The sequence below is a fragment of the Sorex araneus genome, chromosome 1, assembly GCF_027595985.1.
Source record: "Sorex araneus isolate mSorAra2 chromosome 1, mSorAra2.pri, whole genome shotgun sequence".
NCBI classification, from domain to species: Eukaryota; Metazoa; Chordata; class Mammalia; order Eulipotyphla; family Soricidae; genus Sorex; species Sorex araneus.
The window spans coordinates 93742350-93814438 of record NC_073302.1 but is presented as its reverse complement, the minus strand read 5'-3'; the positions used below and the strand labels follow the sequence as shown (position 1 = coordinate 93814438).

The following is a 72089-nucleotide window of genomic DNA, read 5'->3' as shown; positions in this document are numbered from 1 at the left end:
GCAACCAGTTTGGCTTTCTTCCTTCTTCCTTCCGTCGCCTGCCCTCGACCGACGGCACACACAGCGGTTCTGGGGCACCGGACGCGGGCGGTGAGACAGAGCAGCCCGGAGAGCCCGCGAGTGCACGCGCCCCCTCGGCGCTCTTTAGTTTTTTACAGGGGCCCACATCAATGGTGTTAAGTGCTTACTCCTGGGTCTGTGCTCAGGGTTCACTCCTGGTATGCTCAGGAATTCATATGTAATGCTTGGGATCAACATGGGCAAGAGTCTTAATCCCTGTATTATTTATCTGCCCATAAATTAGCTAATCTGGTTGCAGAGCTTACTTTAAACATCACTGGATGCCAAGGGTACAGACAGGTATCAGAATTTAGAGACATTGAGACCGAAATGACAGTTTAGTGGGTAGGGCATTTGCCTTGCACATGGCATATGTGGGTTCAATCCCCAGCATTCCATATGCCCAAGCATCACCAGAAATAATTCCCAAGTGCAGTGCCAGGAGTAACCTCTGAGCATCTCTGGGTGGGACCCAAAAAGAAAAAAAAAAGAACTTAGTGACATTGTCCCCTTCCAGTAAACTGCTGAAGAAACATTTAGGAAATAAACAAAGGTTTGTATATAAAGAAGTCCTACTGGATATTCAATATATTACTAGAAGTACTTGTCATAGCAGTTAGGCAAGACAAAGATATTTAGGCATCCAGATAGGAAAGGAAGAAATCAACCTCTCACTATTTGCAGATGACATGATACTAAGAGAACCCTAAAGCCTCTGCCAAGAAGCTTCTAGAAACAATAGACTTGTACAGTAAAGTCTCAGGCTATAAAATCAATACCCAAAAGTCCATACCTTTCCTATATACAAATAATGAGAGAAAAGAAAGTGATATGAAAAAAAACTATCCCATTCACAATCATGCCTCAGAAAATCAAGTACCTTGGAAATAGCTTAACTAAGGAGGTAAAGGACCTACATAAAGAAAACTACAAAACACTACTTCAAGAAATAAAAGAGAACATGAGGAATGCCCTAGAACAGATGACTGGTTGAAGAAGCTTTGGTACATCTATACAATGGAATACTATGCAGCTGTTAGAAAAAAGGAGGTCATGAACTTTGCATATAAGTGGATCAGCATGGAAAGTATCATGCTAAGTGAAATGAGTCAGAAAGAGAGACAGACATAGAAAGATTGCACTCATCTGTGGAATATAGAATAACAGAGTAGGAGAGTAACACCCAAGAATAGTAGAAATAAGTACCAGGAGGTTGACTCCATGGCTTGGAAGCTGGCCTCACATTCTGGGGAGAGGGCAACTCAGATAGAGAGGGGAACACCAAGTAAAATATGGTTGGAGGCCATGTTGGGGAAGGGTGGTGTGTGCTGAATGTAGACTAGAGACTGAACACAATGGCCACTCAACATCTCTATTGCAAACCACAACATCTAATTAGAGAGAGAGAAGAAAAGGGAATACCCTTCCACAGTGGCAGGGTGGTGTGGGGGGAGATGGGATTGGGGAGGGTGGGAGAGATGCTGGTTTATTTGTACTGGAGAATGGGCACTGGTGAAGGGATGAGTTCTCGAACTTCATATGAGGGAAACATGAGCACAAAAATGTATAAATCTGTAACTGTACCCTCAAAAAAATAAAAAATAAATAAATAAATAAATAAAAAGAACATGAGGAAATGGAAACTCATCCCCTGCTCCTGGATTGGGAGAATTAACATTGTCTAAATGGCAATACTGCCCAAAGCATTACACAAATTCAATGTGATCCCTATAAGGATACCCATGACATTCTTCAAAGAAATGGATCTTCAAAGAAATGGACTCCTGATATTCATATGGAACAAAAAGCCCCCATGAATAGCTAAAGCAATTCTTGGGGGGAAAAAAGATAGGAGGCATCACCCTCCCCAAACTCAAAGTGTACTGCAAAAGGGTAATAATTAAAACAGCATGGTATTTGGAAAAAGGCAAATCCACAGACCAATGGAATAGGGTTGAATATCCTTACACACACACCCTCAAATATATGATCATCTAATCTTTGATAAGGGAGCAAGAAATATAGAGTGGAGCAAGGAAAGCCTCTTTAACAAATGGTGCTGGAAAAACTGCATGGCTACATGCAAAAAAGTGGGCTCAGATCTCTACCTAACACCATGCACAAAAGTCAGATCAAAATGGACTAAAGACCTCAACATCATACCAGAATCCCTAAGGTACATTTAAGAAAAGATAGGCAGGGGCTGGAGCAATAGCACAGCGGGTAGGGCGTTTGCCTTGCACGTGGCCGACCTGCATCCCATATGGTCCCCTGAGCACCGCCAGGGGTAATTCCTGAGTGCATGAGCCAGGAATGATCCCTGTGCATCGCCGGGTGTGACCCAAAAAGCAAAAAAAAAAAAAAAAAAAAAAAAACTTCTGCACCTCACAAGAGTGCAGAAGTATACAAAGTGACTAGACTACAAAGACAGACTATAACATAGGAAAGGATATTCACTCAAAACACTTCTGATAAGAGGTTAATATCAAGGATATACAAGACACTGGTTGAACTCTACAAGAAGAAAACATCCAATCCCATCAGAAAATGGGGTGATGAAATGAACAGAAACTTTCTCAAAGAAGAAATTCTAATGGCCAAAAGGCACATTAAAAAATTCTCCTCGCCCTCCCACCGCCGAGATGTGATCCCGGGGGCCGCACGCGTGTGCGGCCTCTCCGCAGCTGCACAAGCGTGAATCCAGACCCAGCAAAACCTCTTTCGGCATGGGCAACTCCTCGAGAATGTCTCCAGCCTGAGAACTAAGCCTCGGCCCCGTGCCCGCCCAGGAGGGGAAAGGTATTTCTCTCTCTCGCCTCTTTTTCTCCGGGGAGGAAGGGCGCGGTGTCCGCCATATTATGACGACCACAGATTGGGTTTTGAAGCCTGCAATGATCCAATATCTGGAAGAAATCTCCCTGGATTGAGTTTTTAAAGTAGAGAAATTCAAAACCTCATTTGTCTTCACAGTAGGTCTGAATCTAGTGGGGTACTCCTAACAATAGTGAGGTTTGTGTTGAAATATTGAATGTAACCAAAGTAAACAGAAAGTAAAATGAAACTTACCAGTTACAAGGGGGGTGGGGGGCGGGATGGGAGGTGAACTTTTTGGTTTTTTTTTTTCTTTTTTTGGTGGTGGTATGTGGGCACTGGTGAAGGGATGGTTGTTTCAGCATTGTATAACTGAGACCTGAGCCTGAAAGCATTGTTATCTTCCACATGGTGATTTAATAAAATAAAATTTTTATTAAAAAAAAATGCTCCTCATCACTAAGCATCAGAGAGATGCAGATCAAAACAAAAATAAGATATCATCTCACACCACAGAGACTGGCCCACATCCAAAAGAACAAAAGCAACCAGTATTGAAGTGGGTGTGGGGAGTAAGGGACTCTCCTTCATTGTTGGTGGAAATGCTGACTGGTCCAGCCTTTGTGGAAAACAATATGGACATTTCTCAAAAAACTAGAAATTGAGCTCCCATTTGACCCAGCAATATCACTTCTGGGAATATGTCCAGAGGGTGCAAAAAAGCACAATAGAAATGACATCTGCACCTCTAAGTTCATTGCAGCACTGCTCATAGTAGCCAGGATCTGGAGACAACCCGAGTGCCTGAGAACAGACGACTGGTTAAAGAAACTTTGGTACATTTACAGAAAGGAGTACTCTGCGGATGTTAGGAAAGATGAAGTCATGAAATCTGCTTATAAGTTGATGATCATGGAGAGTATCATGCTAAGTGAAGTAGGTCAGAAAGAGAGGGACAGACATAGAATGACTGCACTCATTTGTGGAAAATAAAATATTATGAGACTAACACCCAAAGAACAGTAGAGACAAGGACCAGGAAGATTGCTCCATGGTTGGAAGCCTGCCTTATGAGCTGGGGGAGAAGACAGTTGGGAGAGAGAAGGGATCACTAGGTCAATGACTGGGGGCTGGAACAATAGTATGGCGGGTAGGGCATTTGCCTTGCACGCGGTCGACCCGGGTTCGATTCTCAGCATCCCATATGGTCCTCTGAGCACCGCCAGGGGTGATTCCTGAATGCAGAGCCAGGAGTAACCCCTGTGCATTGCCAGGTGTGACCCAAAAAAAGCAAAAACAAAAACAAAAACAAAAATGAGGTCAATGATGGTTGGAGGGATCACTCGGGATGGGAGATGCGTGCTGAAAGTAGATAAAGGACCAAACATGATGGCCTCTTATTACCTGAATGGCAAACCATAATACCCATAAGTAGAGAGAGAGTAAGAAGTAAATTGTCTGCCAAAGAGGCAGGGGGAGAGGTGGCATGATGGAGTGGTGGAGGATAATGAGGACATTGGTGGTGGAAAATGTACACTGGTGGAGGGATGGGTGTTTGATCATTGTATGACTGAAACTCAAACATGAAAGTTCTGTAACTGGGGGCTGGAGCGATAGCACAGCGGGTAGGGCATTTGCCTTGCACGCGGCCAACCCGGGTTCGATTCCCAGCATCCCATATGGTCCCCTGAGCACCGCCAGGAGTAATTCCTGAGTGCAGAGCCAGGAGTAACCCCTGTGCATCGCTGGGTGTGACCCAAAAAGCAAAAAAAAAAAAAAAAAAAAAAAGTTCTGTAACTGTAGCTCACGGTGTGTAGGATTACATAGCTTCAGGTAGTTTAGGTTTATTGGGTTACTCCCGTAACAGTGCTCCCATTCCTCTGTGTTTATTTGTAGCTTCTTTCTTAGTGTTCTGTTAATTTGTAATAATGTTTTTCTCTTCTCCTTGAGTCCTTTGCATAGTTTATTCAGAGCAAGTCCTTTTTGTATGGACAAAGAAAGACATTTAATTGGCTTTGAATATTATTAATTTCCGGGCATCTGCTTTCTTGACTGTAGCCTTGGTTGCCCTCAGTTCCTAGCCCTCTAAAAGGCAGGGTCCCAACAGGGGACGAGACAGACCCAGGGCAAGCGGTAAGTTATGTGCTACCCTGGCATCGAGATGGGCCTGGCCAAAGTGCCTCATTCTTAACTATAAGTTAAGAGTCTGATCATGGACAAGTACTGTGATGATCTTAAAGTAATAACGAGACTAGGACCCTGCTAGGGATAGAAATCTGGCCTGGGCACTGTAGTCTGAGATTGAGATGACCCCAGGAGAGCAATTCTAAAAGTTTAATGCGTCTCTTGCTATGCCCATACAAAACGATTAATATTATGAAGCTTATATGTTTGTTGGACAAGGAGAGGAGAAACACAACCATGGGATTTCATCATTGATGAGTCCTGCTGAAAGAGTATCTGTCCTAGAGAATAGGTGTTCTGCTATTGTTATTGAAGCTTTTAAGCTTGAATTGTTACATTGTAGATTCCAGGCTCTGACCCAGCCTAGTCTTTGGGATGTAGATTTCAGGTGCTGCCTAGTTTGTAATTGACAATGTAGATTTCATGTGGCAGCCCAGCCCAGTCTTTGGTATGTAAATCCGAGTGCTTTTCAACGGTGATTCAATAAAAAATTAATTAATTAAAAAAATAAGAAGTCCTGCTAGAAACTAAAATTGGGATTTTTGGTGTATGTAAACAGCCTGGGGGGCTGGGGTAGGAGGACTAGATGTGAATGCCAATGTCATCCTGGGCTGAGCCTAGGCTGGGAAGAGATGCCCTGCTACATGGCCCTGAGAGAATACGGTAGGGACCAGCATATGATGTTTTGCACTACATAGTTTGATCTCTCTAGGGCAAGGGACCACAGACAGATGATGAAGCAGATGTTTTTACAAGACTTTTTTAGGAACAGGCAAAGTCATTGAATGCAAGGCTCTGTGACAGTGACTATAGGTGCCGAAATTCATTTCCTTGCTAAGAGCTCACGTGGAATGGATGAATCAAAGAGATACTACATTGGCTTCCCAGACAGAGAAAGAGAGGAAGAATGTGAAAGACTTGAACCCCTCAAAAGTCACTTAGGAGATTCCTGTTAAGCTGCAGCCCCACGTCCAGCCCCACGTCATGCAGAAGAATAGCAAACAGTGAAACCCAAGTTACTATTTCCTGTTTTGTTGGGTTTGTTTTCTTATGTTTTAGTGGCCACAGCTGATTGTGCTCAGGACTTATTTCCCACTCTGTGCTCAGGGATTAATCCTGAGGGTGTTCATGAGACCATAGTTGATACTAGGGGTGGCCATCTGTAAAGCAAGCCCCTCACCCTCTATACTATTTCTATGGCTCCCAGGTAACTATCTCTTATAGGCTCAATTGTATCCCACAAATTCATAAGATGAAGTTCATCTACCAATATCTAGAATTTGGCGATAAGGACTTTCATAAAGGGAACTGGTTTTTTATTTTGGAATTGATCCTAGATGAACTGGGTGGTAATATCAACTCCAGAAATATATGCTAGCGGGGGCCCAAGTGATAGCACAATAGTAGGGCCTTACAAGCAGCCAAGCCTGATTTGATCCCTGGCACCCCATAAGGAGCCCTGAGCCCATCAGGAGTAATTCCTGAATGCAGAACCAGGAGTAATACCTGAGTATCACTGGGTGTCCCCCAAAACCAAATAAATAAATCACTTCACTTGTATCATTTGTTGTCCCGTTGATCTTCGATTTGCTCAAGCGGGCGCCAGTAACGTCGCCATTTGTCCCTGCCACGTGCTAGTGCAGCCCAATGATATCTGCTTGCTCCAGGAACAGTAAAAGCCTCGAATCATTCATTCAGGGATTTGACAAAGAAATCTTACCATGTAGTTGGTGGGCGGCCACGTGGTCTTCTGATGTCCCATGGAATCCCGTCATCCAGCCCTGGTCCAGAGGTCGTCTCTGAATAGCATTACAAAACCGGCCCATCTGATTTTTGATGTCTTGGAAAATGAGACAGTGTCCTTGATTCTTGACCGTCAACGCAGGTCAGAACTCTGGATTCCTTCTCTCACTTGAGTCGAGATGTGATACTTCTAGCATAGCTCTTTCGATTCCTCTTTGGGATACCCAAATAGCATTATCAACCTGTTTTCATAAGGCCAAGGTCACTGAGGCATATGTTAGTGCAGGAAGAACAGTGGAATCGAAAAGATGTGCCCGGAGTCGGAGGTTCTTCGTTCTCTTAATCACCTCTTCAACGCTCTTGAATGCATTCCACACTGCTCTCTTCCTCCTGCGCAGTTCTGGCACCAAGTTGTTCCTCATATTGATTTCTCGATCCAGGTACACATAGCTGCTGCACTCGGAGATGTTCGTTCCATTGAGAGCAAATGGAACTTCAGGGACCAGTTTGTTTTTCATGAACCTCGTCTTGTTGAGATTCAGGTGCAATCCGACCTTTCTACACTCTTGGTAGAAGTCAGCCAGCATTTGTGCCGCTTGGCTAATGTTTGGTGTTATGAGAATGATGTCATCAGCGAAACGAAGGTGGTGTAATTACTGACCGTCTATCTTGACTCCCATTCCTTCCCATTCCAGTCATCGCATGATGTTCTCAAGGGTGGCACTGAAGAGTTTCGGTGAAATGGTATCACCCTGGCGAACCCCTCTCTTTACATCAATGACCACTTCCTTGTAGAATGGTGAGATCCTGGTGGTGAATCCACAATACAGCTCGCAGAGGATTTTGATATACTGAGTTTGAACACCCTGTTTGGCCAGGGCTTCAATGACCACTTCAGTCTCAACAGAATAAAAGGCCTTCTTTAAGTCGATGAACATTAGACAGAACTCTCTCGAAACTTCAATAAGTTTGGTCACTGTGTGGATATGGTCTATCGTGCTGAATCCCCTTCAGAACCCAGCTTGCTTGCATGGTTGTTCTTCGTCTAGTGTTCTGCCTATTCTATTCAGGATGACATGAGTGAATAACTTGTAGACAGACAGCAGGCAGATTGGGCAATAGTTGCCGATGTTGTGGATATTTCCCTTCTTGTACAACAGAATGGTCCTACTGGTTTTCCACTGAGACGGAACCTTGCATTCAGACAGATAGCATGTAAAGAGCTGAGCCAGTGTATTGATGAGTACTGGCGGCAGACTATTCAGGTGTTCAGGTCTAACCTTGTCCAGACCAGGTGCTGTACGTGCCTTTACAAACGAAATGGTGTGTCGGATTTCGGAAGGGAGGACGTTGGGAACAACATATCCATCCTGCAGAATTTGGTATATGGGCAGGTGGACATGGCTGTCAAAGAGATCCGAGTAGAAGTCGTGGATAATCTTTTCCATTGCCCTTCTGGAGGATGTGATAGATCGATCTATCAGGATGTCAGAGGGTAGTCATCTTGGTCTTATAGTTGGAGAAGGACAGGCGAGCGTTGCTAATACTTTTCTCAGCTTCTACTGCATTGGCCAACACTGCTGCTCTTCTCTCTTTGAGGTCTTTCTTTATCGCATCTCTGTACAGCTTTGCGAGCTCAGACATTAGCTTGTGGTTGCCTGAGGTTCACGCCAAACCACATTGACAAATAAGCTCGAGAGTTTCCAAAGACAGGCGTCTATTTGTGGCTTTCTCACTCTCAGCATTCTTCGCACAGTCATGGAGGTGCTGAACCAGTCGATTGTATTCCTTGTCGATGTTGTCAAGGATGGCATTTTCCCATGTTGCTGCAATAGTGCCAAAGAGCTCCCAGTTGGTGGTCATCTTGGGATTTGCCTTCTTAGACTTAAATTTTGCAGACCTTTCTCCCTGATCTGTGAAGTAGAATTTTGCACGAAGGAGACCGTGGTCCGATCTCGTTTGGAATTTTGAGACAACAGCGACATCGGTCAGGCAAAACCTTCGATTGAATATGATGTGGTCAATTTTGTTGTGGAACTGGCCACCAGGAGACTCCCAAGTCCAGCGTTTATATTTGGCCTTCTGGAACTGTGAGTTACCATGGATGGTCTTGGTCCACATGACGAATTCAGACAGTCTTTCACACTGATCGTTCCATTATAGGCCATGTGTCCCAATGTGGAGTTCTTGGGTGACCTTCTTGGACCTATCTTGGCATTAAAATCACCAACAATGATCTTGTAGAAGGTGTGGTCTTCTTTATAGGACCTCTCCAATTCCATGTAGAACTTCTCAATTTATTATTCATCTTAGTTGGATGTTGGTGTGTAGACGACGGACGAAGATAGAAACTGCCAGCAGTGAGCCACATCTATTCAAGCATAATCGTCCGATTCAGGTTGTTAGGCATTCGAATGAATCAATGCTCATGGCCAAATTTGTGTTGACAAGGACACCAATGCCACCGATGCCTATGTTGCCACATGTTCTGAGGAACAATTCTTCTCCAGTGTCGAAAACGGCATGATGTCTTCTCATTTTGGTCAAACTAATGACGTCGTACTTAATCTTCTGTGCTTGCACCAGCAGGTCCTCGATGGATGAGTGCATGCATTGAAAGTACAGACAATCATTTTCATCTTTCTTTGTTTTGGCAGCCTAGTTTGTTCCTGAGATTTTTTCAGCCTCTCCTTGCTCATCTTTCTTAATGCTGCCGTATTGGGGGCTCTTTCAGTGTCAGGAGAATGAGGCCGATTGTTGTTACTGTTGCTGGCATTTTAAATACGCCACAGATAGCTTTCTAGGCTCTGCAGTGCGGGTGGGATACTCTCAGTAGCTAGCTGGGCTCTCCAAGAGGGATGGAGGCTTTTAGGGCAGCCTCCAATCGCCCTTAGAGGTGTTACTATGGTTCACACCATATTTGAGCCCCATCAAATATGGTAATAGAATAATGGGTATTAAGTGTCTTATGGTGTGTCCAGAGAGTGGCTTGGAGTGTTGAGGTGGCTGGGTAGTGGATGTAGTGGGGGTTGGCCGGTGAGGTATTTATCTGGCTTGCGTAGGGTGGGGCATCTAGGTTTGACCCCCTCCATCAGATGCCGGAGATTGGAGGAGGCAGACAGAGGATCTTGTTTCCATGTCTCGTTGAACCTTAAATAAATTAAGTAACATAATCTACAATGACACCAAGGAAGTAAATTTCTATATAGAAATTTTCAAAGACACCCAAGGAAGTAAATTTCTTTCTTGAGTGTGTGTGTATTTGACATGCAGGAGGATTAAAGGGGGGGGAGGAGGAGAAGCATTCTCTATATTTCTTCAAACTTCAGAAGACAAAAATTCTCTAGGCTTCATGTCTTCATCATTGTTAAGTTCTCCAGGATCTTACAGGACTTGGAATGCTTAGGCTTTTGCTATATACTTGCTAATTGATCAACTATACCAAAGAAAAAAAAAGAATGGATTTAGTCCTCTAATGAGAACTAAGAAACCCTCAGGCTTTTTCTGTGACCTAAGTTTTCTTAATTTACCTTTTATCTCATTTAATCAAATGAAGTCAAACTTAAGGGGGAGTAAAGATCACATTTAAGAATGAAGTGTTTATGGGCCAGCCCAGACCTAATGCTGGCACCCAATATGATTCACTGAGCACAGAATCAGGAATAAGCCCTGAGCACTTCCTGGCGTGCTCCCCTGCAGAAAAAAAAGACCATAGACCCCAAACAGGGCAAAATAGGAGTTCACACTTCCACATTTGAATAACACTAATAAATGGATGTCCTCCCAACCACCCTTCACAGTCATCATAGGGTACAGCTCCACCCTGCCATCTCAGGTGAGCTTGAATATGAGTACTCTTGCTCAGGTGCTCTTGGTCTATAATCAGAGAAACCAACTGCTCAGAAGACAGACTAAATTATGAGAAATATAGGCCAAAGTCATCCAAATCTTGTCAGCCAGCTGAGTTTTCTCAAGCTAATTATAATTAAAAAGGATTTTTTTATTTAGAGAACATGACAAGGAAGAGAGAAAGAGTTACATGTTTTAAGAGAGCATGTGCTTCTCCAGATAAGAAAGAGCCTCGGGCTGATTATTTTCAAGAGCTGTCTTCAGAGTTTGTCTGTTATTTTAACTTTGCTAAAAATACTTATGTAGTAGGCACAGACAATTTTTAGGGCAGTGAAACTTTACTGTAGGATACTATAATAGTAAGTCGGCTTCATCAGGCACTTGCTGAAACCCACACAATTTACAAGAGTGAGCCATCATGAAACTGTGGGCTGTAGATGATTGTCACCTAAAGAGATAGATCAATGTAGGTTTATAACTGGCTACAAGTGTTTCATCTAGTTGAGGAATGTTGATAATGGAGGAGGCTATACATTCTGGAGCAATGAATGTATGCAGAATCTCTATACTTTCTGCTCAGTTTTTCTCTGAACCTTAAACTTTTCTCAATAATAAAGTTATTAAGGGCTGGAGCGATAGCACAGCGAGTTTGCCTTGCATGCAGTCGACTGGGATTTGATTCCCAGCATCCCATATGGTCCCCGAGCACTGCCAGGAGTAATTCCTGAGTGCATCAGCCAGGAGTAACCCCTGTGCATTGCCGGGTGTGATCCCAAAAGCAAAAAGCAAAAATCAAAAAAACCAAAAAATCTACTAAGAGCAATAATACAGTGGTCAGGGCAGGGCTGATCAAGGTCTGATTCCTGGTAGTATCAAAAAGGGTCCCAAGAGCCTGCAAGGAGTGATCCCTGAGCACAGAGCCAGGAGTAAGCCTTGAGCATTGCTGGGTATGGCCATAAAAACAACAACAACAAACAACAAAAAGGATCTATGAAAAATTAAAGAATGCAAAAGATTCCCCCTTTCCCCCTTCATTAAGTATTTGGCTAATAAGATTATGAATATGACAAAATAAAATGAAATGTCCTTAATTAAAGTTCTAGAATACTATTCTAAAACTCTTTACTACTTAGTCTCTTTTACTGCTATAAAATACAAAATTTTCCTATCACACTATTCAAAGTTTAATAGATTATTTCAGGAAAGGAGAAAGAACTTTTTCATTCAACTCTGGCTTATTACAACTATTAACATGGTAGATATGATTTCTTATTTTTTCCCTCAATGCTATTTGCCTATTAGTATGAAGAATATAATCAAGTGGTCTAAGTTACTCTGCTGTAATGTCCCCTAGTGTCCCTGATGCCCTCATGCCGCCCTTGGGCACACAGAGGGTCCCAGCAACTGAACTATTTCAGCAAACATTTTTAAATTTTATTCTCAAATAAATTCATCATGTTATTGTTAATTTCTCAGTCTCTCTTGAAAAATTTTAATGAGCTTTCAATTACAATGTTTCTATTAAACCAGCAAATGGACCCATCCATCCTACTCCATTGTTATAGACAATGCAGGATTGAGCCTGAACAATCAAAGGCTGATTAGAGGTTTTCATCATTAAGCCTTGGTCTCATTTCTTAAGTTTAGCAAATGATATAATACATAACTTGCTGGCACATCCAGTCTTTCTATGTCACGCAGATGAAGTTTTTCTACTCACGTGACAAGCAAACACAGCACATACTATAATCAACTGAGCAGGCTATGATTAGCTCTGCACAGAGCTGTTCCCAACTCTCTGTAGCTTTTTGGATAAACATATGGCAAGGAATATATCTCCAATAAAGAGAAAAACTTCCATTCTGAAGCAACTGATGTTTCCTATTTTTCAGGTGATTGAGTTGTATTAGCTCCGAGTCTTAAGCATAGTTCTCCTGTACATTTTTTTACTAGCTTCAGCTATCTTAGCAAATTATTTGTGAGGTACAGTGCTTTATGATGTGGTTGGAACCATAGTGTTGATTATTTAATTGGGAATTAAACATTAATTATTTAATGCAGACAGATCATTCCTATTAGCCTGATGTTTCAGCAAAATCTATGAAATTCCTAGTTATTTCATTTTATTCAGTAGTTATTTCCATGTTTCTTTGGTGTCTTTAGATAGAACTATTGGAGGAATGAAATAATTTTATTTAATTTTCCCTTCCATGTTATGGGACAGTACTATTGCAGCAGAAATTTACCATTGAATTTGTAGAACAACATGGGGTTTGTCCTTTTAGCCTTGCCGCAGGGAACTTAGTTTACCTTAGAGCAATGTCCTTTCTGTATGGACACAGGAAGACAGTTAATAATTATGTTTGTAACTTGGGAGTTGATTGGCTCCAATAATATTTACTCCTGGGCATCTGCTTTCTCAACTCAGTTGCCCTTAGTTCCTAACACCCCAAAAGCAGGGTCCCGACGAGGGACAGGACAGATCCAGGCAAGCGGTGAGTTATGTGCTACCCTGGCATCGAGATAGGCCAGGTCAAAGTGCCACAATACTCAACTATAAGCTGAGGGCATGATCATGGACAATGCTGTCATGATCCAAAAGTAACGACGAGATTAGGATCTTGCTGGGGTTAGAAAGATTAACCTGGCCTGAGGACTGTAGTCTGGGATATATAATGAGATGTCCTCAGGAAGAACCAAACTTTATATCTCTTACTGTGTTCATACAGAATGACATTGCTAGAAATATTAGAAGTAGGTTTACTATAACTATTTAAGCAGATTAATAACTCACACCTTGACACACCCTTGTTTGGAATCACACCCTTGTGCGGATCTCCTTAGATGAGATTTCCTTAGATGAGATTTTGTTAATCTCCTCAAGAAATGGTCTTACCCTTCTTTGTTGATTTGTTGATGTTAAACCCACCTTTGTGCTACCGCCCTATGTAATTTGCTATATAAACTGAGACTGGGGGGCACTGGGGGGGGGAGAAAGAAGACAAGGGAGACAGAGGAAGAAGGAAACAGAAGAAGGAGACAGAAAAGAGAGACAGACACAGAGAGACAAAAGAGAGCACAGTGGCACACATAAGCAGAGCACAAGGTGAAAGAAGTGAGAGCGAGCGGAGCAGAAAGGGGAATATTAGAAGATCCAGAGAGAGATCGAGAATGGGGAGGAAGCTGAGAGAGAGATGGGAGTGTATAGAGAGGAGATTGGAATAAACTGCGATTGAGACCAACCAGCTTGGCTCCTTTTCTTCCTTCGCCTGCCTTATCATCACCATCAACCTCCCCGCGGTGGGGGAAGTGGCTGGAGACTACCGAACGCCAGTAGTGGGAGAGATAGAGCCTCGAGTGGTCCCTTTTCTCTTTTGTGTTTTTACACAGAATTCTTGTGAAATACTGTACCCAGGACAGAATCCTCAGGTTCTCTTTTCTTTATTTTTCTTTTTCCAGAAGCTACAGCCAGAAGCACTGGGGTGGGTCTATGTGGTACTGGGGGTCCTAGTGCTTGCTAGACATAAGCTCTACCTCTATGGTCATATTCCCAGTTCCTAGGAACTTTAGATTCTTAGCAGATCATTGTGTTTCCTTTCTGTTAAGTACAAGTAAAAGCTTCATTTGATTGTCCTGTGTCACTAAGTAACATAAAAAATAGGTCATGAGTCAGAGTTAGTGACTAGCTAATGGCTCTGCACTCAAAGCATCTCCGTAAGCTTGGTCACTCACTTTCTTCATTAACAGTAGGTGTTTAAATAGTAGATACTGGGAATTAAGCAATTGCTCCACTCCTTTCCATGATAGAGATCATCAACCATTTGTTGCCAAACACTCAAAGGCCGAAGTGAGTTAAGAATGTCTGACCCCAAAACCCACTCAGAACCACTTTTCTCTCATGGCAGTAGTTTGATTATTATTCCAAACACGGTGATGGTGTTTACTTCAGACTAAAATAATCTGGGAACTCCTATCACTTGGGTTAATAAGATGACTAAGTATAGAGAGACTTTTTACTTATGGAGAATCTGTCAGGGGGATCACTGTGACACCAGAAGCTCTGTGAGGTAATACATATCTAAATTATCAGTATATTGAATTCTCAAACAGTAAATAATTTCTGGTGGTACAGATATGGCAACCCATATCCCCCTTTAAAAAAGAATGATTCCTCCAACTGTTTCTGAGAAAGATGCCAGCAGATAGACTCTACAGTTGTTCTGCCCAATAAATATCTCATCCCTTCCTAGGGCATTCAGCATCTGATGAGTGACCCATGCTTTTCTCCCAACTCAGAACTACTTCAGCAGTTCATTCCAGTGTCAGGACTCTCCATGGAGTCACTTGAGGCCTTGGTGTAGACAAGCATTCTTCAACCTTTCCAATTCTGTAGACCACAATCTATCCTATATACCAATCCATGGATTGGGAGTTATAACCAAGATGATAGACCAGTGATTTCCAACCTATTTACACCTGCAGATGAGCACAGGTACTTGAACTGGTGGTTTAAGACCACTGGTGTAGACCATGCTGAGTGACTACTTGTTTCTCTTCCTGCTCCTGTTTTCTTCCCTTTTCTCCACTTCCCTGATCTTCCACAGGTTTTGAACCTGAGTGTAGCCCCCAATAAAAGCTACACAAATCAATTTTCATATCAGAGTTTTTTGGTTTTTTTGTTTTTTTTTTTTTGCTTTTTGGGTCACACCCAGCGATGCTCAGGGGTTACTCCTGGCTTTGCACTCAGGAATTACTCCTGGCAGTGCTTGGGGGACCATATGGGATGCCGGGATCGAACCCAGGTCGGCTGCGTGCAAGGCAAACGCCCTACCCGCTGTGCTATCGCTCCGGCCCCCTCATTTCAGAGTTTGTTTTCTGTGAATCCAACTTGAAGTATATGGCTTCCCCTTTTCCTGAGCTTTGCAATGTATTGCTTTCTTGAAATTGAAATTAGCCTGTAGTGAATAAATTACTCATATAAAACACATGTTTTTTCCCAGGTGGAATTTCTGAAGGTGTAGAACCTGCGTACTTCATAATCTACACCCAGAGAACATCTAGTTACAGATAGGATTCAGTAAGTATTAATAGAGTGGAAGAAAATTAAAACAAATGAGCTTTTTCTTTTTTGGGTGAACTAGCAGTAAAGAACTTATATGCTCAGTTTTTGCTTATTTGTTTTAGGGCCACACCCAGTGGTATTAAATCTTACTCCTGGCTCTGAGCTTAGGGATCACTTCTGTTGGCTTCTGGGGACCACTTGGGGTGCTGGGGATCAAACCTTTGTCACCTGTGTACCTAACCCACTGCACTATCTCTCGAATCCCCAAAGAATGCATGTGTTCTTTACAATAAGTGATAAATACCTCATTTGGGGGCTGACTAGTAACATAAGAGAATGGCAGGTGTACTCAAGTCTAGCACCATGAAGAGTCAGCTATCTGAAAATAACTGGGAAGTGTTTTCTTTGGGGCACATTTGGAGTTGGATAAACAAACTTCTTGCAAAATATTAAAGGGGAATAGACTGTAGATTTTTAACTTCCTTCCTGTTATTTTTTTCTTTTTGTTTTTGGACCACACCTTGCAGTACTCAGGACTTCTGGTTCTACATTCAGGGATCACTCCTGACACTGTTCGGTGGACCATATGGTATGTCTGGGTTCAAAATGGGTTTATGTTTTCAGGACCAATGCCTTTAAAAAATCTTATCCCTATGGGGTCATGGGGGGAGGGCATTTTGGGCTACAACTAGCAGTACCTAGAGGTTGCTTGTTCCTGGCAGTACTTGGGGGACCATGCGGTGCTAGGAATGTAACTGTGATCAAGCTACTTTTAAAAAAATTCTGCATGTATATTTTTGTTTGACCTTTTGTTTCCTATTTGACTTATCTAAAGTTAAGAATTAGTAGAGGAAACTTTTAATAGAAAACAATGTTAATATGGTCAAACAAATAGAAGCAAGATAGTGTGAGCCACTACTGGAGTCATTTTCTTAAGATCATTTACTTGCTTATTATTCATTTATTTTTGTCAGTGCCTGGGACCAAACCCAAATCCTCAAACATGCAAGGAAAAATAACCTAACTATACATCCTTGACTCTGATCCTTAAAATCTAGAAGAGGAGCATGCTCCATATTTCTCCATGTAATTTTCCCCTCCTTTTACTTCACAGTATTCTCTGTGATTTTCCATACCATTATTGTATTTATTTTTGTTCCCAGTTTTACTGGGGAAAAAAACCCAGCAGTGCTCAGGGATTACTCTTAATTCTTTGCTCAAGGAGCACTCCTGGCAATGTTTAGGGGATTGTATGCAGTACCGGGATCAAATCTGGTTCAGTTGCATGCAAGACAAGTGCCCTATCTGCTGTACTCTCTCTCTGCCCCTACCTTTATTTGCTCATGAACATTCTTTAGGGCAGAAATTTCTTTCACTTTTGATATTATCCCTTCCCCTCTCATCTTCTCTTCTCTTCTCTCCATTTTTTACCATGGCAATTCAAGGTATCTTTTCCTCTGTCTGTCACTATGTATTTCTATCTTTCTTTCTCTCACTCTTTTCCCACTCCCTCTCTTTATTTCACTCTTATACCCCCAATCATTCACACAGACCAATCTCATTTAATCAATTTTACTAGTTTTGGGGATATAAAAGTTATTTTACATAGAATGCAAATATCTTCAATATAGTAAGTATCCATTAGTCTTGTCCATGAAAAACAAGTCTTTTCACTTTTTGTACAATAATTCAAGCTCCAATCTCCTATTCCCTTGTGTGCCCACTATCCTGTAGAGGGAAAAAAATCCCTTCATTCTTTTATGGGAAAATTTAGCCCTACCACACACTGAGTAGATAATTTTGACTGCTCATGACAGACAACCGAATTAAAACTTGTTTATATAAGAGAATCCAGTGAGTCTCCAGTTTTAAAGCTTCATGCATGGACGGATACGGGAGTTCTGCCATGTCAGCAGATCAACTTTCCTTTTCGCATTCTGTTAGCTATATTCCCCTGTACATGGATGCTTTCTCAAGTGCCTCTTGCCTCTTCTTGCAAGAGGAATGCACAAACTCTTCCCATCTCCCACCATTCGACATCAACAGAAAGAGTGGTCATCTATCTACTCCAAAGTGTCAGCAGCCTCCTGCAGGACACCGGCTGTGAGTGAATCACATGCCTATCCCTCTGACTGTCCTCAGTGTGGGCAAGGCAATGAGGCATGCTCATTGACTTTTGCCTAGTGCCAGCATCCAACCCTGCAACTCCAACAATGTCATCAGTCCAACTCTACTATGTGGCACAGCAAGTCACTTCTCAGAAGAAAACTAGGTCTGAGTGCTTATTCTGTAATGAGATGAAATATTACAGAACAAAAGCCAAAACTAGAATATCCACTACATACTTGACTGACTCCAAGAAAGTGAAGGGCCTTTCTTGAATAGTTAAGAACCCTTGTTTTTAAAATAATTTTTTGTCCTTCCTGCTAATTAAATCTGTAGACAGACAGGTGTCATTCTATCCATTCCGTTGAGAGTTTAGTGTGACAAAAGTCATTTTAATAGATGCTCTAATATGGTGTGGGTACCAGAGATATTCCAAATTTTGATGGAAGTGGTTATCTGGATACATTTATTTGTAAAACATTTCATCAACCTATACAAATTGAGGTGCATACACTCTACCTGTATTATTTAGTTCATTTCATTTTGTTACTTTCTGAAAAATGAACAGCAAATGTCTTGCAATTTTGAATGCAGTAATCAAGACTATTGTCTTCAGTCAGCTTCTACATTGAGCTCTATTCATCCAGAGGTGAAAACATAGCCTACGTGAGGTCATCAGAGTTAGAAACCAAGTATGGTTGAAGTTCTAGTAAGTATTAAGAGAGTGAATTTGCCCAAAATCTCTTCTGGGAAATGTATATTTCTCAGAAACTTAGTATATATTGACATACAAAACATTAAGAGACTGTAGATAACTAATGTCTATAATTAAGGCTTCTAAACACAGTCCTAAATTATTCAGGTGAATATCTTCAAAGGAAAAAGGTCATTTATCTCCTATCATAAAATGGCACTAATCAAACTCATTATTCCACAGTAGGGAAAAAAACACACATTTGACGTTACTTTGAGTAGGTAAGAATAGGCTTAAAATTGAAAGATCACATTTAAATTGTGGCCTCATCCTCCATGTAGTTGTGCAGCTTAAGTGACCTTAGCACTAGCCACTCATCTTTAAATTAATGATAATTATGAAGCTCTCCTTTTTCCTGGCTGCTCTGAAAAACAGAGGACACACACAAAAGATCTTTGTGAAAAGGTAAAGTCTCGTTATCTTTTTGGCTACTCATGCCCATTTCATTTGATAGAATTAAACATGTTTTGTTTTGTTTTGTTTTCCGGAGTCTCCTTTGAATTTATCTTCTTGTGCACTCTCCTAAACATATTTTTGTCTTCAGTTATCTCTAAAGCAAAGTGATTCCCAGGAGTTATACAAGTAGCACCTTCCATTTTGCTAATCAGAACACTTTGCCTGGATTTTATTTTACATGGCTCAGATGCTCTGGCCATAGAGTCACTTGTCTTTCTGGACAGCTCGCAGTTAAGTATCCTAATTCTCTCTGCTCACAATACTGATCTTCTTTGAAATCCTTGAGTAACTATGAACATTGCAAGCAAGAATGTTTTCTCTCTCTCTCTCTCTCTCTCTCTCTCTCTCTCTCTCTCTCTCTCTGTCTCTGTTTCTCTTTCTCTGTGTGTGTCTCTTTGTCTCTGTCTCTCTGTGTCTGATTGCTAGTCACATATGTGGTTTAAGCCAAGGATCTCACATTTCTTTTAACTAAAAATGTATCAGGGGATGAAGAAATAGTATAGTGGGTAGGGTGCCTTGCCTTGCATCTGAATGATCCAGGTTGGATCCCCAGCATCCCAAATGGTCCCTCAAGCACCACCAGGAGTAATTCCTGCATGCAGAGACAGGAGTCTCCCCTGGTCATCTCTGGGTGTGGCTCCAAAAAAATTTTTTTAAGTGTATCAGGAAGGAAAACAAAGAAAAATGATCACTTTTTTTCTTTATCTACTGGGGATTGCTCACTAAAGTTAAAAATAATTTTTGAAATGCTGCTCTTACATTGCTTCAATAGAGTGTTCTATTGGTATTTAAAAAGATATCTCAGATAATGGGTTATTTAGTGTAGCAAAAGACCTCCAGACAATTAATATGATTTACCTTCATGAAAATTAAAGAACCTAAGATCTACCTATGACAAATAATTGCCACCTAAGCCAATAGAGTTCTGGACTCAAAAGCCTATGGGAAACTATTATTTTAGTTCTATTTTTTATATTAATTTACATCCAGTTGAATTTAAAACTTTGAAAAGACCTCCTAAGCATGTATTCATAAGGAGCTCATCTGTTTTATTCTTACAAATCCAAATTTCTAGAATTACATAATTACCAGTATTAAAATTTATTAAATGATCGGTGTTACTGTCGCATTAAGATGTACTCTGGTGGTGGGACTGGGGCGATATTCCAGTGAGGAGGGCATTTGTCTTGCACATGCTTGTCCTGGGTTCAATCTCCTGCATCCCACATGGTTCTCCAAGCACCATCAGGAGTAATTCCTGAGTGCAGAGCCAGGAATAACCCCTGAGCATTGACAGTGTGACCCAAAAAGAAAAGAGAATAAAAGATATATTCTGGTAGAACTGGAGTCATAGCACAATAGGTAGAGGGCTTGCCTTGTACATGACTGACCAGTTAGCTCCCTGGAGCCATATATGGTCCCCTGAGTACCGCCAGGAGTGAGCCCTGAATGCTCAAAAACCAACACACACATACATACACACACAAAATTATTTGTCTATTAAGGTGTTGTTGAATCTGAAACCGCAACTCCCCAACCCAGAGAAGTTCTAGGTGTCAGTGACCTGTTTTCAATTTTTTAGCAACACCTCCAACCCTGCACAGAAACCCAAAGGGGAATGAGTGGAGTCCTAGCTTCACTCTTTACTGCCCATATATGTGATCATGTAGTTTCACACCAGTGTCCCTGTAAAGTCCACAGTCCTGTGGTAACCCTCACAGCGATATAGACCTCATCACTATTTCCTATGGGAGTGAACTGACTTTATAGTGAATAACTGACTTTATAGTGAATATACAGAAATTCACTCCAGAGAGCAGCAGCCACAATGAGGTAGCTGCATGAAAGCTCACCAAGCCTGAGTATGACAGAAATATACCAGAAGGCTCTCCCAGCACCAACCAGCTCTAGAACCTCTCAGAGAAAAACTTTATGGACACCAGGATTCAGATATGTAATGAGCTCAAAGAAGCAATAATACAGTGGGACAGGTACAAGAAAGTGTAAGAGCAGAAATAAGAAAACTACATTCAGAAATAACAGAACTGAAGAGTTTGGTAGGTGAAATAAAATGCTCAATGGAAGCTTCAAGAGCAGAGTGACAACAGCTGAAGAAGAAAGTAGTGAACTTTATTATGGGATGCAGAAAACTTCAATAAACTTCAGGAGACTGTAAAGAAGTGAACAGCACACCAGAGAACTAGGGCATGAGTTCAAGAGAAATAACATAAGAAACAGTGGAGTCCCTGAGAAACAGGAAGAAGAATATGATGAAAAATCAGTAGTCCAAGAAATTATAGAAGAGATTTTCCCAGACTTGATAGTACATGCATTGAGATTTGAGAGGCACAAGGGCCCCAGTTACGAGGAATCCAAATTTTAAAAGTCCAAACAGAAAAGACATATTGTAATCAAAATGGCAAACAACAATTTTAGAATGTTTTATATATGAAACCCTGCCATTACAATATTGTAAATCATGACATCTAAAATAATTTTTTTAAAATATTGGTTTTGGTTTTTTTTTTTTTTTGCCTTTTGGGTCACACCCAGTGATGCACAGAAGTTATTCCTGGCTCATGCACTCAGGAATTACTCCTGGCGGTGCTCAGGGTACCAATTGGGATGCTGGGAATCGAACCTGGGTCGGCCATGTGCTAGGCAAACACCCTACCTGCTGTGTTATCACTCCATCCCCTTAAAAAAATATTGTTAAGAAAAAAATATGCAAATAGGTAATAAGGCTTTCTATCGTTAGTCATTCTTTTGGGAAAATAGACATTGTTATTCACTATAAAGTCAGAAATGATGGACTGGTCCCCAGTACCACATATGGCCCCCAAACCCCATCAGGAGTGATTCCCTGAGTATAGAGTCAGCATAGCTGGGGATGGCCTATAAAAGAAAGAAAATCTAAGATGATCCCTTACTAGACTTTGAGGTCCTGATGGAGTATGCAGTGATCAGGAAGTAAGTCACATTTACAATCCAAACAAATTCCTCCTCTGAGCTACTTTGGGCATCGGCTTTTATGTCTCTGCTGTCGACTCATTTTTGGAATTATTTTTACCACTACATTTGCTGACCAGTTTTAGCCTCTCTCACCTATGATTCCTCAGATGCTTTGTTCAATATTAACAAACTCTAACACACAAAGGTGAAAGATCAGCTCTGAAATATGAAAGTATTATGTCTAAATGTTACAAACAAAGTCAGCAGTAAATCATGCTGAAAAGAAGCAGAGTCATAAATACAAGACAGAGGTTATAGATCATAATTCACAGCCTGGAACTCCACCATCCAAGAGAGTTAAGTAAAAGCAACAAATAATGTAGGTCAGAGATCTGAGGTTTGGTTTGAAAAGTCCAGAAATATTCAGAGTTCAGAAGCAAATGCAAAAGATAAAGGTCACAAACAGATGAGCTAGGTATCATAGTAATCTTTTTTTATTAATTTTTTATCATCATAGCAAGTACTATACTTAAATTACTAAACATTTCTGGCTTTTGCTTAGTTCTTTCAGGTAACTACAGGAAGAAATATTATATGAATAATTTAGAAATGCAGGAATTAAAATCTCACATGTTAATTAAAAGTGCTTCTAGTATCGTAGAGGCAAAATTCTGAAAAACTTAAAGTTGACAAAACAAAACTCACATGCATTCTTCTAATATGTGGCAAGGTAAAAATATTATCTAGTGGGTCAGAAAGATAGTAGAAGGGTATGGTGTCTGTCACAGACTTTGGTTTGGATTCCCAGCACTGAATATGGTTCTCCAAGCACCAACAGAAATGGCCCCTGAACCCAGAGTCAGGAGTGATCCCTGAGCATCATCAGGTGTGGACCTCTCCAAAAAACATATGTGTCATATATATATGCATATTTTATATATAATCTAGATATCTTTCAATATATGAGAGTAAACTGTTGACACAAAAGAGTGATTTACTCTACAACAAATAAAAAACTGCACCACAAATCTAAATGTCAGCTTTCTTGTCCAGTTATGAAGTTGATTGTCATTTAATACAACTAATGGTGTGTATCTCACAGTGATTCAATAAAAATTAAACAAAATCAAATAAAAATAAAATAACTAATGGTTATATATCATATTTTTCTTGCAGTAAAGCATAATTATAATGTTAGAATTAATGAACCATATTGATACTCTTAAATGAAATGAAGTGATAACCAAGTAAATATTACATAAATAAGTAATTACTCAAGCAATTAATGACTCTCTAATTGTGGAGTGTATATTTGAAAATACTAATTCCTCTCAACAACCTTAACTCACTGACCACATGGGAAATTTTAGACTGAAATCAAAATTCTTTTCCATACCACTAAGAGAGTTTTGAATACACAGTGTAAGTTATAGTATAGGTGACTTAAACATGAGAATAAGTAAACTGTAACTGCATCTCATGGTGATTCATTTAAATTAAAAAATTTTTTTAAAAAGAGAATAAGTAAACAATGTAATCTTTTTTCTACTGTGTGCATATACAGCAAGTGCATGAAATATTATATGGTAATAGGTAACAATATTTGTAAAATATTATAAACAGACATAAAATATCTGGTGGTCAGTCACTGTCACTGCCACTGTCATCCTGTTGCTCATCGATTTGCTTGAGTGGGCACCAATAACATCTCCATTGTGAGATTTGTTACTGTTTTTGGCATATCGAATACCTCATGGGTAGCTTGCCAGGCTCTGCCGTGCGGGTGAGATCTCAGTCTCTGGTGGTCAGTATAATGAGAAAAATTTATATGTGGGACAACTCATTTTTTGACTCATGCAGATGAGATATAATTATTCAACCCTATAATCCTAATTTAATTATGGACAAAGATTAATATTTGTTACTTCGTTTTAAAAATAAAATATTTTAATCTTTTATAATGGAAGGATGAATGGGGGAGAAATGGCAACAGGAAATTCCTAGTTGTCATTTTCTTGGGTGTTGGGGGCCATACCTGGCAGTGCTTAAGGAACAAGATGGTTCTGAGGATCAGTTCCAAGGCTCTTACGTGCAAAGCATGTACTCCCTTTGAGCCACCTCTCTGGTCCTAAGTTTAATCTTTTCATCACACAGTTTTAGAAACTGAAAAATACCAGATACATTTTGAAATTTATAGGAGACATTGGTTGGGGCCAGAGATAGTATAGGGGTTAAGGTGCATGTCTTGCGTGTGACTAATCCCAATTCAGTCCCAGCACTGGAGGGTCCCCTGAGCATTGCTGGAGTGGCTCAGGCAATCCCTAGCACCACAGAGTCGGAACGGCTCCACATCCTCAGACCCTTGCACTGAACAGTTGATTAAGAATCTCTACAAGTGATCCCTAGGCCTCTTCCTGAGGACCACTGGGGAGACATCCTCAATGAGAGAGGGGGGGGGGGAGGGAGGGAGGGAGGGAAGGAGGGAGAGAGGGAGAGGGAGAGAGAGCAGTAAGAATCTGGTGTAATGGGGGCTGGAGTGATAGCACATCAGGTAGGGCGTGTGCCTTGCATGCAGCTGAACTGGGTTGGCATTCCATATGGTCCCCCAAGCACCACCAGGAGTAATTCCTGAGTGCAGAGCCAGGAGTAATCCCTGAGCATCGTCAGGTGTGACCCAAAAGGAAAAAAAAGAAAAAGGAATCTGGTGTAATAGTGTAGTATAAAAATGAAGCATTTGGGAATATGATGAACTTACTTTCCTCTCCCTGAAAAAGTCACTAGACTCATTAGCAAAGATTAAGAAGGAAAAAAAAAAAACCTCACCTCACCTGTTTTCAAATGACATAAATAACCTGTTACCCTAAACAAAGGGATTTTTTTCTTTGTTTTGCATTTCTTCACAAAAATAATCGCATAAGTTTTCATTCAAATCTACATGAGATCTAAATCTGGACTCAAGAAATTTGGCCCTTTTTTACACTGGCTTCCCCTATTACTACTCTAACACTTCCTAATTTTTTTTTCTGAGACATATCACACACATCTATCTATCTATCTATCTATCTATCTATCTATCTATCTATCTATCTATAACATACAGGCATGCAGGCATGCGCGCACACACACACGCACACATACACACATGTGAATGCACACACAAGGAAGTTTGTTAAGGACCAGCAGAAATGAGAAGACATGTTAGAGATCATGAGTCTGTGTTAGACTTTAACTAGAGTTTCTTATGTTTAGTAACAAACATTTCAGTTGATATAAGTAGGCACCATTACTTCTCTCCTTTTTACTGATATGCCTCGAAGGATATGTACAGTTACATAATTTTCCTAGGCTTGAAGGTTAAAAAATAAATTACCCATTAGATTTACAAACAGTGTGAAAGTACTTTAAATAAATCTGAAGCTGAGTTTGCTCTGGAGAGTGTTAAACCATCAGAGATTTTCCTGACTGGGGAGATTGTCAGGCCTCTCTGCAGTGAACAAGGCTGAACTTCTCTTACTTAACCTCTTTAAACTCCTGTTTTCATTTGTAAAATCACTGTATCACTGTATCACCATCATCCCGTTGCTCATTGATTTGCTCGAGCGGGCACCAGTAACGTTTCCATTTGTCCCTGTCACATTCAGGGTCAGGGGAATGAGGCCCATTATTGTTACTGTTTTTGGCATATCAAATATGCCACAGATAACTTTCTTTTGTTTTATAATCTTTATGTTTTATTTTATTTAAAATTTTTTAAAATTTTATTGAATCACCGTGAGATAGTTACAAGCTTTCATGTTTGGGTTACAATCTCATAATGATCAAACACCCATCCCTCCACCAGTGCACATTCCCCACCAACAATATCCTGGGTATACCCCCCCATTTCCCACCCTCCCCCTGCCTCTAAGGCAGACAATATTCCCCATACTCTCTCTCTACTTTTGGACATTATAGTTTGCAACACAGACACTGAAAGGTCATCATGTTTGGTCCATTGTCTACTTTCGGCATGCATCTCCCATCCAAACTGGTTCCTCCAGTCATCATTTTCTTCATGATCCCTTCTCTATTCCATCTGCCTTCTCTCCTCCGCTCATGAAGCAGTCTTCCTGCTATGGGGTAATCCTGCTGGCCCTTGTATCTACTGTCCTTGGGTGAAAGCCTTATGTGATGCTACCCTACACTCACAAATGAGTGCAGTCCCTCTATGTCTGTTCCTCTCTTTCTGACTCATTTCACTTAGCATGATACTCTCCATGTTTGTCCATTTATAAGCAAATTTCATGACTTCATCTCTCCTAACAACTGCATAGTATTCCATTGTGTAGGTGTACCAAAATTTCTTTAACCAGTCATGTGTTTTAGGGCACTTGGGTTGTTTTCATATTTTGGCTATGGTGAACAGTGCTGCAATGAATATATAGGTACAGATGTCATTTCTACTGTGCTCTTTTGAATCCTCGAGATATATTTCCAGAAGTGGTATTGCGAGGTCATATGGAAGCTCAATTTCTAGTTTTTGAAGGACTGTCCATATTGTTTTCCAGAAAGGCTGGACCAGTCGGCATTCCCACCAACAGTGAAGGAGCGTCCCTTTTTCCCCACATCCACGCCAGCAGTGGTTGCTTTTGTTTTTCTGAATGTGTGCCAGTCTCTGTGGTGTGAGATGATATCTCCTTGTTTTGATTTGCATCTCCCTGATGACTAGCAATGTGGAGCATGTTTTCATGTGCCTTTTGGCCATTTGTATTTCTTTTTTGAGGAAACTTCTGTTCATTTCTTCTCCCCATTTTTTGATGGGGTTGGAGGTTTTTTCTTATACAATTCTAAAAGTATCTTGTATATCCTGGATATTAATCCCTTATCAGATGGGTATTGGGTAAATATTCTTTCCCATTCTGTGGGCTCTTTCTGTATTTTGGTCACTGTTTCTTTTGAAGTGCAGAAGCTTCTTAGTTTGATGTAGTCCCATTTGTTTATGTTTGCTTCCACTTGCATGGTCAGTGCTGTTTAAAGATGCTTTTAGGATGCTTAGGATGCTGTTTAAAGGATGCTTAAAGATGCTTTAGCTTCAATGTTATGGAGAGTTCTGCCTATGTTTCCTTCTATGAACTTTATAGATTCATGTCTGATATTGAGGTCTTTAGTCCACTTTGATCCGACTTTTGTGCCTGGCATTAGACAGAGGTCAAAATTCATTTTTTAGCAGGTAGCTATCCAGTTTTCCCAGCACCACTTGTTGAAGAGGCTTTCCTTGTTCCACTTTGCATTTCTTGCTCCTTTTCCAAAGATTAAGTGGCCATATATTTGGGGGTCTGTGAACAGGATATTCAACTCTGTTTCATTGGTCTGCAGGTTTTTCTCCCAATACCATGCTGTTTTAATTACTACTGCTTTGTAGTAGAGTTTGAAGCTGGGGAAGGACGCCACCCATCTTCTTTTTTCCAAGGATTGCTTTGGCTATTCGTGAGGGTTTATTGTTCCATATGAATTTCAGGAGTGTTTTGTCTATTTCTTTGAAAAATGTCATGGGTATCCTGATAGCGACTGCATTGAATTTGTATAGTGCTTTGGGCAGTATTGCCATTTTGATAATGTTAATTCTCCCTATCCATGAGCAGGGGATGTGTTTCCATTTCCTAGTGTCCTCCTTTATTTCTTGAAGTAGCATTTTGTAATTTTCCTTGTATAGGTCCTTCACCTTTTTGGTTAAGCTGATTCCAAGGTACTTGATTTTCTGAGGTACTATTGTGAATGGGATTGTTTTTTTAATGTCTCTTTCTTCTCTTTCATTATTTGTATATAAGAAAGCCATGGACTTTTGGGTGTTTATTTTGTAGCCTGCCATTTTTCTATATCGACTTATTGTTTCTAGGAGCTTTTCTGTAGTCTTTAGGGTTTTCCAAGTATTGTATTATATCATCTGCAAATAGTGATAACTTGATCTCTTCCTTTTCTATCTGTATGCCCTTGATATCTTTTTCTTGTCTAACTGCTATGGCCAGGACTTCCAGTACTATATTGAATAGGAGTTTGCCACAGAAAACTTTCCAGGCTCTTGCCAGGCTCATTTATAAAATAAAAATGAAAATAATAGTATAGATCCCTGGATTATTAAAAAGATTTAACTAACTACATTGCTGTAGGACTGGAGCAATAGCACAGCGGGTAGTGTGTTTACCTTGCATGCGGCCGACCCAGGTTCGATTCCTCCATCCCTTTTGGAGAGTCCAGCAAGCTACCGAGAGTATTCCACCCACAGGGCAGAGCCTGGCAAGCTGCCCGTGGCGTATTTGATATACCAAATACAGCAACAAGTCTCACAATGGAGACGAGCAAATCGATGAACAACAGGATGACAGTGCTACAATGCTACATTGCTGTAGGACATTTTCTAATGCATGGATTTGCTCAAATGAAAGTTAACTTTTATAGATATCTATATGGTCTTCTTTCCTTAAGTCAGTTGCATTACTAATGAGCAGAGTCTGGATGTTTCAAAAATTTTTTATTATATCCCACACACCAGAGAGATAAAGCACAGTAACAGAATTACAAATAGTCAAATGCAGCAGGATCTGAGAATCTGTCTATAGGACTGTTTACTTTGGCAGTGAGAGTCTTGAACACAGGATCCAGAGACCACGGTGGAGGAAATCAGGTATCTGATGGAGGGTATGGAATTAGAATGCAGTATACATGAAAGCCTAGCACTGACAGTGTTGGGAACCAGATGACTCAAATAAAAAAAATTAAATACATTTGTTATATAGTAGGCTAATTTGGACACACCATGTTCCTTTACCTTCTTGACAAGAATATATAACATTTAGGATTAGAATCTTCGCAGAGGCCCTAAACTTATTGCCATCTAGGGTATTGCTGGTCCTAGTTTAAGCAGTGGAATTTTCTTGGGCAAAACTAGAGAAAGCCTATGTTTGTACTGCAAGAAGATGCTCCTAGAGAAGAAACTGTTTGCCAGAGGCATAGAATCTGCATATAGGGGCCAAAGAAGTACAGTGAATGGGGTGCTTACCTTACATGTGGCTGATCCAGGTTTATTCCCCATATATGGCCCCCTGAGCCCTACAGAAGTGATCCCTGAGCACTAAACTAGGAGTAAGCCCTGAGCACAGTCAAGTATTGCCAAGCTACCCCCCCCCCCGCCCCAATCTGCAGTAGGACTAGAGAGATAAAGCAGGGAGTAAAGTGCATGCCTTCCATGTGGTTGACCCTGGTTTGTTACTCCACAACATAGCATATGGTACTCCAGCACTATCAGGAATCCTTGAGCACAGAGTCAGGAGTAAGCCCTGAGCACCACTGGGTAGTGGTGTCGCACTGCTCCTGTGTGTGACAAAATCAAACTACCACCACCAAAAAAAAAAAAAAATGACTGCATATAATATGAATGGTACACCAGTTCCCTTGGAGCTAAAAAATTGCTAACAACTGGCCCCAAGCTGGCATCTCAATGATTGTCCTATGCATAGATAGTATTTCAGCCCCTGAAGATAATGGGGATTCAGAGAGGTTGAGTAATTGGCTCCCTGGCACACAGTGAGCACCCGGGTGTCTAACCATAGTTGGACATGTTCATTCTTTTGAGGAAAACAAAAGTTGTTACCTGCAGCAGCCCCCAAATTGTGCAGGGAATGTCACACTAAGGGCAAGGAGAAGGGACAAAAAAAAATTAATTTTCTTGGAGGTCATAACAAACCCCACTTGTTCCAGAAACAAAGCCAGAGTTGGTGGACACTGCAAGGGCAGTCTTGTGGGGGCTCTCAGAAGTTGTGCTTCCCAACAACATGAGCCTTTGAGAGTTCCCTCTCCTCTACCCTCTGACTTTGTTTGTAACTAGGAAATGAAATAGTTTTGGTTTGCAAGCTGTCGCCAGGGAGTGGAGCAAGACTTTGTGTAATAAACAAGAACAGATGCCAGAGTCCCTAGTGAGCCTGTCCAAGGCCAGACAGCCAAGGAAACCTGGCCTGGTGACAGCAAGGTCCAGTCAGCAAGGCCAGTGGTCACCAAGCAGCAGCCCCGGGGGAGGACAGCCAGGTGGGCGCCCTCAGACTCTTTTGGAAGAGTCCCGCCCCATATTGTGTAGGCTCTTAAAAGCCTGCAGTCTGGGTGTTTCCGGAACAAAGGCAAAGAGTGTGAGTGTGCCTGTATGTGTGCATGTGCATTTTCCTAGAGAAATGGTCCCCGCCTCTTTTCCAAGAGTCTGAGACTCTCTGGGGAGAAAACACGCTCAGAAGCAGCGCAGACTCTGATCTTCCAGAAAAGAACACCATGCTCACCACTTTTTATTTCTGGATCTACTGAGCGCAGGCTGTCAGCCCACTCTCCTCTCATAAATCCCCAAGGCACTTAAGAGCGACCATGGCGGGGGTGGAGGTGGGGGCTGGGGGACAGTAGACAGTACTCAACCCCCTTTTTTTAAAAAAAAAAAAAAATCTAAACCTAATCCTCCTTAAACCTTGCCTGACTCAAATTACCAGGAACTCTGCCAGTGGGAAATGATAGGATGTTGATTCAGTTCAGGCCTTAGGCCTCTGGTCCTGTGTGCAACAAAATCAAAGGGGCATGTTTCAGCCACCACCTGCTGATAAACGGGTAAACAAAGGGCCAGTCAAGAAAGAGGCGTGCCAGTGTTGCAGGACAATGCCTTTCTGTAGCTCCCAGATGAACGAAGGCTCCAGCTCCTAAGGAACAGGCCTGGGCCAAGCACAAAAGCTGTGCCAAGTAGTTCAGGAGCCTGGGAACAGCTGTTCCTACTGTGTCCTTTGCCCCCTGCTGCCCCCTTTAACTACAATAGAGGGCCCTTGGTGCCCCCCCTTGAGAGAAACTGGACAAGTTACTGTTTGTGAACCAGTTAGGTTTGTGCTCAGAGTGTTTCCCAATTAGTCCGAGGGAAGCCTCAGCTCTGTGAGGGTAACAGGAAGCTCCAGTACCAGGCCTGACCCCCATTTGAGTAGAGTGACCATTTTGATTTTGTTTTCTATCTGCGGGAATGGCCTAAAATCGATTGGAAGGGAGTTCTGTTGGCAAAAAAGCAACGTTTGGAAAATCTTTTCTAAGATCAGATTTGGCACCCACTGTATCTGAGAGGGGCCTAAATACTTTGAAGATTCTAGAGATCTAACAAGCTGGGTTTGTGTCAGTTTTCTCTGCTTTTCTCATCTGAATGGTTGTTTCCTGAGAACTCCACATATGGGTTTGAATCTACATCGGAGAGCTAACATTTATTCAGAATTTCTGTGCTTGGTGCTCAGGCTGGGCTGTATTTCCTCCCAGGGCTTTACCTCTGGGGCCCTATTGTAGCTCTCTGGTTGGAAAATCACTCTTCTTAGCTGTCTGGTGAGGACAGTGAAGCAGAAACACAACAACCACTGCAACAACAAAAACATCTGCAACAGCTGCTTACCTCAGTGCATCCAGCGATTATAAATGACAGACTACAATTGGAACCCAGATAGTCACTCAGACTTCTGATTCAGTATCTAAAGCCACTGTTAATGTTTACTGAGCTAGAGAGTTTTAGATGTGTGCATGTGTGTGTATAAATCAGATGTAAATCATTTTCACAACCTAAAAATAAATATGCTCAATAGAGAAAGTCTACAAGAAGAGGAAGAAAAAAAATTTCACTCATTATTACACCATTCCCAGACCACCAACTGTTAATATTGGTCATATTTCCTTCTAGTCTGTTTTTATGCATAATTTTTAGTTCTCATTTATAACTGTTGTGATTATCTATGGATATTTTATCTGGCTTGTCACTAATAATGATTTTTTGAATAACACTTCAAATTCTTTATCATTTTTTTACAGGCCAAATCATAGACTCTTAGATGCAGTAATTGAGTTTAACAAAAATTTATTGAGTATATAATATGTCCTAGACCCTACTAAGCCCTAAGAATACCTTTTTTTAACCTCTAGAAACTAGAAGTCTAGTGTTGGGCAAAGAAAGTAAACAGATAACTAAATTTAATATCTAATGTTACTGAATGCAACATTATGTTCCAGACATCATTCTCACAAATAAATTCACTGAATTCTCATTACAGCCTTCCACACAGATAATCACTCTACTCTTGTTGTTGTTTCTTGAGTTGAGCCACACCCCGAAGTGCTTAGGGCTTAATCCTGGCTCTGTGCTCAGGGATCACTCCTGGTGGGCGTGGGGAACATATGTGATGAGGATCTAACTCCAGGCAGCTGCGTGTAAGGCAAGCACTCTACGTGCTGTACTATCACTCTTGCCACATTTTTAATAGCTATTGAGACCAGAACATATTTGGCTAACAAGATGGCATTTTAGTGATGTAGATATAATAATGCTATTTTTATTACTTTTTGTTCCCCTAAGCAAATATTAGGATTTGCTAATATCCACAAATTCTAATCCCTAATATTTGTGAATATTATTCCACATGGAAATCATCCAGAGGCCAAACACACTGTTCCTATTCACATGAAGAAAGGGGCTTCACAGATGTTATGAATCTTGTGATTGTTATGAATCTTGAGAAGGGAAGATGATCCTGTGTTATCTGTCTAGGTCTTATGTCAGGATATAGTTCTTATAAAAGGGAATAGGGTCAAAGGAAATGACTGTAATAAGATTTATATTGTTGGGGGAGGGAGACTAAGAGGAAAGGAAGGAGAGAGAGGGGGAGGGAAGAAGAGAGACAGAAATGTGAAGAAACACTGAGGAAGAGCCCAAAAACCAAGGTACATAGGAGAACCCTAGAAGCTAAAAAGTTAAAAACAAACGAATTCTTCCCCTGGAGAGTCCAGAAGGCATCAGTCCTGACAACACTTTTCTTTATAATAGAACTTTATAGCCTCTGGAGATACTGTAAATTTGTGTGTGTGTGTGTGTGTGTGTGTGTGTGTGTGTGTGTGTAAAGGGGGGGCAGTGGGGACAAGAGGGCTGGACAGTTGTTTTTCTATTGGGGACACGGATTTGGTACCACAGTGCTCAGGGATCACTCCTGGAAGTGCGAGAGAGGGCCATCGCTAAGGACTAAACCCAGCTCAATCACATGCAAGGCAAGTACCTTCAACCCATGTACTATTTCTATAGCCTCCACTAACTTAGTGGTTTTAAATGACACAAATTTTGGACCAGAGAGGTAATATGGCAGGTAGGGCATTTGCCTTGAATGCTGCTGAACTGACTTTGAACCCTAGTACCCCGTTTGGTCCCCTGAGCCCCAACAGGAGTGATCCTGGAGTGCAGAGTCAGCAGTAAGCTCTGAGTATAGCTGGTGTGGTCCAATCCCCCACCCCAAATAAATTACGTGTATCATTTGTCGTCCCGTTGCTCATCAATTTGCCTGAGCGGGCACCAATAGCATTTCCATTTGTCCCTGTCGCATGCTAGTGTAGCCCAAGGATGTAGCTACACCCCAAATAAATAATCCAGTAAATTTGTTACTGCAGCAATAGGAAACTAATACATTAGAATTCAAGCCAAGGTACTTAATTCTCGAGCTATCACTTTTTATTGCTGTCAGATCTGTTGGGGGATGGAAATAGCTATACACAGGTTGCTGTGACAGACCCCAAAGAAAGGACACTTAGCACTAGGGACAGAAATAATATAACAGTAACAGGAGGATTATAACCTGATTCTTTTCTGTAGTTTATTTTTAAGGATTTATCCCTGACTCTGTACTGGGAACATATGTGTTGCTAGAGAGCAAAATGGGTCAGCCGTGTGAAAGACAAACAAATTAATCCCTATACTATCTCTCCAGCCCTCACAACTTGATTCTGTAAAACTGGGCAGGAATAAAAAGTCCAGGAAGAAAGGAAAAGAAATTGAATTCATGTAGAAAGATATCTCATTTATTCTAACATACGCAATTTCTACATATTCTAACATATAATCCTTCCCTATTTCTAAGCTCCTTGTGGCATATTCGTATACCAAAACCAGTAACAATGATGGGCCTCGTTCCCCTGACCCTAAAAGAGCCTCAAATTCGGCACCATTGGGAAGGACGAGTAAAGAGAGGCTGCTAGAATCTCAGGGCCAGGACGAATGGAGGTGTTACTGAGACCACTCGAGAAAATCGATGATCAACGGGATGATGAGGAATATACATTGATATTTAAGATCAATATACAGATAATATATTACCATAGTTATCTCTGGGGAGCAAATATATATTGAAATGAGATTCTTACTTTTAATTTTATTTTAGTTGGGGGCTTTTGGGGAGAAGGGACCCATAACCCACAGTTCTTAGGGGGTACTTACTCCTGGCTTGGTCCTCCTGGGGGTACTCCCTAGCCATGTGGGAGCTCCTGGATCAGTCCTTCTGGGGGTAATTCCTACACCATGTGGGTCAGGTATCAAATCCAGGCCTCCTTCAGGGAAAGTGTGCACTCAGCCAGCCCTCACCAGGCCCCTCATTTTTAAGTTATACATTTAAACACAATTTTTAAAATGTCATTAGATACCTATATGGTGTTGGATTTTATTTGAAAAATAAATGTGTATAAAAATATACTATTTTTTTAAGTTGGAGAAAATATGAATCACCTGATGGAGATATTTCTGCATTAAAGCTGTGTGTTCCCATTGGATGATTTTCTCATTAAAAAAAAAGTCTGTCATTAGATTGAATAGCAATGGCATCACTTAGCATATCAAAATAAACCATATGAGGAAAGAAGGGCTAATGATTCTGAGTAGTTGTCCACACATATATAAAGGACATTTCAGTTGATTAGCTTGACAAGCTACCTGTGGCGTATTCGATATGCCAAACACAGTAACAAGTCTCACAATGGAGACGTTACTGGTGCTTGCTCGAGCAAATAGATGAACAACGGGACGACAGTGCTACAGTTGCTATAAGGTTACTGAAGCAAAGTGCCACTGTCTGGATGGCTCAAAAAACAGAAATATATATCTCAAAGTTCCAGAGTCCAGGATAAAGCTGTTTATCTAGCTAATTTCTTCTGAGGCCTCTCTCTCTCTCTTTCTCTCTCTCTCCCTCTCTTTCTCTCTCTCTTTTTCTCTCATTGACCTGTAGAATGTCTCTTTCTATCATCACCTGGTCGTTCCTCCATGGATATCTGTGTCCTCACCTTTCCTTGTAAGAACATTAAATAAATTGGATTAGAATGTACACTTATGACCTCATTTTGACTTTATCTCTTTGGAAACCCCATTTTTATAGTGATTAATTTTTTTAATTTTTACAATTTAATTAAAGAACTGTGATTTACAACATTATTGATAGTTGAGTTTTGGGCATATAATATTTCAATACTGGTGGTGGGATTGGTGATGAAATGTGGTGATTAAATTTTTTTAAGTAAGTTATACAAAAACTTAGAATGTGGGGGATGAAAGGGATTCTTTTTTTTCAAATAACTGTGTTTTTTTTTTATTGAATCACCATGTGGAAAGTCACAAAGCTTTCAGGTTTAAGTCTCAGTTATACAATGCTTGAAACACCCATCCCTTCACCAGTGCACATATTCCACCACCAAGAATCACAGTAAACCTCCCCCACAACCCCCACACCCCCAAACCCCCACCTCGCCTTTGTAGCTAAAAAATTTCACTTTACTTACTCTTTACTTTGATTATATTCAATATTTCAACAAAAAACTCCATTTTTTAAGGAAGATACATATTCTGAATTATTGCAGCTGAGAACTTCAAAATATGAATTGGGTGTGGGGTATAACTCAACAAAATGCATGAAAATTGAAAGCACTAGAGAAACAAATCAATACCAATGAAGAGAATTTCTGTTCTTTGTGAGAAGACTTTGTAATATTTGTTGTTGCTTCTGGATCAGATCCAGATGTGCTCAGGCCTTACTCCTGGCTCAGAGATCACTCCAGAAGGCTCTAGAACTACCTATGGATCCAGGGAAAGATCCTGTGTCATCCACACACAGAGCAAGTGCACTACCCACTGTACTACCAGTCCCTGTAATATTTTAATATTGCATATATTACATTAATTTTATATTTTGTATATAATTACGTTTACATAAATTTATGTTAATATAAACTAAATAAATATATGTTTAAGTGTATGTTTATATATTACCTGCATTTATGTATTATACTTAAAATCTTTGGAATATATCTAGCATATATAAAATTTTCCTAACTGATTACAAATAAATTAAGACTTTATGAGTTTAAATCATAGTCTGGTTCCCTCTCCATATTGCCCACTTTTAATTTAAAGAGAAAAGTTATGAAAATGAAATTAATAGCCCTGTGCTTCTGACCTGAACTTGGCCTTTTAAAAAGTGTTGTTACATATGCATAGGTTAAGTATGCCACAGAAATGAAAGAAACAAATATTATAATTACAAAATAAGAGACAGTATAAAGGTCACTTTCAGTCCTAGAGTAGGTGCTCCGTTAGTCAGTCATTCAATCAATATTTTTATATGTTCTGGTACAAGGCATGACAGCAAGTGCTTCAGAGAACTGCAGAATTAAACACACAGAAATACTATCTTCAAAGTCTCCAGTATTTCTCTCCCAAAAAAACAAAACCATCACCTACCACTGCCCCCACCTCTCCCCAGGGTAGTTAGTTTTGTGGAGGACAAATTAGAAGAAACAGAGTCTATAAAACCTTCAGATCAAAAGTAGAATCATAATCAGAACTATTCGACCAAAGGAGATAATGGTCTTTAGTTCTTGCCACTGAGCAACATGGAGTTACATTTTCAAGCATAATTGTTTTGTGCCGGGTACTCGTATTAAATAGCATTACAAAAGTAGGTTGGGGTTAGTTGTGAACTACCAACTCCAAAAATAGAAGGAAGAACCTAAATTGTACTCTCAAGATGTGCCTACTATAGGAACAGGCAAGGGGGGTGTTTGTGAGGGAAGGGGGCAAGAGGGTAACTAGAGACATTGGTGGTGGGAAGTACACACTGGTGAAGCAATGGGTGTTGGGACATTGTATGACTGAAAGTCAACAGTTTTGTAACTGTGTATCTCATGGTGATTCAATTAAAAAAATAATTTAACAAAATAATTTATATATATGGGGCTGGAGCGATGATAGCACAGCATGTAGGGCATTTGCCTTGCATGCGGCCAACTCGGGCTCGATTCCCAGCATCCCATATGGTCTCCTGAGCACTGTCAGGTGTGACCCAAAAAGCAAATAAATAAATAAATAAATAAATAAATAAATAAATAAATAAAGGATGTATATATGGGAGGAGGGAGGGCAGGAGAGCCAGTACAATGATGTGGTTCAAGTAATAGAGCACATACCTTGCATGTTCCCTAAAAGTTTATGCCCCACCCAACCACACTGGGTTTATCCTTGGTGGTTCCTGAGTGCTCAGCTACAGAATTTTGAGACGGGCCCATAAAAAAAGAAAGAAAGAAAGAAAGAAAGAAAGAAAGAAAGAAAGAAAGAAAGAAAGAAAGAAAGAAAGAAAGAAAGAAAGAAAGAAAGAAAGAAAGAAAAAATGAAAGATGTATTTTAAACCATGCATATCCACATATTAAAGGGGATTTTCCTTATTTCAAATATTTAAATGTCCGGCCCATTTGTGTTAATTGTAAGCACATTCTATTGACAGCAGCCCTATAAACTGTTGAAGTGGTCAGGCTGGAATGTAATTCATGTTAAGGACCAGTTCCCTATGTCCCCAGCTTCAGGTTCCACAAACACCATTCTACCTCCTGCTGCTATGAGCTGGACTACTTTAGATAACTCTAATTAGTGGAGATATATGGACTTTGTCCTTCTCTGGCTGGTTTATCTCATTTAGCAGAATGTTCTTCAGTTTTATCCATCTTAATTACATAGATTTGTGTAGGATAACATAGCCTCAGGTAGTTTAGGTTTATTGGGTTACTCCCATTACAGTGCTCCCATTCCTCTTTGTTTATTTGTAGCTTCTTTCTTAGTGTTCTGTTGACTTGTAAACATTGCTTTTCTCTTCTCCTTTAGTTCTTTGCATAGTTTATTCAGAGCCATGTACTTTTTGTATGGACACAGGAAGACTTAGCAAATGCTATGCTTTTGTAACCTTATGTCATTTGACTCTACATGATATTTTCCTCCTGGGCATCTGTTCTCTCAACCTAAGCCTCAGCTGCCCTTACTTCCTAGCACTCCCAAAAGCAGGGTCCCAATGAGGAACGAGATGGACCCAGGGCAAGCGGTGAGTTGTGTGCTACCCTGGCATCGAGATGGGCCTGGCCAAAGTGCCTAATGCTTAACTATAAGTTAAGAGCTTGATCATGGACAAATGTTTTCATGATCCAAACAGTGATAACTAGATTTGGACCCTGCTAGGGTGAGGAATGATTAATCTGGCCTGAGTGCTGTTGTCTGAGCCTGTGACAAGATGTTGCCATGAGAGCTGCCTTGCAAGCCTCAATGTATCTCTTGCTATGTCCATACAAAAATAACTAGTATTAAGATGTTAAGTGTTTGGACTAAAGAAAGGAAAAAAAACCTTAAGAGTCAGGAAGGGCTTTGGAATGCCCTGCCCTCAGGAAGGGCTTTCTTATGTTGATTTTGCTACCTGGCTAGGTGTAGTCTAGAGGGCAAGGTGGGAGAGACAAGTAGGAGGAGAGACTAGAGAAGGAGAGAGGCTGAGTTGATACAGAGAGAGGTCGGAGCTGGGAGTGTGGGAGATGAGAAAGATGGAAGATTAAATAAACGGTAACTAATCAGCAACCAGCTTGGTCCTTGTTCTTCCTTCACCTGTCCTTGACCACCGGCCATCCTGATCCAGTCCACACACTGCGATTCCAGAGCACCGAACGCGGGTGGTGAGACAGAGCTGCCTGGAGAGCCGCGAGTGCACATGCCCCTCGGCGAGCTTTAGTTTTTTACAGATTTGGAATCCCCTACCCTAATTTTTTAATATATATAGCCATTTAAATATATCTAGTCATTTGTTTATATATAGTCATATATATTACTACCTTCCATGAAGTCATACACACACACACACACACACACACACACACACACACACACATTGCCTTTCAAAGACCTAGCCTCTCTCTTTAGGTTGTTTCTTTTCTTAAAATTTTATTTTTAACTTATTATAGTTAAGTTAATGCATTTACAGTTCTGCTGACTTTTTGTGGTCTTGGAGTACACAATGACCTCACTTGATCACCACCTAAGTGCCTTAACCAATGGACCGAGCCACCTCCAGTCCAACTACTCTCCCCTGAAGCTGCTAGTTTCAGTTGGTACCCAGAGTTTGTCAACTACTACTATCTACACCCTCTTAAAGTTTATTTCGAATTAGACTAGAGATTGATTTATATTTACTCCCTGGGATAAAACTAAACAGAATGATAGAACAGGAAATGTTTTTAAAATGATGCCCCTAAATTACATTGATCGTGACTATAAAAAGCTAGGAATTCTTGAAATAAGTAAAGAATAATAAATATAAAGACTTGTTTGTGGGATGTATGTTTGGACCCTTATTCCCCTTATTCTAACTTTTTTGGTTTTTCAGGGGAGAAATATCAGTAGTGTTCAGAGGCTACTCCTGGCTTTGTACTCAGGAGTGACCCTTTGGTAAAACCAGGAATTTAAACCAGGGCCCTGGCTGTTTTGATTCTTAAAGCTTTACTGAGTTCCACAACCTCTCTTGAGGAAATATCAGAGAATGTGCCTTTAAACAGATTCACGTAGAAGTTCCTCCCCATGCCAATGCCTGAGAACACTACAACCAGCATTTCTAATCTCAGTTTTAATTCATCAGGGAGAGGTTGTCTCCTTCTTGGAAAAATCACCATCTTAATAACCACTATCGAGAGAGCTTATTAATTAAAGAGGGCACAGACTCAACTTTCTTTGGTTGGCAATCATTGCAAGGTAATTCCTGCCATTTTCTCTCCCCCAAGGAGCAATTTAGAAGCAAATGCCTTACTATTAACTTAGCCAATGAAAAGAAAAGAAAACTAACAACAAACAAAAATTGGTTTTGGTTTGAAGAATTGGTTGCTTAAATGGTGCATCATGAAGGCTGAGAAAAAAACCAAAAACAATCCATTTCTGAACTGCCTGGCCAGCCTATCAGGGAACAATTCTTTGGTGTGGTTATCTTAAGTTCTAAGAATTTTATCTCAAAGGTTTAATAAGTTACACATTAAACTGTTAGGATTCTAGATAACTCAAAAAAATTGCATCATTAACCACTGGTCCTAGAATTTTTTTTTTAAACCTCAAGAGATAGAATTTTATAACAGGAAAATTCATATGTGTAACACTGTCAAAAATATGGGTGATTACAAAAAGGTAAGTGTGTGTACAGACCAGCACGTCTTCTACTGTTTGATTTTTGTGCCCCTTATATTCTAAAGCTGGAATCTGCAAGCTCTTTTAGTAAAAGTTCAGTGAATAAACATTTTAGGTTCTTCAGTTTTGTGGTCTCTGTTCTACTGCCAATTATAGTACAAAAGCAGCCAGCCATAGACAATTTGTAAATAAATTAGTGTGGCTGTATTTCAATAAAACTTCGGTTACAAACCCTGAAATTTGAGTTTTACATTTCAATTTCAATTTATTTTATTTTAATTAATTCTTTTACTCTTTGGGCCACACCTAGCAGTGCTCAGACACTACTTCTAGCTTTGTGCTTAAGGGACTTTCTTCTGGCAATGCACAGGAAACCACACAGTTCTGAGGATATAATCTAGGTTTTCTGCAAGCCAAGCATGTACTCAGCCTAGTCAACTTTTTCTAGGGTTGTAGAATAATTTTTGTATGCCACAAATTCTTCAGTATCCCCCCAAATTCATATATTTACTCAAAATATAAAACAATTATTCAGTTCAGAAACTAGAATTTTGAAGCAATTTGAAGATACTGGGTCAAGAATGGAAGAGTGAAGTTGAAAGATCAAGTCTGGCATCACTGAGTAGGTTGGAGGAAGGCCTCTACAAAGATGTCTGCCTTTTCTAAGGCTGGAGCCTCTGACTGTTTCCTTATTTGGAGAAGGATCTTCACAGATGTAATTAAGTTAAGGATTTTGGGATGAGATCATCTGGGATTACTCACATAGGCCTTAAATCTAATGACAAGTGTCCTTTATGAGACAGAGAGGAAAGGACACAGAGCAGAGAGGGTGACATGAGGAGAAGCAGCTAGTGGAATAACCACTGCCAACAAAGATGCCCACAGCCACTAAACCTGGAAGAGGCGAGTTGGATTCTCCCTAAGATAGTTAGTGTGATTTTTTTCACTTCTGGACTCCAGAAATGTGAGAGAAAACATTTCTATTGCTTTAAATTGACCCAGTTAGTGCTAAATGCTATGGCAAATCTGGCAGCTAATCTAGCACTCATCAGCCAACCTCAATTGTTTAATAAAGAAATATCTTAGGGGGCTGGAGCGATAGCACAGCGGGTAGGGCATTTGCCTTGCACACCGCTGACCCGGGTTCGATTCTCAGCATCCCATATGATCCCCCGAGCACTGCTAGGAGTAATTCCTGAGTGAAGAGCCAGGAGTGACCCCTGAGCATTGCTGGGTGTGACCCAAAAAGCAAAAAAAAAAAAAAGAAAAGAAAAATATCTTAGACTTTTTTAGCACTTACTATGTCTGACTTGCAGAATTTTATTAAACTTTCATATGATCTTATGACTTGGGTATTATTCTTTTGTATGTGTGGCAACAAGGATCAAACTCAGGACTTCCCATATGCAAAGCAAGCACTCTACTGCTGAGCCATATCGCCGGCTGAAATTGATACTATAATTATTTTATTTTTTTATTTTTTGTAGGAGGCCACACCTGGTGGTGTTGTCACTGTAGTAACCCTTTAAAAAATTTTTTTTGGGGGGTGGACTGGAGAGTAGTCGAGAGGTTGGGCACTTGCCTTGTACACGGCCAACATAGTGTTTAGACCCTGGCCACCCATATGAACATGACCAGGAGTGATCTTTGAGAGCAGAACTAGGAGTAACCCCCTGAGCAGATGCAGATCCAGGTATGATCTGGAGATCCAGGTATGACCCAAACATCAAAAACAAACAAAAATTTTCTAACTTTGCTTTTTTTTTTTACCCTTTAAAAAATAATTTTTATTGAGATACTAGGATTTATAATACTGTTACTTCTCATTCATGCATCATTCCAATAAACCCATCACCTCCTGCCTCTCTCCACCCATGCCCTCCCTGTCAGTCCCTCTCCCCCACCATATAAGCTCAATTCTATAGACAAAGTCTCCATTTGCAGTAACTTACTATGTTTTGCTTTATCCCACATATGAGAGAGAACTTTAAAAATTTTTTATTGTGAGAAAATGTTTTATTGTGGAAGTGGTATTTATCCCCACACGTATACAGATGAATAAAGCTAAACCAAAATCCCACAAAATTGTAAATCAATGATAAATTGATAAAATTATTTTCAAAAGAAATTTTTTAAAATAGCATGAGTAATTCTATGCTTATACATTTATTTTTTTCAATAAGTAGATACTTGCTACAAATAAAAAATTTATTATCTTGTTTGTTTGTTTTTGTGTCACACCTAGGGTTACTCCTGGCTCTGCACTCAGGAATTACTACCGGAAGTGCTTGGGGGACAATATAGGGATGCCAGGAATTGAACCTAGTTCAGGCACTTGCAAGGCAAACGTCCTACCCATTGCACTATCATTTTGACTTCTTTAATATAAAATTTATTAAGAGGAGAAGAATTAAGAATTTTTTTATTTTATGATTTTTAATATATTTTATTTTCTTATGGTAATTCACAGTAGTTCATTACAGATAATATTTAAACACCTACCCAACCAGCAATCATCTTCCCACCACAATAAGAAGGAAGTATGGGAAGGTTGATGTATTTCATTCTGGGGCCATTTAAGCCAGTATGTACAAGCCCGTATGTAGCAAGCAAGTATGCTAAAACCAAACACAGGTGTGCTACTTTAGGTACATCAGTGGGCTAGAGGATAAGAGGTCGGGAGCTTTATTTTATAGTCTCTGGATCATGGCTGTTGATGAGATTACATGGCCAATGGGTGTGGGTGTGACTGCCAAGCTACTGGAAAATGGGGGGCCTGGGTGGAGGAGGCCCAGTCCCTATCCAAGCAGGCTTGTAGATCTCAGCCACGGATCCCACATACCTGGGTTCCTCTGTTGGTTCCTTCATGGGTGAGGCTCATCTAAGCATATGGAAAGTGACCTTGAGCATGGCTGTGGCTGGGTTCTGGAGGTTTTCGGCTGCCTCGGGGTTCTGTTTGGGGTGGGGAGAGAAACTCATCCCACCCCCCTCTGAGGTGCCCCGTTGAAGACAGCCTGGCGCAGGGGCAGGAGATTCTGCCGAATTAGGAAAATTTTAAGGAAACATCTGAATAGGCCTGTAAAAGTATACAAGTGTGTTTTATTCTTAAAATGGAATCACTTGGGGGCTGGCATGATAGCACAGCAGGTAGGCATTTGCCTTGCATGTGGCTGAGCACATTCGATTCGCAGACTCCCATATGGTCCCCTGAGCACCGCCATGGGTAATTCCTGAGTGCAAAGCCAGGAATGACCCCTGTGAATTGCTGGGTGTGACCCCCCCACTAAAAAAAAAGCAAAATGGAGTCACTTGTATCACTTGTCATCCCAATGCTCATCGATTTGCTCGAGCAGGTGCCAGTAACACCTCCATTCGTCCCTGTCATGTGATAGTGTGGCCCAATGGCATCTGCTTGCTCCAGGAACATGAAGAGCATCAAACCATTTGTTCAGGGTCTTGACGTAGAAGTCTGACCGTCTCGTAGGTGGGCAGCCAGGCATTCTTTTGGTGTCCTGTGGGAGCCAGTCCAGTTACCACGTCCCATGGTAACAGCTCTAGTCCAGAGTTAGGTATGCCAAAAACAGTAGCAAAATTGGGCCTCATTTCCATGTCCCTGGAAGAGCCCCCAATAGGCCAGCATTGAGAATGCTTAAAATGGAATATTGGTAGAAAATATTATATAGACATAGTACTTAAGTATCTTCATTAATAACTAAAAACTGTAATACAAAATCTGCATAGATATTTTAAAAATCACCTGAATAGACAGAACACACAATATAAATGAAACATTCATTATTGAAAATGATAAAATCCTTTAGCAAGCTTAGAATAAATAGACCTTCCTTAATCTGGTAGGGGACAACCATAAGCACCATGAATGAAAGCTATACTCAGTTGCAAAGTGCTAAGAAGTTTTTTCAAAAAAAGATTCTTGAACACTTTTAACAAAACTGGTTTCAAGATTACAAATTCCATAAGCTCTTGCTTATACAGGAAGCTCAGTATTGCTTATTCAATATGAATGTGTTCATTTCATTTGGAATTATTTTTTAATCCTCCATTCTCCTCTGGCTTGTAAAATCTCATTTGATAGATGTCCTGTGACTCTTACAGACTTTCCTTTGCATGTAAGTGCCTTTTTGATCTTGCTAATTTCAACTTTTTGTCTCTGTCTTCGGTTTTTGTCAGTCGATCATATTATGTCTTAGAGTTTTTGTATTTGTTTTCACTGGGTTTCTTGGATCTGGATGCCTGTACTCCTCAACTATGTGAAATACTTACCTTGATTTATTTAGTGGTTCTTCATTGCATTTTTTTTTTTGGCTTTTTGGGTCACAGTTGGTGATGCTCAGGGGTTACTCCTGGCTCTACACTCAGGAATTACTCCTGGCAGTGCTCAGGGGACCATATGGCATGCTGGGAATTGAACCTTGGTCAGCTGCATGCAAGGCAAAGGCCCAAACCCTGTGCTATTGCTCCAGCCCCTTGTCTCCTAATCTTTAAAGGAAAGAACAATTCGGGGCTGGAGGAATAGCACAGCGGGTAGGGCGTTTGCCTTGCACGCGGCTGACCCGGGTTCGATTCCCAGCATTCCATATGGTCCCCTGAGCATCGCCAGGGGTGATTCCTGAGTGCAGAGCCAGGAGTAACCCCTGTGCATCGCCAGGTGTGACCCAAAAAGCAAAAAAAAAAAAAAAAAAAAAAAAAGGAAAGAACAATTCTAAGAACAATTTTAAGAAGTAAGGTTTTCATGAAAATGTTTCTCTGAGTAGTTCTATCTGAATGCATTTAACAATGCTGGCTTCTAGTTTCCATTAAGGAAAATAAATAAAAGGAAACAACTTAAACAAACTGGGAAGATGCCAGCAGTGAAAACTTTGAGCAAGTTGCTGAGTGAATCATGGAGAGCATGTTCCTGACTGCCATTGGGACTATTCACAGAAAAGGCTCATGGACCAAATATTAATGATACAAAGAGACCCACAGATAGGACCCACAGATAGGACCCCCCATGGAATGCCCTGCACAGTGTTTGAAAGCATGAGTACTTTTGTGTTTAAGTTTTAACATCCAGGTATTTCTGCTTATAGGCTGAGTGACTTGGACAAATTAACCTTCTTGAGTCTTAAATGTCTTATTACCTACTTCATAGAGAATATATTCCTGCAAAATGTGGCCCATGCAAGCATGTGGATTGCCTCAACATGAGATTTTAGCTCACAATTTGAAAGCCTTGACAGGAGTGAAGGTTGTGACTCTCTTTCGTGACATCCACTACTTCATAACACTCCTTGTCTCAGTGGTTACTCCCTTACTAGCTATAGCTTTGCCACTTCTGACTTTGGAGGAACTATTTGAAGGTCCAAAAAAATAAGTTGGAAAGAATAAAAACAAATGCCCAAAACTTACACAATTTTTTTTAAAGAAATGATTATGGGTCAGGAAAGGTATACAAGGTTAACTTACATGCCTTTCGGGGAATCCTGGGTACTTTATATGGTCCCCAAATAGTTTTAGAGACACTATTGAGAACTGGGAATAAGCCCTGAACACCACTGACTGTGGCCCAAACACATCCCCACCTCCAACACACACAATACAGAAATTAAAAATCATCTAGAGGGGTTTGGGAAATGCCTCTGACGCTGTGGCACTTGCCTTGCATGTATGAGATCAATCCCCAGTGCCACTTGCATGGCCAATTATGGTCCTGGCAGCTCTGTGGTCTGTGATCCTGGCTCTGTGATTGATTTCTGGCTGTACTGCAGGTAGATTTGCAAGAGCATTACAACCAGCTGTGTGTGTGAATGCCAGCTATCACAACCCCATCAACAGAGGGAAGGGAAGGGAGAAAAGGGTAACAAAACAGCTTTAGTAACATAGGATTTTGAAAAAATTATCAATTAAAAGATGCTTCCAGAGATTTTACATCTAAATCAGTATCTTTTGCACTATATTCTAATGTAACTGATTCAGATTATTTCTTAGCTCCATTAAAAGAAAATCTAGTTAGGCACATTTTCATTACTTTCCATTACTCTTCTTCCCCTAGTCCTGCTGCTTTCTAGAGCATTCATTATCTCAAGATAACTTTGCTGATTATTAAGGCATTATTATTCCATTCCTTTGATTGAGGCCTCTTCATTACTCAAATCACTCCTTTGTCTCAATGATGCCTCACTGGTAAGAACATGAATTTTTCCCCATGCACATATAAACCAGTGCCCATATTCCTAACATTTGAATATGGAGAAACCAGAATGTGCAATGGCATAAGGAAAAGGCAGTACATTGCTCTATCAGAGTAAAATTCATTTTTCTAATAACATTTAGCATGTCATGACCCCAGTTTCAACAGCATTTTATATCTACAGATAGTTTAAGTATGAATACACATACTTTTTTTGTGGGGGGATGGGGGAGTGTCACACCTTGCGGTGCTCAGGTCTTAATCCTAGCTCTGCATTCAGGAATCATACCTGGCAGCTCAGGGTACCATATAAGGTGCCAGGGGTTGAATTTGGGTCACTCTTGGCAGTGTTCAAGGGACCAAACATGATGACCTCTCAGTGTTTGTGTTGCAAGCTATAATGCCCAAATGTAGAGAGAAAGAGTATAGGGAATATTGTCTGCCATGGAGGCAGGGGGAGGGTGGGAAAGGGGGGTATACCGGAGATACTGGTGGTGGAGAATGTGCACTGGTGGAGGGATGGGTGTTTGATCATTGTGTGACTGTAACCCAAACATGAAAGCTTGTAACTATCTCACAGTGATTCAATAAAAGTAAAAAAAAAAAAGTTGAACACCCAATTGGAGAGAGAGAACAAAAGGGAATACCCTGCCACAGTGGCAGGGTGGGGTGGGGGGAGATGGGATTGGGGAGGGTGGGAGGGATGCTGGGTTTACTGGTGGTGGAGAATGGGCACTGGTGAAGGGATGGGTTCTCAAACATTGTATGAGGGAAACACGAGCACGAAAATGTATAAATCTGTAACTGTACCCTCACGGTGATTCACTAATTAAAAAATAAATTAATTTAAAAAAATGTTGAAGATCACATCTGGGTTGACCATGTGCAAGACCACTCTACCCACTGTACTACTGCTCTGGCCCAAGGTTTCTCCTTTTTCTCAAGGAAAAAACAAGGCCCTATTCATCAACTAAAACAGTTAATTCCAAAATTTAATATTTTTAGTATTTATTTATTATTTATTTAGTATTTATTCTCTGCAAAAATGGCAAGAAATACTATGGTAAGTTTGTTATGTTTATTGGATAACTGCTAATAGCCCTGTTTTTTTATTTATGACAGGACACATACACAGTCAAATCATCATTAATTAAAATGTGCAAGGCACTCACAGAAGCATAAGCAAAATGTAATGAAGAGAGCAGTCTCACCTTGGCATTGTGGAATTTGGTTAGCTTAAACAGGAACATTCTCTATCTGGAAATCAGAAAGAAGGTTTTTGTTTGTTTGTTTTTTAAACACTTAAGAGTTAGAAAATACAAAGCTACTGATTTTTCACAAGGTCTTTTACAATCTTCTCTGAGGGCTAACTTTATGACAGAATGGAAGATTATCCTTGCCCATCTGTCACTGAAACCATCTCCATTCTATATGCAAGTGTCAGAGCTGAGAAAAATTAAAGAAAACTAAAAGACTCCAATATACTGGGAGATGTTTTCCTACAAGTTTATTTCTAATTTGTCTCCATCAGAAGGGTTTTTAAGATTGGGCCATTTAACAGACTATTCGCAGACAGCTGATAGGAAGAGTAGGAACCAGGGATTGGAGATAGTTGGAAAAAGAAGGTGTTGTTCCATGATGATGGATGGGAAAACAAGGCAAGGAAGAACTGTAAGCCCTGAAATGGAGACTAATGAAACTAAAAGCACAGAAAGCCAGGACAGGGAAGAACAATTGATTTCACTGCTGCTGGAGGGAGTATTCTGTGTCCATCAGGAAATTCGAACAACCCTCTCCAGAGAAATTCAGCACAGGAAAGGGTGCTCTTGAGAAAGCCAGATGCGAAAAGCTCCTCATGTATTAGGAACTCAGCTTTGAGGGAAAGAACACTTGTCAGTGAAACAAACCATTACATTGATTTATAAAGTCTCCGAAGGTTATCGCATGTCTGGACATCTGTAGAAATAAAAGACAATTTTACTAAGAGGAAAGAAAGCTTTCTATCAATAAACAGATCATTTTTGTTAGGAACTCAAACTTACTGCTCAATTTTAAATTAAGGATTTGGTTCCCTTTCCCCATCCCTTCTCATTGTATGAACAGAGAGTAGAGAACCCTCATCCACCACCCCCTTTTCAGAGAGTGGAAAATTCAGTCTTCATGATGAAGGGGAGGTTCATATTACAATTTTTCTAGTTCTGTTAAGTTCCTTCTCCAGAAGTTCATTTGTGGGTATGTTTATATATATATACATATATATATATATATACATATACATCACTTGTATCACTTGTCATCCCATTGATCTTCGATTTGCTCGAGCGGGTGCCAGTAACATCTCCATTTGTCCCTGTCGAGAGCTAGTGCAGCCCAATGATATCTGCTTGCTCCAAGAACAGGAAGAGCCTCAAGGGCGTGGTTGGGCCGGAACCTGTGGCCAGCCTCGCGGGTCGGCGTGGAGTGGGAGTGATGTCCGCTTGGCGCGAGGCTGTACCCGCCAAGTCAGTGCCCTATAAAGGATAACAGTTCCCAGTATACCGTCCCTCACGATGACTCCTTGAGTGGCTCCTCGTCCACCTCTTCCTGTGAACAAGTGGTTGACTTCCCTGCATCTTTACAAAAATCTGCTGGTTGAAGATGAGGAAACTCAAGTCTGCTGGTGCAGACCGCATGGATGGGTCAGGTGGTATATCACCCAAAGGAAAAAGAAAAGCCAAGTAGGAAGAAGATGAAGACTATCTAGAATTTCCTCAGAAGAAGCATAAGCTTTATGGGAGGAAGCAACGGCCTACAACTCAGTCTAATCCCAAATCCCAGACTCGTCGTATTCGGAAAGAACCACCAGTTTACGCCACAGGCAGTGTGGAAGAGCAGTGGTACTTAGAGATCATGGAGAAAGGCAGTGTCTCCTGTCCTACCTGCCAGACGGTAGGGAGGAAGACCATAGAGGGCCTGAAGAAACATATGGAAAACTGCAAACAGGAAATGTTTACTTGCCATCACTGTGAAAAACAACTTCACTCACTGGCAGGGATGAAGTACCACGTCATGGCAAACCATAATAGTTTGCCTATTTTGAAGGCTGGAGGGGATGCATTCAATGAACCAAGTGAGAGGGAGAGGCTGCGCACCGTTCTCAAGAGACTGGGGAAACTCCCGTGGACACGTGAGAGTTGCATCATGGGCTATCTGTACCATGTCAAAAAAATGTGGAAAAGAGGCTGCTGAGCTGGAGAAGCTGACTCTGATGTGTCATCACCATTGTGGCAAGGTGTATCCATTAAAGGCTGGACTTGCGTATCACTTGAGGTCAGAGCACGGGCCTATCTTCTTTCTAGATTCAGGGCAGCCAGAGGGCTTTAACAGACATGAGCCTGCAGTCACCGAGTGGGGGCCGAGTTCGGAGGCGTTCTGCCAAGATACCAGTTTCACCTGCAAGAGCTGGCCTCTGCTGAGCTGGCCAAGGAGTGGCCTAAGAGGAAGCTGCTTCGCGATCTCGTACCGGATGATCGGAAGTTGAAATACGCATGTCCTGGACTACCCACCTTCAGTGAAGAAGTGCTTCACAAGTGGAAGTTAGAGATCAAGAAGTACCATCACATTCAGTGTCCCAACCAGGGTTGTGAGGCTGTCTACAGTAGTATATCTGGCCTTAAAGCTCACCTGGGCTCTTGTACATTGGGAAACTTTGTGGCCGGAAAATACAGATGTCTTCTATGTGAGAAAGAGTTTGTTTCAGAGAGCAGGGTGAAATACCACATCAACTCTGCCCATGCCGAAGACTGGTTCGTAGTAAACCCAACAACCACCAAAAGCTTTGAAAAGCTGATGAAGATAAAGCAGCAGCGGGAGGAGGAAGAGAGGAGGCACCAGCAGCATCAGGGCCGGCGGTCGCTGAGACGGCGGCAGCTGAGCCAGGAACTGCCCGAGTTGGAGCTGAGTGTGCCCGGAGAGGAGGAGAGGAGTGAGGAGGGACTGCCCGTGCCCACTGACGCCTCCACAGAGCCAGAGCCCGGGACAGAGAAGGAGAAGAGGAGGAGTGACAAGGCACCGCCCGAGGCCGCTGCCTCCCCGGAGCCAGAGCCCAAGGCCGTGCCGGCCCCAGTGCAGAAAGTGAAGGCCTCAAAGACTAATCACAGATGAGGGAGGAAGTAGCAGATGCTGGCAACACACTCCCTGGGGAGGGGGGGCTGCCGGGAGGACCAAGGCACAGGCTGAGTCCAGAAATGTCCCTTGGCAGCTGTCGGTGGGCCCTGGCTGCCCTACCCCTTCCTCTGGTGTATACATCACAGTTATCCCTCCCTGGTGTTCACTCCCCCCACCCCTTTTGCATGGTCCTCCTGCTGTTCCTTGTGTTTTCCGTCTTGCCCAGAAAACTCCTCCCGTCTTACAGGCCAACTGTAGGCCCTTTTGTCCTGTTCAAGCCTGAGAAAGCTGTTGGGTTGTGTCCTTTCCTTATGGGGTGTAGATTGCGTTTAGCAGCCACTCTGTCATCTAGCTGATAAGTGAACTCCAAATGAAATTTTTTAAAAAACTACATGGACTTTTCATTTTGTGTTTGCGACATGAGAAGCCTGCAAATTAGAATCATCACTAGTGATGAGGTTACTTGGAATCCGTGGGAAGTAAATTTTGGGGACTCTGATGTTCTTTCTCCCTTTGGCTTTAGGATGGAAAGTAAGATAATGAAGTTTGGATGAAAAAGCGAGAGGTGCCCTTCATTGATTTTCCTGGGAGATGCTTTGTTGGCCCCAAGTAGCCCAGACTGACTCAACCCAGGGCTTAGGAATAACGTGTCCCCAACATTAAAGTGATGAAAGAAAGAAAGTAGAAAAAGCAGTAAATTCCGCCTGGGCTTTCCTGGGCCAGAGCATCATTGTGGCTATGGTCTCTGCCCCCCCCCTCCCCCGTAGCTGCTGTTTGTTTGCTCAGTTTTCAGAATTGAGAAATCCTTTGTCCCTGATGTGATGACACTGTATCCCAGTATTCTAATGATGACATGAAGGTTGGCCGAGGTGTGCATTCCTTTTCCTCTGGGCCTTGTTTAGCATAGCCCCTGCAGTCCCCACCCCTCCCTTTAGCTAACCTCTTGTCTGAGTTTTCTGAGACCATTGTCCTCCCTCCTCTGATATGTGGAATTCTGTCCTCTTAACTGTCATCCCATTGCTCATCGATTTGTTTGAGCGGGCACCAGTAACGTCTCTCATTGAAAGACTTATTGTTACTGTTTTTGGCATATCCAGTACGCATGGGTAGCTTGTCAGGCTCTGCCGCGAGGGCTGATACTCTCGGTAGCATGCCGGGCTCTCCGAGAGGGGCAGAGGAATCAAACTCGGGTTGGCCGCGTGAAAGGCGAACACCCTACCACTGTGCTATTTATTTGTGATATTTATTTGGACTTTTGGTGAGTGGCTTTTATGTGATATTTATTTGGAGTTGGACAGGAAAAAAAATGCTTTTTCTGTACCTCAAGCCCACCTGGTAATGTCTAGTGGGCTCTTTGTCTCTGAGGCAAGCTTCTGCTGGAGCCTCTGGTAGAGCCACTCTGTCGTGTTTCTGGAATCTCTTCCCCTTTCCCATAAACACCACTCTTACCCCTTCTTGCCAATTTTGGTGGTATATGACACATAAAGAGCAAGAATCCCTTAACCCTGATACGAACAACTACCAGCATTTCCAATTCTGCAAGACTGTTTGAGGTCCATTCTCGGTGCTCCTCTGTATAGCTTTAAAATGTGGGCTTTGGTGAAGACTGCCTTGAGACACAGCAACATTTAAGTCTGATTCACATACTACCAGAATTGATGGTGTGGAAACAAGTGAAGCAAGTGTTTCCTCCTTTCTATTTTCATTGCCTATTCAAGTTGCAGCCGAAAAGCCCTTTCCATAGATAAGGGTTGTCAGGGAGGAGAAATGTCAATTTTGGCAAGACTGGGAAACATTTGGCTATGATAACTGAATAAATGACTCATTTAGAAAAAAAAAAAGAGCCTCAAATCGTTCATTCAGGGATTTGACGAAGAAATCTGACCATCTAGTTGGTGGGCGGCCACGAGGTCTTCTGACGTCCCGTGGAATCCAGTCGGTAACAGCTCTAGTCCAGCAGTCGTCTCTGAATCGCATTACATGACCAACCCATCTGATTTTTGATGCCTTGGCAAACGAGACAGTGTCCCTGATTCTTGAACAGTGGAATCGAAAAGATGTGCCCAGAGTCGGAGGTTCTTCGTTCTCTTAACCACTTCTTTGATGCTCTTGAAGGCATTCCACGCTGCTCTCTTCCTCCTGCGAAGTTCTGGCACTGAGTCGTTCCTCATGTTGATTTCTCGACCCAGGTACACATAGCTGCTGCATTCGGAGATGTTCGTTCCATTGAGAGCAAATGGAGCTTCAGGGACCAGTACATTTTTCATGAACATAGTCTTGTTGGGATTCAGCTGCAATCCGACCTTTCCACACTCGTGGTTGAAGTCAGCCAGCATTTGTGCCGCTTGGCTAATGTTTCGTGTTATGAGAACGATGTTATCAGCGAAGCAGAGGTGGTGTAATTGCCGACCATCTATCTTCACTCCCATTCCTTCCCATTCCAGTCATCACATGATGTTCTCGAGGGTGGCAGTGAAGAGTTTCAGTGAAATGGTATCACACTGCCGAACCCCTCTCTTTACATCAATGATCACTTCCTTGTAGAATGGTGAGATCCTGGTGGTGAATCCACAATACAGCTCGCGGAGGATTTTGATATACTGAGTTTGAATGCCCTGTTTGGTCAGGACTTCGATGACCGCCTCAGTCTCAACAGAATCGAAGGCCTTCTTTAAGTTGATGAACGTTAGACAGAGCGGCATCTTGAACTCTCGTGAAACTTCAATACAAGAAATATATACATATATGTATATATGTGTCAAAGATTGTTTCATGTGGTCTCTTTATCTTCTACTTGCAAATCAAAATATCTAGCTCATTTCAATAAATAATAAATTATCAGCAATCTTTAAGAAGTCAAATTTATCATGACATTATATAATGCTATGGTACAAGGAACATCCACTGGTTTATACTGAAATCTGAAAAAAAGGCCACTGACGTTTTGGTATTTAAGATCTTTATGTCTAAGAATATTGCTTATAGTTAAAAAATACGTAACAGTTCCAAGTTCTTGGAAATCATTTAACATTGTGTGGAGGAGAAGGCAAATCAAAATCAGTTCTTCATGTTCTTCACAATGCAAGTTCTTTTTTCTTCATGCCAAGCAAAATAGCTATGTTGTGTTTGAGTTGAGATGCCCAACTTGACTTACCACCAACTAAAAACCAATTCATGAGAAATAGAAAGTGGCAGCACATCCTTTGTATGTGTTGGGGGAAAAACTATAAGATAAATTATAATGCTAATGTCTACCTACTTTTAGAATTGTCCTTTTTATTAATTTGCTACATGTGAGACTAGATAATTGTCACCTCACTGCAGAAAAATCACGATAATAGTGGGATTCTAACTCCATGACCGTGTCACTTATGATGTTTAAAGGCCTTCTTATCATTGACTTATAGTTGCTTCAGGAAACCATTTAACTGCTGATCAAAGTTCTAGAATTCTCATAATGGACTTAATAAAATTAACTCAATGAATCTCACTGGCTCAATTTTGGTAGCACAGGTAGAAAATGCCAAACTGAATTTGTCATGTTCAAGGGCTGGAGAGATAGCATAGGGGTTAACACACTGACACCAGTACATACCACTAGTGGCTCCAACTTGAATGTGGCTTAATCAAAACAAACTGCAGCACTGATGTCTAGGTGATAAGGTATGTGCCTTGAATGAAGCCCACCTGGTTTGGTCCCTGGTAGCACCTGCTTCTCTCAACACTGGTGAGACCCAGAGTATCACCTACTAGGATGGCCACTAGCCACCTCTTCTGAATATGATGTGGGAAGCCCAAAACAGGAATCAAATTTTCTGTGCTCAAATACTGATTGCTATGGTGCATTTCCTTGAGACGTAAGAGGGAAATTTAAAAAATTGGCCCCAGAGCTGGAAAGGCAGTATACTAGGTAGTGTAGGATAACATTGGTTTGTCCTTTCAACCTTTCGACAGGGAGCTTAGGTTTATTGGGTTACACCCATCTTAGTGCTCTTGAGGCACTCCCATTCCTCTGTATTTATCTTTAACCTCTCCTCTGTGCTCTGCTTCCCCTGTTAATTACCTATATCCCCAAATAAGACCCTGTGACTTGTAAGGTCAGATCTTTGTAAGGACTCTGGATTCTGTATTTTTTTTTTTTTTTGCTTTTTTGGGTCACACCCGGCAATGCACAGAGGTTACTCCTGGCTCTGCACTCAGGAATCACCCCTGGCAGTGCTCAGGGGACTATATGGGATGCTGGGAATAGAACCCGGGTCGGCCGCGTGCAAGGCAAATACCCTACCCGCTGTGCTATTGCTCCAGCCCCGGATTCTGTATTTTTAAGTGAAATATTGCTTTTCTCTTTTCCTTATGTCCTTTGCATAGTTTACTTTAGAGCAATGTCCTTTTTGTATGGACACAGGAAGACTGTTAATGCTATGCTTTTGTAACTTGGAGTTAATTGACTCCAAATAACATTTACTCCTGAGCATCTATCATATTTACTCAACTTAGCCTTAGTTACCCTTAGTTCCTAGCACCCCAAAAGCAAGGTCCCGATGAAGGGACTGGATAGATTCAGGGCAAGCTGTAAGCTATCCTAGCTTTGAAACAGGGCAGGCCAAGTGCCATAAAACTTGTAAGTTAAGAGCACGGTCATGCTGAGCCGATAACACCGGGGTGCCCCAGATGGGGAAGGTGCAGAGTCCCCACTTTCTCCAGATGGAACCCCAGCGACACTGAGCTTCTACTAACATGGCTCCGATATTTGGGGACCAGGACTATTTCTCCAAACCGCATGGGGGCACTGGAACTGAGAAGCTTCATCCCAGCTTCCAGCCTGCCCCTTATCCCGGAAGGCCGCCCTCGACCCACCCCTGGCGCCATCTTGCAGTGGAGAATCCTGTCCGGTGGGCACCATGAGCCGGAGAATGCTCCAGACCCCAGACCGAGCTGATAACATTGGGGTGCCCCAGATGGAGAAGGTGCAGAGTCCCTGCTTTCTCCAAATGGAACCCCGGCGACACTGAGCTTCTACTAACATGGCTCTGGCATGTGGGGACCAGGACTATTTCTCCTTTCCTGATATACAAAAAAATGCTCAGGAACGGTTCCTTTGCCCCTGAACTGCCATGATCCCAGAGGCACACAAACCAATCTTGGAATACAGTGGCTGCTGGTAGAAATGCTCCTGGACTGTGAACTAAGCTATGGCCCCATGCAGCCCTGGGAGGAGAAGGGTTTTTGTCCCTCTGCCTTTTCCCCTTTTGGCAGCATGGCAACCGCCACCTTTCAGAGCCAACTGGACAGAGAGGTAGGAGATTGCAGTGATGGGGCGCTTGGAAATCTTGCAGTGGGGGGGTGGAGGAGGTGTGTGGAACTAGCCCTGCTTCCCGCCCAAATGAGATCCTGAGCGGCCACCCACAAACAGCTCCTCTACTCCTTAACGGCCATGATCCCAGAGGCACACAAACCAATCTTGGAATGCAGGAGGCTGCTGAAAGAAATACCTCTGGACTTAATTACTAAAATACCAGAATTCCAAAACTGCGCGGCCGTGACATCATATGCTCTTCATTATCAGCAATAGAAAACAAATGATCTAATGATGCCTTTTCGGCAGATCTGATTGTTGGGGGAAAATTCTAAATAATAATAGTGGATTTTCTTTCAAGAATTGAATGTAATCAAAGTAAAAAGAAAGTAAAGTGAAAATCATCTGCCACACAGGCAGGGTGGGGAGTGGGATGGGGTGGTATGCTGGGGTTCTTGGTGGTGGAACATATGCACTGGTGATAGGATGGGTATTTGATCATTGTATGACTGAGACTTAAACCTGAAAGCTTTGTAACTGTTCTCACAGTGATTCAATAAAAATAATAATAAAATATAAATATTTTAAAGATAGAAAAAAAAAAGACCAATCTGGTCTGAGGACTGTAGTCTGGGATCTATTAGTGAGATGTCCCCAGGAGAGTCACTCTTTAAGCTTAATGTATCTCTTACTGTGTCCATACAAAATACCAAAAAGATTAAGAGTGAATCTAAGATAACTGTTTATGGACTAAGGAAAGAAGTATGTCCTTATTGAAATTCTGCTCTTGAGAAGATCTAACAGGAGATCCTTGTCTTAGAAGAGCTTCCCCAGAAGGAAGGGCTTTACACATGTTGATTGTGCTATCTGACCTGGATGTAGATGTGACCCCAACCTTGGTGGTTGAGCTCTAGACTGAGGCTGGGCATGGGGAGACAATCATGTGGGACAGTAGGAGATGAGAATGAGGGACAGTGAGAGATAGGGGTGCTCAGTGAGACTGGTGCACTAGGGAGAATGGAATAAATGGCGGGACAGAGATTGGAATAAATGGCAGCTGATCACCAACCAACTTGGCAGCCCTGTTCCCTCCTTCATGTCTGTTGGTGGTGAATGCAGGCTGGGGTGGGAAAGCAGCTCATGGCCATTGAATGCATGGTGAGAGAGAGCACACTCAGTAATACTGAATACACAAGTTTGGGTGCTTGTCTTACACACAGCCAACCCCAGTTTCAACCCCCAGCATCCTCTATGGTCCCTCTAGCACTGGCAGGAGTAATGTCTGAGTGCAGAGCCAACAGTAGCCCATGAACATCACCAAGTATGGCCCAAAAATCAAGTAATTTTTTTAAAAAATGTGGCCCTAGTTTAGCACATATAATCAAAATTGGTTCAATGCTATATATGGTAGTGTGAGGAAAGAACTACAAGTTAATTTCACTGAGGTTCATTTGTAGTCTGTGAGACATGTCACTATAGAGGGGCTGTGAATCCAAATATTTAGAGCAAATAGATCAAAGGCAACAAGAGGAGAAAATTTTAAAGCTTACATTTTACTCGCAGCAATCAGTTTAGATTTCAGTGTTCAGAAGTCTCCAATTATAGCTTTTTTTTTTTTTTTTGGTAACAGCTCTCTGAAGGGAAGCCTCTTCCAGGATTCTATCTGTGGCTCTGGACAATCCCACTAAGAAAGCTGCATTATCACTGCTGCTACAAAAGCTGTCCCCTTCCTTCAGCTCATCCCCACTTTCCTCCCAATGGTCTCCCAAGTCATTACATTCTTTCACTCAAGGAGAATTATCTTCTATATGGCATTCCAGCATATTCGCTTTGCCACTGTGTGAACCACTTCCTGAAATTTGCTGTTGAGTTATTTCAAAAATCTTTCTAACCATCCTGTTGAAGTTAGTATATCCCCTAACTCCTAATTCCATCTATCTTGGTCTACAGCTGATGGCTGGTTCTTCTTTAATTTTAATTGAATCACCATGATAGCATTACAAAATTGTTCATGATTTGAGTTTGTCATGCAATGTTCCAACACCTTTCCACCAGTGTAATTTCCTAGCACCAGTGTCCCCAGTTTCCCTCCCACCCCTTCAAGCCACCCCCAACCCCAGTCTGCCTCTATCGCAGTCACCTCTCTTCTCTATTTTTCTCTCATTTTAGGCATTATGGTTTATGATACAGATGCTGAAAGGTTATCATCTATATCCCTTTACCTGCTTTCAACACTCAGTTCTTATCCGGAGTGATCACTGGATGGCTGGTTCTTCTAACACAGCTATTCTACCTTACCCAGGAGTCTTAATCCAAGAGATTCACGACCAGCTTTTACTCAGTATTTATAGCTCTTGTCCTCTCATGCATGGGACGAAGATCAGCCACGGAGATGAGCCACCCTGTTTATGTAATGTCGGTGACAGCTTGGCATTGCTATCTTTTCTACTCCTCCACAGCTTAGATTTTTTTTTTCTTACCTTGGCTTATCGTATTTGGCTTGAGAGGCAGAGCAGCAGAGTGAAGATGACAAAGTTGTTAATACTTTTCAGTATCTGCATAAATACTATGCTCACCTGTGGGGATCTTAACTGTAAAGACTCCTGTAAAATTTTCTTGTTAGGTCCACTTTCCTACTGAGGAAACAAAATTCATATAAAGAACACATCGCAAACTTGATTGCAGTGAAGAATTGTAGCACAGCTGAGCACACATCCTATTTTAAGTTTGATGTTTCCTACTACATTTCTCTTCACGAATTACAAGAAATGTTCAACCTCTTCAGAGGTGTTCAACTTTGCCTCACACCAGTCCCTAATTCCTTTCCTCTACATGAGGCAAAATTCTGACTGTTCCAGCTAATTATGGATCAAAAACACCACTCTATTGTTTCTATGTTAACAAAGGACCATGAGCTGTCAGTTGTGTTTAATGAAACCAAGCTCTATCTTTTAATTATGCACTTACATTGAACAAAATGAACGCTTATTTTAAAATGCTGTGAACAAGATTCTGAAATGGGCCAGGGAGTCTTTCCCGGCAGTAAGAGTGCTGAGAGCTGAGCTGTCAGTTTTCCTTATCTGATATTCTCGTGCTACATCAAGGATTTTAACCTTTTTCTATTTGGGCACTCTCTCTGTTGGGTATTTGAGCCACACCAAGTGGTGCTCAGGGGGTCACGTATGGTGCCTGAGGGGGTCATGTATGGTGCCTGAGATGGAACCAGGGTGAACCTTGTGCAAGGCAAGTGACTTAAGCCCTCTTCTACCTTCAGGCCTACCTTGTGGCCCCATGTAACTGCCACTCCCCCAAAATGTGACAAGGGCAGGCAGTACAAGAAAACACCTTGGATTCATTATGTGGTTGATTCTGAATTAAATTTTGGTGGCTGCATGTTCAGACACTTCTTACCATTACCAAAATTCTGGGGTCTATATCCATACTGATATTCCAGTTACAGGTTGTAATGACCCACAGTTTAAGCTTAGTGCTGGAAAACTCACATAAAAAGTTGAGTAAAATCATCCTTAATTTCACTGCCTTTCCTCAAGCATTCTCCAGATCTGTGGAGTATGACTGCAACTTTAGCTTTCCTTTAATTTGGTAAGGAAGAACATCTGTGTCTAGGTAGATAAAATGGGTTGAACAGATGGGCAGAGGAGTAGAAAAGTGAGCAGTAATGAATTTAAACATGGAATTTAGCAGTTCCCAACCTAAAAACAACAGTATTTGATGGTTACCTTTTAACTGTTGCGTTTCACTGAATTTCAAAACACAATGAGATAAACTGGTAACTTTTTGTAAAGATTTTCAGGTGAAATATCTGAACAGTTTGAGAAACCATAGAATTAAAGCCAAAACAGTTAACCCTACATCAACAATACTTTAAATGTGGCATTGGAAACCACAGAGTGAAAACAATAGAGTTCTAACAAAGATCACAGCAATGCTTAAAAATAAAGGAAATATATTGAAAGCTATTCTGGTGAGGTGAGGCTTAACATTGTCTGTGGTCGCCTCTCATTGTCTACATGGGGCCTTACATTCAGGAGAGAAAAACTATACAGAATTTTCCATAATTGGTTAGAGAATAACTTTGGAGACTACTATCAAAAATACTGATACTCTGATTTAGTTCAAATGAAGGTCAAGGATACGTAAAAATGCTGGTGGTTTTGTAAACAAAACCACCTGGGAATGATTGATAAAAATTTTAAGCTGCCTTGCATTCAATGTGCGGACCAATGGTTTGGGAAAGATGATGACCACAGGGAAGGTTTCCTAGATTGATTCTAAGATAACACTCCAACAATTGCAAGTTAGAATCTGTTCAGGGACAAAGTTAGAGCCAGAAGAGGGATCACTCAACATGTGCTCTTGCCCTCGAACTAAGTGATCTCAACTTCTCTATTGTTTTAGCCCTCGAAATAACAATACAGATACAGAGATGATTTATTTTCTCTACACAGTGCTCTGACAATTCAGCCAGGGCAATAAGGTCATTTGTACTTGAACAGTTTATTGCTATGTATGATAATACAACAAAATGCCCATTTCTTTTGTCTGCATGCATGTGTAACATGAAAATATATACTATTTTGAGACCATGGTCTAAATTTGATTAGACTAAGAGAAGGTATCAAAGTAAAGCAAGATTTTAAAAAAGTATCTGGCAAGATTTCTTAAAGAACTACAGTCAACTGTGTTTACACCTGGAGCGTCTGTTCATGCACTGGTCTGCTGGCAGTTAACCACTAAAAAAGACCAACAGTTTGCACCTTTTTTCTCTTTTTCCCTTTTTCAAACACACCCAGGGATGCACAGGGATTACCCCCTGGCGATGCTCAGGGAACTATATGGGATGCTGGGAATCGAACCCGGGTCAGCTGGGTGCAAGGCAAACACCCTACCTGTTGCTCCAGCTCCCCAGTCTGCACCTTTTACTTTGTTGCAGGGGCCAAAAACTTAAGACTGGAGGATTATGCATATTTGTGACGAATTAATTTTCCCCTTTGGTCCAGAGCTGTTTTTAAGAAAAGTTATTCCTGTCTTCTAATATTTTCAGAGACAGCAACTGACAATGTAGATCTGTTAACAGTGGGCTTCCTCTTACTCAAATGTCTTCCCATAAATGCTACTTAGATATCTAGTCTCTTTTCAGTCATGAAGTTTTAAAACTCTGCCAAATAAAGACAAAATGATTTCCATTTCAGGGATGCAAGGGCCCCAGCTAAAGAACTGTAAACTTTCTTTTTCTAAAGAGAAAGAAATTGATACTATTTCATTTTAATTCGCATTAAGAGTTCAGGTGAACGCGAGATGACATACAGCACAGATCTGAATCTGGTCTCTTAAAATGTCTGAATCTAATCTTCTATGTGGGCTATTAACATTCAACACCTAACCTCTATTATGCATAGTGCTGCATGCTTTATTTTATCACATCTGCATACATAAAGGGTCTTAAATAGTCCACATTAAGTAACTTGCAGGGTTATCGGTTTTGGCACACAAATTGAACTTAAGACTAGTATCTAAAATAACGGGACAACAATGCTACAGTATCTATAAACATTTTACTCCATTACTTTCCAGTCTTTTTGTTCTCTACATTTTTCAAGGTACACTACTGCTAGAATAGGAAGTTTTCAAGTAACTATACCTGACAGTATTTAATAATAATGACTATCTCCTAAAACAATTTACTTTTCCAATTCTAGAATCCACATGGCAACTTACTGATTCAGATGTTTGTTCCAGACTTACAGATCTTTAAAACAGAAACCATAAATGCCTTAAATTGTTCATACATAGTATTAGGTTTTAAGAAATTCGGAACATTTCCTTATGGAGAATAACAAAGCCTCACAAATGTAAACCTTTGATGATATATAGTATCAACTTTTAATAGGTCTACTTCATTTGGCTTTTTGGCTTTTCTACTTTTTGGGGGGGTGGTGTGGTGGTGGAGGTGGGGGGAAGCACACCTGGCTGTGCTCAGGGCTTACTTACTCCTGGTGGGTTGGGGGGGACGAACCCCCTGAGGAGTCAGTGATCAAACCCAGGTTGTCTGCATGCAAGGCAAACACTCTATCCACTGTACCATCTCTCCAGCTCCTGGCTCCTAATCTTACACGTGGCTCATTTTAAAAGTGAGCCATAGTTCAACATTACAAACTCATACTGATGAACCAGTAACTCCACTGTAAGACCTGACTGCTGTATTTGAATACCAAATACCATGTTTGATCCAATCTGGGGACTTGTGTATTATACAATACGGAACAAATTTGGTTATTGGTTAGCTGTTAACATTCACCAAGGTTCTGAAAGATGTCTAAAATTTTAGAAAACTCTTGGACCAACTTAGCAAGTTTTAGTATCCTTCACTCATTTTTTAAATTTTTCTTTTGATTCTTGGGTGACACATGACAGTGCTCAGGGTTACTCTTGGCTCTGCACTCAGGTATCACTCACGGTGGAGGTTAGGGGACCTTACTAGATGCTAAGTATTGAACTCAGGTTGACTGCATGCAAAATGCCTATCTGCTGTACTGGGACTCCAACCCCCTATAAAATAAACATGCCTATCATTTGAATGCTATGTTAAGAATATGAATCTACTTTTGTGCCTTAAGATTTCACTTTTAAACATATCATTAAGCCTGTGGTTGCATACATTAAAAAAAAAAAAAAACCTGATGTATTATTCCGCTTCGGGGGGAAAACTGGTTATACTGTGCTTGACGTCTCTGTTGTGAGACTTGTTACTGTTTTTGGCATATCGAATACGCCAGCTTGCCAGGCTCTGCCGTGCAGGCAGGATACTCTCGGTAGCTTGCCGGGCTCTCCGAGAGGGGCAGAGGAATCGAACCCAGGTCAGCTGCGTGCAAGGCAAATTCCCTACCCGCTGTCCTATAGATCAAGCCCTAATTTTCATAACCATTAAATAAAGGCATTTAAAGGACCAGGTATAAGGTTTTAAAAGGTGGAGTACATGCTTTGCATATCTGAAGCCCTAGGTTTGATACTGAAACCATAACCTCCCACCACACCATGCACATACCACTGCCATGACAACAAAGATTAACAGGAGAAAAAAAAATTCAAGTAGGCAATTTTAGTAGGCATTTAAATATAACATATGTACATGTGAAACTAAAGTCAATAGTACTTAAAAAAAAGAGAAAAAACCTCCTCCCAAACAGATGCTAAAGGCTAATGTGTGGGATAGCAGATTAACCATATTTAAAGGTATTACAATTTTTACAGAATTAATTTTACAATGGAAATTGCTAGTACAGATATTAAAAACCAAATATTCTATATAGGTATTTTAGAGAGGGGTACCTCAACAAACATTATTCTGGTAAGGAAATGCTTTTCCTTCTAGAAGCTAACATAGAACCAGAATGTGCAAAATTTTCTTTAAAGAAATGTTTTATGAATAAACATCACTTCTTGAGTATCCATAAAAATAGAAAAGCTGCACAACAGAAAATCTAAATAAATAATACTTGCTTGTATGGCATTCTAATTCACATGCTGGAACCTATTAATAGTGATGGGAGACAACAAAAAAGCATATTACTATTAAGGTATAATATGTTCTATTATGTTTGTTGGGTATGTAAGCTAACGGCCTCATACATCAATTAACATTTTCAATTTGTCATGGGTTAAAGATACAGTTCCATCTAAGAAACTTTAAGAGTTCACGTAGTTTAGGTTTCTTTTCTAGCTGATTTCTGTCTGAGCTCTTAAAGGTAAATGTTTTTGTTTTTTTTTTAAATAAATTTGTATCCACATGGTGACTCAATAAAAAATTTAAAAAAAAATAAATTTGTAACACTGAACTAAGATTTAAGAATGAGAAATATTTCCCATTAACTTCTGAGCAGACTTGACAGATTAACCAAATGCTTTAACAGCCTAGGTTACAGTCTCAATTATTTCAGACATAGACAAGCTGAAATTCTGTGATAGTTTCCATTAAAAACACCAGGAAAAATATATTCGAAACTATTATCCAATTAGAAAACCACCTACAACCACTGCCATTTTGTTTTCACATGTTAAACAAGATTTATCATTCTCAGGATAATTAGTGGGAAACTAGTTATTCATAACAGAAAAAAGATCAAATCTTATACATATGGCACAAGTGTAAATTCTACTTCTAGAACGAAAAGACTGGGGGAAAAGATGAATTGTGTTCTCTGCTTTTATATATATCATGATGTGTAGTTACACATATAATATCGTATATGTACATTTAAGGCAGACTGTACAAATACAATGTTCTTTTGTCAAATTTCAAGTTACTGTCCAGTAACTACCTGTTCCTTAAAAGCTCTTCTATGGTGTTTAACTTGTTAATAAACAACCACCCCAACTCTACGTACAAAATCTAAGTTAATTATTTATGGGCAAAAATAAGCTTACCATTAAAGCAGCTAGAGAGTTAAATCAAGGCTTTATGCCAGTACAACAGTATCTAAAATTTGTTCATGGAGTGGAAGGTATGCAAAAGGATGAGCAACTCTTTTGATAAATTTCTTTTTAAGCCCTGTGAATTAATTTAAAAAATACAAATCGAACAGTAGTATGCTTAACATAACCTTGTTCTATTACTTAGTAAACATTTGCTTATTTTTATTTACTTCAGAACTTCATTGAATGCAGTCTCTAAATTAAAACTTCGTTACAGATCACTTTTCACTATACAATATAATCAAGCTTATTCATTTTCAAATAATTCTTTTTTAAGTTCTAGGAATTATTTCTCTAGGACATTAAAATAATATAGCTCGAGACTGACTTCACATACTGGAAGAAAATGCATTCAAAAGACACACCTGATGAACTGTTACTTAAAATACACAAAACACTTCAAACTTGGTAAGAAACCCAATATAAGAATGAGCCAAGTATCTTACAGAAATCTCACCAAAGATTTAAGTAGCAAATGAAAACACGAAAAGCTGCTCCACAATCTATCTGTAGGGAACTGCAAAGTAAAATACAATAAAATACTTTACTCAATTACACTAGCCAAGAGCCAAAACACTGCCAACACTAAATGCTAGCTGGTAAAGATGTGAATCAACAGAACTCTTCAAAAAAGCAAACGGACCACATCTACTTTGGACACTTCTTACAGAACTAAACACAGTGCTTACTATACGATCCATCAACTAGGCATTTATCCAAACTGGTTAAAAACTTGTGTTCACACAAACCTGCACATTTACAGCACACTTCAGAACTGCCCAAACTTTAATGCAATCAAGCTATTCTTCAGTAGGTACAAACTATGGCAGACAATGGAATATGAAGTCACAAGAGAAAAGGATTTAAAAAAAACCTGCAAAGACTGACGATCAATTCCTAACTATATATTCAGAAAAAAGAACACAATTATGGAGAAAATATGGTTTTCAGGGCCTACGAACAATTACAATGGATATATGACATACTTCAAACTGAGAATGCATGTACATCAAATGGGTTAACTGCAAATATTATCGAGTTTGGGTTATGATTTGTCAATGTAGGTGGGATCATTACTTTTAAAACATGTATCACTATTCTGGAGAATGGAGGGCATATAGAAAATTCTTTTCCTTCCTCACAAATCTGCTATAAATCCGTGCTTAAGAAAATTTTTAAACCTCCAAAATCTTAAAAGCCAAGTATTATTGTGACACTTACAAAATGAAGACCCATTCAAGGACCCTTTAGTTTTATAACCATTGTGACAAATGATTCTTCAAGTTTCCTTACTTTGCAAATTCACAGCGTGAAAAGCCCAACAAAGTCAAATCTAGGTTTCAACAGTAAAAAGCCCTGAGGAGGAATGTCAGATAATTCAAGTTTTCAAGGACTGTCCTAGAAAAGCATTTGTAGTGGTGTATGCTCACAAAGATCAAAACAAGTATACTCTTAAAATGCTTAGTATCTGGACATTCCAAAGTGAAAACCCATTTACAGCCCTGCTTGAGAATCATTCCAGGTGTATATGCAGATACACCTGTATAGATATCCTATCTATCCTCACACACTAATGTCCAGGTGAATTCTAAATTTTATAACATAAAAAAATGTCTATCACCTCATCCTCATTTTTATTCAAAGATGATTGTAGACGACCAAGGAAGTCCAAGGATGTATAATCTCCCCCGAGATCTTTTTAATCAACTTAAATAACCGTAGTGTTTAAAATATATCAAACCTATGTTTGAACAAGTAGCACTAAGAAATTTCATAGTTTCCTGCATTTCTCCCACTTAAAGCAAAATGATTTGCACTCAAAGCACTGACAACTGAAAGTCAGGTTCCACCCTTTGCTTCAGATACTTCATGCGGAAAGTCTGTATTATTACTATTTTTATTATCTAGTCTGACACCTGCGTAAATCCATAGTCCCATTCTACATTAGAACCCCAAACAGAAGCAACACCATGCCTTTATTTTGTCATACCTAAGAAGTAAGTGTCATCTATGAAAAAAAAAAAATCACGAGACTGTAACTGTTTAAATTTCATTCTCAAATTCAGAATGTTTTGATCCTAGATAAGAACTTACTAATCTCGGAAATAAACTGCCTATTGTGTATACTTGAAAATGTTTCTTACAACTCACCTCATGACTCACTTGAATACCTCAAGTTCAAGGATGGCAATGAAACAAATTATAATATAGCCATGCAAAGTCTACATATGCAACTAAAAAACTGAATATGAACATTCTGGGTTATTCTCCTTTAAGACTTCTAACTATGGCTTAAAAACCCAATGAACAAGTGAAGTTTCCCTCTGTACATGGCTTTTATTATTTACATAATACAATATAGCATCAATGCTGAATAGCATGATTATGTGCAATACATAAATATGAACTATCTGTACACATCTGCAGATCTAGCTGAGAACTAAAGTACACAAACTTGAAAGTAAAACGGCTTTAATTAAAGTAAAAAACTCGGACTCAACACCGCAAGAAATCAGAAGTAGTGCCTTGTGTACATACTTAACTATTTACAGATGAAAACAGGCATTACCACGACACTAAGTATTCTCATTTATATATAAAAAACACAAGTTTCATACATCACAGAAAACCTTCCATTATAACACAGAAGTGATATTACCAGACAAGCATCAGTGAAGTATACTGCCTCTTCTAGTTGTTATTGTACAATGCTGTAGATAATGCAGCCCATGCAATACACCCAAGAACACTAGAGTCCTACACCCAAGTACAAGTAATATGGTTAAAAGCAGCCCTCTGCAAGTGGTGCTGGATACCACTAAGAAGTCTACTGCAGCCATGTTGGTTATGATTTTTCCATGCAGAAGGGTACAGTTACATTAAGAACTGAAGTCTTTAAAAAAGCTTTAAACATTCTTTCTTAGACCAAAACATTCAACAAAAGTAGCACATGAAAAATTAACTGTTCAGATACCTTTGCAACTTAAAATTCAGATGCATGTTATTCAATAGAGCTGCTATATGTGAAAAACCAAACAGTTTTTAATTTCTTCTTGTTAACAAATTAATCCTAGTGCCGTTCTGTGCTACACATTTTTAGCAATGAGAGTAATGCAGAATCTTCTGGTGCAGGCCAGCACAATAAGCTTCAAAGAAATCTCAAGACCCTGTTGACTTGATGGACTCTTAGAACAAGTTGCGGTTGTTTACCTTTCAATATTTGACCAATTTACCAGTTTTACATATGGCACCAAATACTGGATTCATGAAAGTCTGATCCTCTGTATAGCTTTCTTCCTGCTTCCAAAGATTGTGGAAATAAAATGGGTGAAGTTTAACTATGGTAGAAGTAGACTGCCAGTCCTTTTCTGGTGTACCATTTTTTAAAAAAATACAGGCACATAACACTAGCCAAAGATTATACCTTGATTACATTCCCAAAAGGCAGATATGCTGCAAACATGCAGAGATTTCATGTGTTTGGCACAAGGGAACTAAATTTTGTCCCTATTATCCGTGTACTTCAATTTGCTGTGCAGATTTTCATCCAATTTTATTCAGGGGAGGGCATATACATTTTGTAGGGCTGTATCTATCCAATTCTGCCAGTAACAAACACCCAAACATCCTAAAGTATCAACTATAAGACAGACAAGTGTAAAGTAAAACTCTGGAGAACATCAAAGGAAAATGGCCATGCATCTGCTCTTTAATGTTTTCCTACGATATATTAAAATAAAAACAAAAGTTTCAGTCTCTTCCCAAGTAGTAATTTATATTCTCTGGATTTTTTCAGCCACAACAACTGGATTCTCTTTTCTGATTTTTGCTGCAGCTTCTGCTTTGTAATCATATGGACAGTTGTGCTTGTCAGAATAACGGTGAAGTCCACAAAACAAATTTCCACACCGGCAGTCAAATCCTGTACACAAGAGGAAGTAGAGTCACTCAGGAACTTGCAGCAATTAAAAATAGAGAAAAATTCTTTAGTCATTATAGAAATGAGACTTTCATGGCACTTTGTCACTTTAAAATGTGAAATAGCTTTTTGATGATCCTTTGATGAGAAATCTCTTCCCATTAACATCTGTAGGTTATTAGATGGAGTGGAAATTACTAAGGTTTTGGAATCAGGCTAATCTAAATTCAAATCCTAGTCCAGCTATATATTAACTAGGTTAACAGTTCTGAGAATGTACGATAAAATAGCTATAGAGCTTTTTTGTACCCTGCTCAAAATAAGTGATTTACGATTTAAGTTACTCTTGCCAGAGAACAAAGAATCAAAGGAGTCTTGTCAATCTAAACAAAGGAAAGTAATCCAGATGACCTGATGTTAATGGGTTTCTTATACTTAAATAAAAATAAAACTCAACTTTTCCTTACCATTCTGGAAACTTTCCTGAAAGCCAGGAGTTTTATGTGTAAGAACAACTTAATGACTGAGTAGGAGGAGCTCCTTATTAAATCCTAGCAATAAATTATACATTGTTTTTTTCTAATACCTGTAAGGCCAACTTTCTTTCTGCACATGAAACATCTGTTCTTCTTTGGTTTGGGCAACTCAGGAGCTTTTTCTTCACTCTGAGAAGTACTGGGCTGAGAAACTGATGGACTAGGCTGAGTGACAACTTAAACACAAGAGCAGAAAATTAGTAATTTGTCAGCTGTTCATGGCTGAGTTATCTAAGTCACACACACAAAAAAGAGAGAACAGTAAGATTCGTTGTGAAAATGCTTCCATATAGGCCTTTCCTGAAAATATACACTTTAAAGACTCATCAGAATCCTTTCATTTACCTGAGAATTTTTTTTGATTAGTACGTCCAATAAACTGGCCAAGCCACTCAATTCCTAAAACTCTAACAGATGAGCCACGAGAATAAAATTCCAATTTCAGGGGCTGGAGTGATAGTACAGCGGGTAGGGCGTTTGCCTTGCACGCAGTCGACCCGGGTTTAATTCCCAGCATCCCATATGGTCCCCCAGCACTGCCAGGAGTAATTCCTGAGCGTAGAGCCAGGAGTAACCCCTGAGTATCGATGGGTTGACCCAAAAAAGAAAAAATAAATAAATAAATAAATAAATAAATAAATAAAATAAAATTCCAATTCCAGTTTAAGATCTTGCAAAGTACATTGAAAATACCTAAATACACACTCAATGAAGTTTACTCAAAAAACTACACAAAAAATAACAATTCCTTAAGCTATTAAAAAATCAAACCTGCAAGTGAAGCTCTAACTACTGTGAATTAACTTTAGACCTTCAAATTTCACAATTACTTTGCCATTTGGAAAATATTTCAAGGCTAAAGAGATAGTACAAAGGTCAAGGCACTTGCTTGGTAAGTGATTGTAGCCCAGACAGGGGTTTGATTCCTGGCAGTGCATATCTCCCAGGCATCAACCAGGTGTGGCCTGAACTTTTTTAAATTAAAAAATCCTTTATATCATCATAAATATTTTAAAAATCATTTTCGACAATGAGGTATGCTCTACATTTTGAAGTTTCTATCTCGGGGCTGGAGAGATAGCACAGCGGGCAGGGCGTTTGCCTTGCACGCGGCTGACCCGGGTTCAAATCCCAGCATCCCATATGGTCCCCTGAGCACGGCCAGGGGTAATTCCTGAGTGCAGAGCCAGGAGTAACCCCTGTGCATCACCAGGTGTGACCCAAAAAAGCAAAAAAAAAAAAAAAAAAGTTTCTATCTCTCCAAGGAAAGTAATTTTTAAGGTTTTGGTGTGTGTGTGTGTGTGTGTGTGTGTGTGTGTGTGTGTGTGTGTTCGCGCGCGCGCACAAGCCAAGGGTCCTATATATGCAAGAAACAAGCAGTACCACTGAAGCTTTCCCAGTTCTCTTAAGCTTTAAGTCATGTTAAATCGTCAGCTGAATGTCAACACAAAGATTAAAATGCATACTGCTGTATTAAGGTCCACAGAACTAAGAGTCCTTTACACTAAAAACAATTCAATTACACTAAAAACAAGATGTAATATTAACCCAAATTCCAAGAAGAGCAAATTAGCATTTGACTAAAAAATAACATATCTACAATACATGTCTGATTGCTATGACAATCAATGATAATTTTTCTTGATGGTTCACAAAGAACTTATAGAATAGTTTGGGAGTGCCGTGATAAGCCCTCTCCTTGAAGGTACCTGAAAACTGAATAGAGGTTACTAAGCCATACAGATCAGGGGTGTAGAAAAAAAAAAATACAAGCAAGACAAAGCAGAAAACCATAGAATGCCTTCAAAGAATAACGCAGAGCCTAGATACAGCTCTAACCCAGAGGGGCATTGTTCCAAGGTCTGAGCAATTTTACGTTAACAAAAAATAAAAGTTTCACACATTAACAAAAGTCCGATGCCCTTTCAGACTAAATTTAGTGAGCTGTTTTTTGGGGGGGAGGGGGAGACACGTGCTGGGCTGTATTTAAGGGCTTATTCCTGACTCTGCTTGCAGTGCCACCCTGAGTACCAGGGACAGAACCCAGGTCAGCCACTTGTAAGGCAAATCCTTTATCCTCTATCTCTCTACCCCCGAAGTTTTAAATTCACAAAATAAGGAATCCTACACATACTTCAACTACTTGACTTTCTTTCAATGTATTCGCTGATAATTTTCTGATACTTTAAAATTAAATAGTAAACACCCATGTTTGTCTTAAGTTCTTAACATTTTCAGTTTCTAAATTATAAACTGATCAGTGGGGAACAGGCAAGAATGAAAGAATGACTATTTTATACTTGAAGGTGCTTTACAGATACTGGTTTTTGATCTGTATTTTATTGCTTGCTTTCCTCCTGATTCCCCAAAACAATCAAGCCCAGAATTGATCTAGTATTAAACAAAAAGCATACCTGGCTCTGACACTTCTGTTTTCGGGGCAGTTATTTTGTCCTCTCTTGAAATGCTCATCTCTGTCATTTGCTGAGTTACGGGCAAGGCAGCCACAGGCACATTTCTATTTGAGTTCAAAAAAACATCTTAAGATTATGTAATAGCACTGTATGATAAACTGTAAATTCAATTTTTTATATATGTTTCAACATAATTGATGCAGTTAATTTGTATTTTTCAAAAACATACTGAGTGCCTAGTATTAAGGGTTTAAACCAAAAGCAACAATCTGATATATAGTTTATCAAGTCAAAGCTGGGAATTTGTTAAGGTTACCATGTTCTACTATAGCCAATAAAGAATTTTTAGCTATGCCTATAATTTAAGGGAAAGGCTTTGCCAAAATAACTCACGTGGAGTTACAATGTAATTTGTGGAGCTACAATCTCTAAACCTCAATTATAAGGAAATAAAAGCACAGCATTCTTAAGGGTGTGATGGAGGACATTACGCATCACATCTTTACACTTATGATAATTAAAGGGCACTAGAATCCCCAATTGAGAAACTCATGCATGGTGAAAGGACAACACCCCCATTTATAGTATCCTTAATACCCAGAATTACAATGGTATGGGACAGTACAGATATCTTACTTTGCTGAACTTGTATAAAACCCTAAAATGTTCATCCTACCTTGATTTTTCAGATGTGCTGCCAGCAGCACCTTCACAGTTGTTTAAACTAGCATCTGCTCTCTGTACAGATGCAGAATCTGAGGTAGGACTGTTGGAACCACTCGCTGTTCCTATTGGGAAAAAAACAAAGAAAAAA

General features: G+C 40.4%; 1 protein-coding gene and 1 pseudogene across 4 annotated transcripts in view; one reads left to right on the top strand and one right to left on the bottom strand.

Moving 5' to 3' along the window:
- Nucleotides 1–29911: 29911 nt before the first annotated feature.
- LOC101538646 (zinc finger protein 512-like) lies at nt 29912–50626 on the top strand (annotated as a pseudogene).
- Nucleotides 50627–63027: 12401 nt separating this feature from the next.
- Nucleotides 63028–72089, bottom strand: part of ZFAND5 (zinc finger AN1-type containing 5) — a 14341-nt gene continuing 5279 nt past the window's right edge. For all 4 annotated transcript variants that reach the window (XM_055124711.1, XM_055124707.1, XM_055124708.1 and 1 more), the window contains exons 3-6: nt 71952–72063; nt 71276–71379; nt 68912–69037; nt 63028–68328 (exon numbers count right to left, since the gene is read on the bottom strand). In XM_055124711.1, the coding sequence (XP_054980686.1) occupies nt 68180–68328; nt 68912–69037; nt 71276–71379; nt 71952–72063 (491 nt within the window). In that variant the 3' untranslated portion in view covers nt 63028–68179. The remainder of the gene's footprint in view (nt 68329–68911; nt 69038–71275; nt 71380–71951; nt 72064–72089) is intronic.